At 33.0% G+C, this 72,089-nt stretch overlaps 1 protein-coding gene across 1 annotated transcript; it reads right to left on the bottom strand.

Annotated features, from left to right (window-relative positions):
• Window positions 1–5,665: 5,665 nt before the first annotated feature.
• On the bottom strand, window positions 5,666–50,946 carry LOC126762196 (mucin-2). Its single transcript, XM_050478756.1, has 7 exons — window positions 50,898–50,946; window positions 50,309–50,411; window positions 16,058–16,187; window positions 13,207–13,517; window positions 12,461–13,112; window positions 9,463–9,501; window positions 5,666–9,386 (listed from the first exon to the last, which is right to left on the bottom strand). Exons 2-7 carry the CDS (start codon window positions 50,330–50,332, stop codon window positions 7,078–7,080), a joined length of 3,465 nt encoding a protein of 1,154 aa, XP_050334713.1. The 5' UTR covers window positions 50,333–50,411; window positions 50,898–50,946; the 3' UTR covers window positions 5,666–7,077.
• Window positions 50,947–72,089: the final 21,143 nt, after the last annotated feature.

Below are 72,089 nucleotides of genomic sequence, written 5' to 3' on the forward strand. Positions count from 1 at the left end.
GCAAACACAACAAAAAAATTAATATGTATTATTACATATAATAATTTACATTAGGGTGGTTCAAAAAAAATTAAACCAATTATTTTTTCACTTTGTACTCTAAAAATATGTTTTTAGGCAACTCTAAGAGACCATGTAGAGCAGTAAGTTTCTTACAAAACTATTAGTTGTCTGCTTTTGTTTTTACACACCCTAATGTTCATATAATAATGTATATTGAGAAAAATGCTATTTATAACAATACGTAACATTACTATTAGAAAAACTGTTATTCAATACAGTGCACCTATAGTACATATGTACATATATTGAATTAATTAAGCGTAAACTAGTTGAAGTGTTAGATAAAGGTCCATTTAGCCAACTGGAGTTCTTTGACCAGTGAATAGATTTCTTGCATTAGCATATAGTTGCATATTAAGTAATTTTCATAAGGTACAAACTGCAATCAGAATTAATTAATAAGCATATATACATTCATATATATAGTATATAGCACTTTTTATACTGATTATAGGTTCATGCAATTGTTTGTTTGCTCGATGTTGCCGCTTTTTTGAAACTTTCAAAAGAGAGCTCTGGGCATGCAAATAGGTGAAAGCAGATATACAACACTTACCAATAAGAGTTATACTACTAAGCTACTAATGACGCATGAACATCCTGATAAATCTTCCGCTAACCGATATAAACGTGCTAAGGTAACACCTATTTGACCGATTTGATAGCGCATGGGATTAGTAGGTGAGACAGCTGTAAATACGGGAGAACATCATATTTAACTTAATGAGATATGGAACCAAAAACCTTCACATAACTACTGCAACTGTAAACCACTGAAACAAAGCCTTGCCGACAGCCCGACAAGCCTAACATAGAGATAACGTCAAATAATTTTTATATGTTAACCGCCGTGCCAGAAAATATATATTTTTAAAAGCAAAATGAAGTAGAACAGCACTATTTGAACCAATATAATATTGGAATTGTTATTGAACTAAGAAAGTGCCGGATAAATGAAAGTGCAGCCAACCAAATAAAGGCTCTAATAAAGGTTACGCTGTTACTAAACATTTTATAATTTTGCTTTTCTTTCGCATTGAAATAAAAAACTCAATGTTAATACAACTGCAGACTAATCAGCTTAAAAGCTTTGCTAAAACAGTGCAAGTTTGTGAATGGATATATACATATGACTGGTATATAATATGTTGAAAAGCTTGCTAATGTTCATTAAATTGTAGCATAGTTTTAGGCATCAAAATTAAATTTGGAACCTGCACAAAATGAGCAGCGATAATACAATAAGAGCAGTGAATGTCAAAGCAAAGGATGAAAACATGAAAGAAAACCACAAAATGGTTTCGAATGACCGTAAAATTAAGTTGATCCAAATAGCTCACACTCTAAAGTTATCAAAGGGATTTGTTGGACATATCGTTCCTGATTATTTTGGTGATCAACCAACCAAGAACAGCATCGAATTGTTGACATTTTCAGCTATTTAATAGTAATAAATTTGAAATTATTTATTATTATGTCAATATACCCCTGAGTTCAATCAGCAATCATCCTAGTGAACTACGCGCGACGAACAGGATTCCAAGCATTAAAAACTCGTAGAGAACTTTTCTATTTCATCAAGGCAAAGCCACGTGTCACAAACAATTGAAAACTATGAGAAAATTGAAGAAATTGGGCCTCTACAGCCACAGAATAGTCCGGAATTGGCACCCAGTGACTTTTCTACTATTTTGGAACCATAATAAAAAAGTCGTTTAAAATATATTTTGTAACGATGGATTGGGTATATGAAATAAAAAGCTTGATCTCTTGTTGACATTTCGTAAAAATTTTAAGACAATTGGATAACTACAATCGATGTTATCGATCAAAAAGTGACAGCAGCTTTTGGTCGTCGGTCGTAAAATGCAAAGAGCAAATATTAAATTTTGTTTTAAACTTGGGAAAACGTTTACTGAAACATTTCAAATGATGAAAAAAGTTTATGGTGATCAGTGCCTATCCCGTAGTAATGTGCATGAGTAGTTTAAGCGATTCCAAGAAGGTCGTGAGGACCTCTGTGACGATCAGAAGTCGGTCATCTTCAGAAGTCAAAAATAAAGACAATGCTGATTTGTTTTTACGATTCCGAGGGTATTGTACACCGAGAGTTCGTCCCACCTGGCCAAACGATTAATGCTGTGTTTTACCTTGGTGTTATGAACGTCTTTTGTCACGCATTCGTCGTGCTCGACCACAATACCGTGAGGCAGGGTCCTGGCGCCTGTTGCACGATAATGCGCTGTGTCATCGGTCGACGCTTGTGACTGATTTTTTGACAAAAAACTCCATATTAACCATTAATCACTCACCCTACTCACCTGATCTGGCACCCTGTGATTTTTACCTATTTGAAAAACTTCATTTGCCCATGAAAGGACACTGGTTTCAGAACATTTCAGCTATCCAAAAGGCGACGACCGATTTTCTCAAAAGCATTCCGAAAAATGACCTTAAACACTCATTTGAAACGCTAATTGTCCGGGCTAAACGCTGTATCGAAGCACAAGAAAACTACTTTGAATAAAAAAATATAACTTTTGAAAAATATTAATTTTATGTCGGTATCAGCGGACGTGAAACATTTTGGTCCGATTTCCACTATTTTAGGACATCAATGAACTTAATTCAGTTTTTGACTATAAAGCTCCATCAAGAACCCTTCTTTATCGATGATATGGTGAATTCAATCGAAGTCTTAATTTCGCGAAAGTGCCTTCAAAATTAGTTGTTGCTCCAGAAACTACTAACGCTGTGCACAAACTGATATTGCAAGATCGTCATCTGACCTATCATCAGATTTAGACATCTATAGGCGTTGGTGGGACTGGTAAACATTCAATATTGCCCAAACATTGGACTTCATTGTTCACGTTGGATCCCACACAATTTGTCAATAGCTCAAAGAAAGACTCGTGTCGATTGATCGAGAGAAATTTTAATAAAAAACGATGGCTCGAAACACGTGAATTTACATTTATTAACCCAAAAGTAAACAGCAGTCGACTGTTTGGGTATTTCAAGATGAGCCGAATCCTACAAGATTTATTCACGCACGAAGCACTTCCAAGCAAATGGTTCTGTGTTTTTTTTTTTTTTTTAACTGAACATGTCGTAACAGCACCTACTATAGCAGTAAATTATTAGTGGTACATAATCATTTGTTTGCCATTTGTCTTTCAAGATATCAGGAAAGGCAACTGTCGAAGACAGAGCACTCTTCACCATGACAATACAAACTCTCACACATCTACTGAAACAACTGTATTTTAGAGCACCCAAAACAACGATTTAATGAGTCATGGACTGTGGGCAATACCCCAATCATTGTCCAATTTAAAGATCGGTTCCAATGAGACGCTTCTATATCAAGTAGGCCGTAAAATTTAAAGCATCTAACGTATTTAGTTTGTGAGTTTTCGCACTTTCTGTTCAACCTAATCGTTGGTTGAGCATCGAGCGTGGTTGTCATCTGATTTCAGCGGTTATGCGTATGAAAAGGAGATAATGTAGCTTCCTTTCAGCAGTTATGTTTGAAATATCTTTAGTAGCTTGTGAGATATTCCCATTAACTTATTAGCGGACAGAGCCATCCATACCCACTTTTTATAAAATCTAAATCAACCGATGCCCTTATTTACTACCAACCTATGCCCTAACTTACATTAAGTTTCATAATTTGCGGTCTAGTTATAGCACTCGATAGGGTTCCGCTTAACGCCATTCTGTGGACATGTCAGTAGTCTGATTCTACTCCTCTGCAATACCAACACTTCCTGAGTGCCAAGGTAGAGGATTACCAAGCTTCAACAAGATATGTCAATTTTACTCAAATGATCGTTTGCCCGGCAAACGTACGGACGGACAGACAGACACCCGGAAATCAATTCGTTTTGTCATCTTTATAATTTATATGTGCTTTAATATATAGACTCTATTATGAAAATCAACAACTGGCCCGATAATAACCATGCGCTAAATGTTGGAAAAAATCCTTCGTCGATTTCAAAGCTGCTTTTGATAGCGCCAAATTTGGTATCTTCAAAAAAACTAATACGCCTGTGTAAACTGACGTTCTGCAATACCAAAAGCTCCGTCAGGATCAAGAAGGACCTTTCCGAGCCGTTAGATACCAAAAGAGGTTTCAGACCAGGCGACTCTCTATAGTGGGACTTCTTCAATCTACTGATGGAGAAAATTATTCGAGCTGCAGAGCTTAATAGAGCAGGTACAATCTTCTATAAGAGTGTACATCTGCTGGCGTACGCCGATGACATCGATATCATTGGCCATAACCACCGCGCCTTTAGTTCTTCTTTCTTCAGGTTGAACAAAGACGAAATATCTCCTGTCATCAAACAAACAGTCGTCGCACTCGCGACTAGGCTCCCACGTCACTGTTGACAGACATAACTTCGAAGTCGTAGATAACTTCGTCTACCTTGGAACCAGCATTAACACAAACAACAAGAACAACCTCGAAAATCAACGCAGAATAACTCTTGCCAACAGGTGCTACTTCGGACTAAGTAATCAATTGAAAAGTAAAGTCCCTTCTCGACGAACAGAGACCAAATTCTACAAGTCACTCATCATCTCCAAACTGCTATATGGTGCAGAGGCATGGACGATGGCTTCGCTTGGAATCTTGAATTGGCGCCAAACAGCGAAAAGAAAGAGAGACTGGCGCGCTGTCGTAAACTAGGCCATAACCGCGTAAACATTGTCTACGCCAATAAAGACGAAGACGATGTAACTCCATATCTATCTCGATTAGGTTTAGGTGATACAAACAACCGTTAGGTGTATAAAACTACAAGATTATACTCTGTAACAATATGTTGCGAGAGTATGCTATACAAATTGGAAGGTGGAAATAATCGGCGGTAACTGTATTTATATTAAAACCGAACTTTGTTAACCAAGTCAACTTCAACTTTCAGCTAACTTGATAGAATGAAACTACAGCTAATCCAGCTCATCCAATAATCCATAATTAGACTTTATGATTCACAGCTACGATGTCCTTTCATAGAGGTGGGAAGTGTTAATAAAGTCAGTGTTACCTACAACGGGATAAGTTTCAATCAAACCGAACTACTAAAGTAAAAGTCAACGAAGCTCTGCTTTATTTTGTATTGTGGGTCAGAACCATTGCCATCTGCACTCTCAATTCTCTTAAGAAGATGCTACCTACAGTGTAGCTGACATGGGTAAGCAAATCTTAAATACAAAAGTAAGTCTTTCTTCTCAGCTTCTTTTTCATTTTTGATATTTTAGTAAACCCATATTTACTAAAAACTGTTTTCAGAACACTCTTGCAGATATAGAAGTACCCCTGAAAAGGCCACCAAAAGATTTTGAAGAGATTCACCTCGATTAAGCCGGAAATCCATAGCGAAATTGGAGCTCTGAAAGCCAACATTAACCATCGATGAATTTAAATTGTTCATAAAGCCTCGTCCTATACCTAATTCCAATTGAAATAAATAAGAGCAATTGTTTTTGTTTTTATGTTTTTTTTAAATACATTTTGTTTTATTAAATCGAAGAAAAAACAAATTTTCTCAAATCTAACCAAACATTTTTACAATTTTTCATGTATTATTAAAGTAAACATTAAATAAAAACTAATAACTAAAATAAAAAAATTATAAAAAAGTGAACGAAATAAAATTAAGGAAACAAAAACGTCAAATAGTACATATGTATATATGTATATAGCCAAAGCATAATAAACAACATTTCACATTGTAATAATTAACTTCGCATCATCATCATCTTTAGGATTCTTTTCTCTTTTCAATCAGCGCGTCAAATGCACTTTTTGCTGCTTCTAAGCACAACCGTTAGACGGCGAATGCTTACAAACGAAAATACATTTGAGTACTACTTTGATAAAGCGACGAGCGCTTTCAATGCTTAAGCATACGTTTGTATGTATGCATGTGTGAGTGTGGTGAGCTTTGAAAGAAACTAAAAATGCGATTAGTTAATAAGGGCATATTAACAAACTAGAGGAACGGCGCCTCATGCATTTTACCATTTCTTTCCGCTTATTTCAACGCACTCACACATACATATATACATAGAGTTGGTGAGTGATACATACATAAAAAGCGTTAATTTCGCAAACAAAAGAACAAATTTAACAAATATTTTTTAGCTTTCTCATAAATGAGTGCATACATAACATATTCATAATGAGAGAAAGAGAGGGAGAGAGAGAGAGAAAGACGGAAGGAGAAGTTCGCGCATTCTCATTTACATCGATTTTATACATAAATTATATATCTAAGAGTATTTTTTGTCTTTTCTTTTCTTCTTCTTCTTCTGCTTCTGCTTCTTATTCTTCATTACAATCTCTTTCTCTACATTACTGCCTTGACTTTTACATCTTTTAGTGCTTACAATGTATTTTCTTATTGTTTTATATTTGTTGTTGTTACTATAAATAAACATTGTAAGGACATGAACACAAAATCGGGAGCTGGACGTATGGAGCCGGTACGGAATCAGGATCGGGATGCCAGGATATGCTTGCTACGCTTGGTAATGAGGAGCAGGATTCCAGAATGGTTGTAGTAACCGTTACTGTTGGACGGGAGAGGTGTTATAAGGACGGGAGCGGGCACGTAGCGTGTTGCTTTGGACGGGGGAACGCATAAGGAAATGGACCAACTGCCAGGCACGTCATATGCAGGAACGGTACCGGTATTACTTGCAAAGGCCAGCAGTGTGTCCGCTTAAGGGACACCAGCTGACTTGACTGAGCAAGCAACAAGCGTTTGTTGGGATGTGCGGAGAGGATGTAGGATAACGGGACGTTGGTGGCTGTCGATTGCTGTGGTTGACGTTCTCTTTTGCTAACGGACGGCGTTATTTCATATGGTATCCGTAGATAACTTATTTTGTCATTCCTAAATTGGAGAGGATTTCTTGCAGGATGTTTGTGAGTATGTAGATGACAAATTGTAATATAACGTCATTAACGTCGTTCGTCATAACGTCTGTTTAGTCTTTCTTTTCTTCGACCACAACAGTTGCGGACGGCTCTGCGATCTTTTCGCTTTCTGGCGCGACATTAACATCTTCGTTCGTCGTTACTGTCGTCGTTGCAGTCGCTTCGCCAACCAACGCTACCGGTTCGGCTGTATCCACCACAGCTGGTGTCAATGGCTTTGTTGTTTCTACATTTTCCGTGCTTGCTGGCGTCGTGTCTAGTACCTTATTTTCCGTCACTTTGGTCTCCGCTTGTTCGCCCGTCTCTAAAGCTTCTACAGCTTTCACTTCAACGGTCTCTTTCTCATTGTCTACGGCTACGGTTGCATTCAGTCCGTCACTAGCGTTCGTGTCACGTTTCTTGTGCAGTCTGTCTGGTATGTTTTGTGTGCAAGAGCAAGGGCACATGCATTGATCTTTACGTGCACCGCCTGTAATCTGACTAAAGCTAAATGGAATCGGTGCTGGTTGCACGCCCAATGGGAAGCTGTCGACATTCTGTTGGTATCTGTCGGCCGTATGTAACGCATTATCGTCGCATTGTTCGTAAGCTGATTGTGGTAAAATGATTACCGGCATAAATGCTACAATGGCACCTTTGGGTATCTTGTCCGGTGCATAGGAGGCGGCATAACCTGGCGCTTGTGGAAACACCGGCAGTTGTTGTAACAATGACATAGAGTTCGTTATACCGCCAAAGAACGCTTGGCCGCCCGATGCGGTTGTTGTTTGTGTTGTGAATTGTTGTTGATTATACAATTTACTATCCGACGTTGGTTTACCGAAGGACGAGGTTGTAGATTGTTGTGTGCCTATTGTAGTTTGTTGATTACGATCCGTATTGCAAGAGCACACACGTTCGTTATTTATTTCGGTCGGTGGATAGGAGGGACGTGGCGTTTGGTAATTAGTAATGGTGTTGGTAACTACATTCTTTTCTGTTTGCCGGTTTTGTTCGAAACGTTGACCACCTGTGGGCTGACTGGGCTTGTAGCCTTCATTTCTGTTGGTATTTGTCGTGGTGGTCACTTTCTCAACGACCCGCTGTCCTGTTGGATAGCTAGGTACATTTTGGTTCGTCGTTGTCGTGGTTGTTACTTTTTCGACTACTTTTTGTCCAATCGGATAACCGGGTATTTGCCCATAGATATTAGTTTCCTTTTGTGTAGTTACCTTCTGTCCATTATAGATACCGGGTGTTTGTTCGTATGTTGTTGTGGTTACCTTTTGACCTACGCCTCCTTGAGTGATTTTCTGTCCGGTTTGTCTGTCAGTATTTGTGTTTGTAGTTGTTGTGGTAATTGTCTTGTACGGTTTTTCCTTCTCAATAGATGTATCCTGTCGATTGAAGGTATTCGTAATTGGACCACGATTGGGTGGCAAGTATTTATTAGTTTGTTGATAGGAAGTCGGCGGATTAACCGGTACATTCGGGTAATTCGTATTCGTGTTCGTGTTTGTGTTGGTCGTTGTTGTGGTGGTGATGGTTTTGGGAGGAGAGGGAGGAGAAGAAGGAGGAATATTGGTTAGAGGTGTTGTTTTAATATTATTATTAAATTGAGTGTTAGTATTGGTATTGGTGTTGGTTGTGGTTGTGGTTGTGGTGGTGGTGACCTTCTTTTGTGCATAATCATTATTACTACCATAATTTGGCACGAAAGATGTTTGTGTATTTGTGGTGGTGGTATGTGTGCTTGTCGTGGGTATTTCACCCTCCACAACTAATGATGATGACTTAATGGGTTGCGTTATTTTACCAGTTTTTGAGACGGGTGGCAAATAGCCGGGTGTATTCTTATTTGAGTCTCTTGGATCACTTGGTTTGTATGGTGGTTGTGGTCCTGGTGGTCCTGGTGGGCCGGGACGTGTTGGTCCGGGTGGGCCTGGTGGTCCGGGACGGGTTGGGCCTGGTGGTCCAGGTGGTCCGCCTGGGCCGGGACGTGTTGGGCCGGGTGGGCCAGGTGGTCCTGGTGGGCCGGGACGTGTTGGTCCAGGTGGGCCAGGTGGTCCGGGTGGACCATTTGGTCCCTTAGGTCCGGGTCCAGTTGGGCCGAATGGTCCTGGTGGTCCGGGTGGACCAGGTGGGCCGGGTGGACCCTTTGGGCCGCCAGGTCCCTTTGGACCGCCGGGTCCCTTTGGTCCGCCTGGGCCGCCTGGTCCTACGCCGCCACCGCTGCCTTTGCCGCCGACGCCGCCTTCACCGCCAAAACCGCCCTGTGGTCCCTCTACGTGCACATATGGTACGGCTGGTGGACCAGTTGGACCTTCAACATGAACATATTTGCCCGAATTGTCCGGGACATATTGACCTTGTTTAATACCTGTAAGTGAGTTGAGGAAATGAGAGGTGGTTTAGTTGAATGTTCGATTACTGGGAAGAGCGTAAAGTAAACTCACCTTTATAACGACCATCAAAACCTTCATAATTACCATTTCCTAGAGAGAGGGAGAGAGTGTTTGTTGGAGAGAAAGAGTAATATATTAGTAATGCGTAAAAATGGTCAAAATCATTTGTAATCATTATACAGTTAACTACGCTAAATACTTTTCTAAACTGCAGGTACAGTGTGTACAATATGTCTACGCACAACTAAGGCTACAAGTTACTATTTTGGGAGAAAATCAAATCAAAATTAAATTTTTGCAGGTTCATAACTACAGTTACTATGAAATACCTAAAACAACTACAATTACGGCATAATTAAAATGTACTCAATTATAATTTAATTTAATCATACTACTTACTTAGTGTTAACAACTACAAGCTGTAAGCGCCAGCTACCGGTAAAGCTCAAAAACATTCAGATACAATGTTACACATATATATGGTATGTATGCATGTACTATATATATATATTTATACATATATATAGCGATTTTAGTCACAATGTATGTATGTGTATAGGTATGAGAGGCAGTGTGGTTAGTGAACACAACAACTGTACGTGTACACAATAACGGTAAACTCGCAAAACACGTCAAGTCGAGCTTTCGAAGAAATAATAATAATAATAATACAACAAACATACACAATGATACAGTAAGCCCGTACACCGTTACGACGCAGCAGCTAAGAGCATTGCTAACGGGATAAGTGATTGGATAATAATGATGAGAGTTTGTGGATTTATGGATCAATTGGTGGGAATATATGTGTGTGTGGGGGTGTGTGGTGTTTGAGGTTAAGTAGGATTAGGCTATAGGATTAAATTTCGTGTGCGCAAAGGTATGAAGGATGTGGAGGCGCTGAGAGCAAGCAATTGTTGCAGTCGCTGGTAAGAGTTGTACGAGTGCATGCGCGTGCGTATGTGTGTGAATGTATGTATTTATGAGCATTGCATGCCTTTGTATGTATGTGTGTGTGTGACTTGCACATGCTTTAAAACTATTTTTGAAATGTGGTTATGGTTTTTCAAAGGCATTTTTGGTGCTGTTTTGGTGCTGGAAATGTGCGAGTATGTATGGCAGATGTGTGGACCGAAATCAGTAAGTCATTGTTTTTAAGTTGTTTTAATCTTTTCAGTTTCTTTTTTTTTTTTGCTTTTGGCTTCCAGCATTCCTTTTGGTGTGCAGATTTGATATTCACTTTTCTGTTGTCGCATATCTTTAGATTACGCTCACTGCGCTCATTCACTTGTATGTGCATAATGTTGTTGTTTTTGGTAATTAATTAAAAAGGTGTCATTGTCGGTTTTACAAAAGATTTTTTTTTCATGCGCGCTTCGTGCTCTAACCCGGGTATATATAGTGTGGCCAAAAATTCTCTACAGAAACTCTTTTTGAAAAAAATATATTTTTAAAATATTTTTTTATATATTTTTTAAATATTTTTTTGGTAATTATTTAAGTTTTTTTTCTTTTTAATTTTAATAATATTTTTAAAACTCATTTAAAAATATATTGCAGAGGCTCTTTCTTTAAAAAAATCATATGAACTGCATTTTATGTCGGTATAATGCGAGGTCGGTTGGACATTCAAAAAGTCGAGTGCAAATAGAAATAGGTATAAGTGTATGTGTGTATGTAGGTGCTAACAAGTGTGCATAGTACTTGTCTAGAAAGCCAAACGAGACAGACCTGCAGAGGCTACCAGTTTGTGATTCTCTTTAAGCATTCGTTAAATGTCGTGTGTGTGTCAAAACTGTCGCGAATTGTTTTTTTTTTTTTTTTTGTTTGAAGAATTTCTTGATTATGCATATTTCACTTTCCATTTCTGTATACAAATGTCTTATAATATCCGTTATACGCTTTGACTGTATTTTGAAGGTTTCGCATTCATTTCTATTCGTTTTGTGAGTGTTTGTGCGCGCGCTTATATGTTTTTGTGTGTGTACTTGTACAGACATAATAGCTTAAGTGCATATAGATATGTAAATATAAATAATATAAATAAATACATATGTTGTAGTTTTTGTTTTTTTTTTTACATATGTATATACGAGTGTATATTGTGCTATGCATGTGTTGGTGTGTTGGTGCGTTTATGCAAAAATAGACTCGCATTAAATAAAATATCGCTGAAGAAAAAGTATGGTAATAGAAAAAAAATTTAACACGAAAAATTATTATGGTTCATAAAAGCTCTTAAAGCTAACCTAAACGCTTAATAAGCTTAGATTGAAATACAAGGAAGACCTAAGGATGTAAGCAATAGGAAGTGAGCGGTAATACGTGTGCCGAAATGCTGCCGTGGTTAATATGGTAGCTTTCATGCTCACCGTAGAGCTTTGCATTTTAGCAAAGCTTTCACCCAATATTTGAATTTCGAACGTTAGCTTTACAGTTATGTAAGTGCTGAAATTATTTTTGTGGTAAAAAAAGCTTAGCACAAAACTTAAAATATGAGCTTTCGATGACAAAAAAGCTTTGAAACAAAAAAAAAAAAAAAGGTTTAATGAGCGGGTTCAAATCGAAAGTAGATTGCGGTTAAAGCATGAACTGAAGCTAAAAAGCTTTTCATGAAAGCTCTTGAAAACATTTAAACACTGCATTTCATGACATTGTCAAAATCGATATTTAAATCGACTTTTCCGAAGAAATTGTGGAATATCCGAGTGGCGAAAGCTCAAAAGCTCTTAGTTTAAAGTTTAAACAAAAGATTTTCCTGAAAGCTCTTAAAAACATTTTAACTGTGCATTTCATGACATTTTCAAAATCGATTTAAATGCTCGAGTTTTTTGAAGAAAAGCTCTTTTTTTGAATATTAAAAAAAGCAGTACAACAATGATAACCATACAGCATGCTTACGCGTATAGCTACTCACTTCATATCGCTTTGGACCTACATTTTGCACTCAAAACTTTCAATGTAACGTAAACCCTAAGTGCACCTAAGCTCAAACTTTCTGTGCTGCATAAAATTTCCTATGATTATGTTTTTATTTAAGCCAGCTAACCTGCTACATAGGGGCCCCCAGGAGAGCCGGAATCTACATATCCCAATGCACCCGGCCCCCCTGGGCCACCCGGACCTGCTCCACCGAGCGGTCCGGGCGAGTAAGCACCACCGCTACCGCTACCTCCGCTGCCACGACCGCCGCTGCCGCCATTGTTACCGCTACCTCTGCCGCCATCATTGTTGTAGCCGCCACTGCCGCTTCCACCTGATGAACCGCCAGGATAATAGGCACCGCTGCCGCTGCCACCGCTTCCACTGCCGCCGCCACTGCTTCCACTGCCGCCGCCGCCGCTGCTACCGCTATTGTATGGACCATTTCCACCACTGTATGGGCCATTTCCACCACTATGTGGACCATTTCCACCACTGTATGGACCGTTGCCATTATTGTATTGACCGTTGCCGTTATTGTGTGGACCATTTCCACCACTGTATGGACCGTTACCGCCGGTATATTGGCCACCACCATTATCACCTGGATATGGACCATTGTCGCCGGGTCGCACTGTGGCGACAACATGTGCAGAGGGAGCTGGTATGCGCTCGCGATCGTGATCGGCATAACGTGAAGGGCTGAGAATGGCTGAACCGCTTTGCACACCCGGTGCGTGAGAAAGGGAGAAACCTGGCGTAAAACCGCTAGGCTTCTTCTGCAAAATTTTAGGTAGAGGTGGAGGAGAAGGAGGATGTGATTTAGGTCACGAAATTTTCATTTAATTTTTTTTCATTGATTATTCAACGTACATCACCCAAATTTAATACTGGAAATTCTGGCCGTGCGCCACCTTCGAACTTGCCACAGCCAATTGGGAAGTAAAGCTCATCCCATTGCAAAATTACGCCATGGCCTTTTTCGCCATAAACTGGATAGACCTCGACTGGTTTTTGTGGTTCAACGGTACGATAACCGTGTGTATCGGCAACATAATGTGTTGCACGTAACATATGGTATGGATCGACGTAACCATAACAACCGTAGGTAACGCCATCAGGACCGCGGGTCTCATGATGGAAATTGCCCGTCTTACCGATATCATAGCCATAACGATAGGCATCTGTGTAGTGTCCAAAAGCAAGCAAGTGTTTTGTTGTATTTTGCGGTAGTTGTTGTTATATTTTTTTGATGTACGGAAGTTGATAACGGGTTGTGGTGGAATGGATATTATTTTTTTTTTATTAATTTTTATGTGGATATTGAAGGAATATTTAATATTTTAAGAATATACAATAATTGTTGACTGCTTTCTTCCCTCATTTCATAGCAAATAATTCGTTTTAAATATCATTAGAAAGAAAGCTAACAGTGTTGTTTGTTGCCTAGCATTTATACACGGTTAATACCTCATAATATTTAATATACCTATAATGGCTAGTTTTCATTACATTACTTTTACGACAGAAATTCAATAAAAAATGGCAATAAAATTAATAGAAAAAATGTAAAAAAAATTTAAAAATATCAAAAAAAAAATTAAAATGTCGTTCATTTCAATTTGTCATAAAAACACGTATAGTGTAAACCCTGCCTCATATAACACATAGCTTAATACGCAGTATTTCTAAACTTCATACAAAAATATATATAAAATTGTACTACCTTTTCGCTATTGCGCAGCTGTTTACAGAAAAAAATATGTATAGTATGTTTTACTCTAAAGTTCAAAGCCAGAGCTTTATTTCATTTCGGGGCCACACGAGTACGTCGAGTGAATGATGCGAGTAGGATGAAAGGTATGGATATGGATGCGGGATAAAGGATGATGGATGTAAAGGTATCGGACAGGAGAAAAAAGAAGTTTATGCAAATTTTTAAGTAAAACTTGCATTAAGCTTTCATTCTATGGTGAAAGCTTTTAAGAAGGCATAAATTTCAGAATATTTACATTAAACGTACGTGGGAAAGTAAGTTAATCACTCTAAGGCACATCATTAAGAATTATTTTTACATAGCGTTCATATATTTTTTACAAAGCTTTAGTCAAGTGAAAGCTCGTAAGCGCTTTCAGCGTTTATGAAGATAAAGCAAGCTTTCCAGCTAACTTTTTCGAGGTCTGCATTACTGTTTTAACTATTTTTTTTTAATATTTAGTATTAATTTTCACAGAAATTTTAATTTTTATTAATTAAGTTTTTACAAAAGTTTTAAAATTTTATAATTTTCTAATTTTAAATATTTACAAAAATAATTACTTGTTAAAAATAATGAGTGCTCACCTCTTGAAAATTCAAAATTATTATATTAATATTGCTACAAGTTATAGTAGAAGAGTGGGGTGTTTTGGAGTGGAGTGGCGTGGCGTGGATTTGAGTTGAGTTTGAGTTGATTTGAGTCGAGTTGTGTGTGTCGGTACGAAAATATTTACAATTTGAGACGAGTTTGGTTGACGATATATAATTTTTGGTTGTTGTTGTTTATTTCGATATATTACTAAATAGATGTAGATATATATATTTGATAGATTTGTGTGCGTCTGCTTTGGTTTTAACTACGTTTACGCATTCTTTATGATTTTATTTGGTGTTTAGTACAAAGCTACAACAAAAGTAACAACGTATATATATGATATAAGTATGTATGTTTATTTTGAACGTTTTCTAATATTGTTTATGTTGTTGTTTCTGGTTTTAACTACGATTTATAGCATAAGACAATTTTTTGTTTATTTTTAGGATAAACTAGTTTTTTTATTGGTTGTTTAGTTGCTTTTGTGTTTGGTATTTATTAAGGCTACAGCGCGCACTACTGTTAATTAATTAAAAAATTAATTGTTTTTCAAATAAACAAAATGTCTACAAATTATTTAATAAAAGCTGCGAATTTTGTTGTACAAAAGAAACGAAAGAAATGATTTAAGGTATTTCTATAAAAATATTTAATAAATAATCTAGCTACAAGCTGCTACTTGTACAATTACAAAAACAATTATAAAAACTAACTGCGCAGCTAAAAGCCGAAAGGACTCCATACGTCGCAGGCGAACACGGCGCACGAGTCCTTTTCAAGAGCTCGTCATACGGCGCAAATTTCTAAATAATACTCTTTGTATATATAAAATGTGTATATAAATAGCTATGTATGTATAAAATGCTACTAACAAAACAACTACTATGTATGACGTGGCAAAAACTAAAATGCATATGTGAGAGAAAAAGATAGCAAGAGTGTAGTGAAAAAAAGAGGAGAGAGTGAAAGTGAAACAATAGTGTAAAGTAGTGACTAACCAGCTGGTTAGTTGATAAGAGAGAGATATAGAGAGAATAAAGTGAGAGTAAGAGGATCGTTACAGGAGAGATAGGATAGTTAGGAATACGCAAGGCGCGTGAAAAAAGAAAGAAAATAAAATGAAAATATAAAAATTTTAAAAGTTATGAAAAATAACAGATTTTAATATAGTAGCCAGCGGAAATATAGAGCAAAGTAGTTATGAAAATTATGAAAATATTGCTAGGTTTATGTATGAAATTACAAATTTTGTATATTTTTGTATTCAAATACTAAATTTTTTTTTTTTTCGATGCTACGTGTGCAAATGTTTGTATGTTTTTTGTGCATTTGGGTGTATTTATAAGAGAACTTGAAACAAGCTGTACTTACTGGTATCGAAATTCGACGAATAGTATTGTTGATTGGTCGTTTTTTGGTCTTTAATTTGCAGAATGAGGCGACGATTTTCCTTATCGTAGTTTTGAGAGAGAGCGCATTGCACTAAAATGCAAGCGATGGCCTGTTGGGTGGGAGAAAAGCAAAATTTAATGTAGTTAAAAAATTTTGGTAAAAATATTTTTAAGTATGATCGCCGTTTTTTAAACAATTTGTGCTGCAAAAAAAATTTAATTTATCGAAATAATTAAATTAATTAATCGAATAATTAAAGTAATTAATAAAATGATTGAAGTAATTAATTAAATAATTAAAGTCATTAATTACATAATTAAATTAATTAATTAATTAATTAAAGTAATAAATTTAATAATTAGTAATTAATTAAGTGATTAATGTAATTAATTAAACAATTAAAGTAATTCATTAAATAATTTTTATTTATTAAATTTGTTTTCTTTCAATATCAAAAACGGCAGTATCAACTGGACTCTTTTCTAACTATAAAACATATACATATATTCCATATACTATACCAATATTTTTGCCAGCTAACTTTATTACATATTATATTTCTTGCCATTATAGTTGCTTAATTCTTATATGTATATGGCTGCACCCACATATTCCCATATTTACTTTCTCATTACAACTCTTTTATGGCCATAACCATAAGCCACATAAGCCATTTATCAAATATTTCCAAAAAATATAATGCCTGGAACACACTTCACTTGTATAACACTATTTTTTTCTCAACTATAAATGGGTATGCGTTCACACGCACACAAAATCTTGACAGCCGCAACAAAGCAGCAGCCTTATGAGTAATTACCAAATGTGGTGTTAAAATTATGCAATCAATATTGTGAACAAATCACTTGCATTGCAATTTATAATAATAATAAGTAATTTCTGCTGTTTTTTACCGCTTTTTGGCGCTTTTCTCTCGCACATAATTACCAATTGTAGTGTCTGCTGCCAGCGTATCATTGCGTCGGCTCGTCGTTGCGTTGGCAAATGGCTAAATCGTGTTTGCCAAATTATGGGCGTTCGAATTTATTGTCACCACTTTGTTTAGATCTTTCTATAGACGAATATCTTTAGTACCAATTGCAGCCAAAAGCGTAGAAGACGCCCACACATGCGCTTTAGTGGCGAATATGAGTAATACACAGACACACACACAGACACAAAGCGACGCCTAAATGGAGCACACTTAAGCGGATATAGTATTATATATTCAAATTGTATATATATGTAGATGTATGTGTGTTTATTGCATTGCTAAGTGGCCCACTACAAAGTTAGAGCTGACAACTTGTCACTTGAAACGCGCTTGACTGAACTGCGCGCGCCAACGGTAAATGTAGGTTTATTTATTTGAAATGAAGATTTGATTGTGAAAAAATCGCTTGGCAGGTTAGCAGTTCTTTTTTTCAAAATAAATATGACGTCAAGCCGAGACTAAAAGTGAAGATGAGCGATTTTAAGCTTTTGAGTCAGAGTGTTTGCATACACACATATATCAAAGGTGTGCGTGTGTATGTGTGCAGACGTTAAATGCAAATTTTATGAGCTGGTAAAATTTGGTAAAATGAGAACGTCCATATTTTAAGCACAGTTTACGGCAAATGAGACTAACTATAAAACTGGAAATGAAAAAATGTTTCTGGTTTTTTTCTGAATTTATTTGTTTTTTATTCAAAGTTTTTTTTATTAATTTTTTCTGCATATTTCTTAATGGACGTCATGTGATCCGAAAAAACTATTAATTTGGATTTTGCTATGACAATGAAAAGAGTTTTTAGCTACGCTTAAATGCTTTGTTGTGATATTAACTAGTTACAAACTAGTTACCAGTTCATGGTTAAGTGGACTAAACATTTTTGTGCAAGTAACAAAAGAAAAATATGAAATAAGTATACTCCTTTTTCTTAGAATTTTAAGCTTTGAGTATCAAAATTGTTTTCGAGCTTTCTTGAAATATATGTATAAGGCAATATATACCGCCTTGAGAGAAATTAAATTAAGCTTTACATTTTTTTTTTTAATTTAAAAATCTTTTTAGGAGAGTGCTCATGTACCTGATTCTCATAAATAAGCACTCCTGTATTATCTGTTTTAGTGTCCGGATACGGGTTTAGAGCAATTTTCGTACCAGAAATCCAGTTTTGAAAGCTTTTTGGAATTTTTTGCATAAACAAAATTATTTTGCTAATTTGTCAATATCAGTAACCAAAGTATATACATATATATGTATGTTAATTAAAGGTGTGAACAATTTTGAGTGTAATTGTTTGTGACGTCACAGTGTTAGTGCAATTAGAATAAAATGTCAGAATAACATACAAAATGTAAATATTGATCAGCTGTTTTCATTAGGCAGACAAAATGTAGTTTTTCCAACCTGTTTTTTAATATTTTTTAATAAGTGTTATAAAAAGTTACTACAAAAACATAAAGATCGGTTACTCATTTTTATTTGATGTAATGAAGAAAATTGCATATTTCATGTAAAAAACAGCAAATATCACCCTTGGACATGAAAAGTGAGCCATGGATATTTTTTTTAAATTGCTACTACAAAATTTTTCACAATATAAGTTCGAGATTAGCTTGACGTGCTCGTTAGAGGTCGGATTAGAATTCGAATATTTGTTAATCACTACTGAAGTACAAATTTTTAACTTTTGATTTTAATTTGGCTAAGTTTCAAACCAACATTTATCATATTTAGCCGATTTTCAAACCACGAATAATTAAAAATCTCATTTCAGCCAGTACAGATCTTATTTGAGCCATATTTCCATCCATAATAAATCTAAATATCTTATTTTCAAAACAAAAAAATTTACGTGGCCAAGTATTAAATGTCCTCGGCTAAAGAAATTTAAATTTTTCATGAGATTTTCATTTAAAATGCCACCGCTACTCAAATTGGCTACGCTTTTCGGTCAATTTAAAAGCATTTGTCAGCAATTTTCAAATATTTTTTTTAATTAAAAGTGGTCACCATTTACTTAAAGTCCACAAAATTTTTTGGTGTTGCTTTTCTGATTCACACGCTATTGGCTCTGAAGCCAACCTGACAAGGCGTATGTGCGTGCGCATCTATTTTACGGCAAACAGCTGTGACATACACATTTACAGCTATTTAAATGCATGTGCACCATTATGTGTATGCCTGCACACGGTTTTCATAGTTTTGAATGACAGCAATTAAAATCGAGTTATTTCGTGTAGCGTTTATGCAAATTTACTAGATTGTAATGTTGAAAAATGTCATAAGTTTTGTTGTTGTTTTTTATTATTTCTTAAATGCGGCTTTTTCATTATCTGCGCATATTAACTTTTTTTCATTCTTTACTAACTTGGCTTATTTTAGTTAGCACGCATTGCATCAGCGTTCTAGCTGTTTGCATAATTGCGGCTTACTGTCTGGCAAATCTCCCAATTTGCGCAATAAATCAACTAACCTTTATAAATATTTCTAAATTTTTAATAAAAATATTGGTGAATAGCTCTTAAGCGTTTAATTGAGCTAACTGCATTTTCATAAATTTTGTGCACCTCATAGTTTTTCAATGTTGAAGCAGAGTTGCTGCGCAAAAAAATTAAAAATTACATTTTTGTGTTTAAGCGAAAGGCATATTGCATTTATACGTACACATACATGCATTTACATATACACATGTGTATGTGTTTATGTAAATCCGACATGCTCTAAGCTTCGGCTTTAAATATTGCATATTCATGCTCTTCTCCGAAAATGTCAAAATCATCAAATTGCATACGCATAAACATTCTAAATTGACCTGATTGGGAAAATTGCTGAGCCATTGCACACAAGCTGGAGTACTTTAATGAAAATGTATGGGTATTTGTGCGCGCAATTTCGTTCGAAATAGGCATTAAGTGAAGAGAAGGCAGCTTATGTCTTTATATGCATACGTTTTCATATGCTATGCATGCCTTTTATATATTTTCAAACCTTTCTCATCACTGAAGATAGAACAAAAACATAACATGAGTGCAGGAGTATATATATATACAAATGTTACATATAGATTTGCTATAAGCATGAGCTATATGAGCAACTGTATGCTAAGCTCATTAAAAACACGTGTGCATAAATGATGAAGAAAGAACATAGGCAATGTAAAATATTCTTTTAATTACAATTTAGCATTACAAAGAGCATATATTGCAGTTAATACGCTGTCATTGCAGCTGCGTATGATTATGGTAAGCCACTTTCACAGGCCATTAAAAATATAAAATATATGTTCAACTTTGAAAGCATAATAAAAAAAATTCTCTCATGTATTGAAACTCAAATTTTATGTACACAAGTGTGACCTTGTCCATAGATGTAGACATATAGTATACAGATTGATATATGTACACATATGTTCCTCGTCATAAACGCATTCACCCTCATAAGCATTCAACCTTTAAATTTTAAACACTTTACCTCAATTAATTTTAGTTCAGCAAAATATATATACAGTAACAGAAAATCATTTGAAGCGAACTTTTTAATTGAACGCTTTTTCCTGCATAAAACAAGCATGCTGTGGCATTACGTATACGCCGTGTATGCCCTGAACCACGCGTATTCATACATTTATGCAAGTTCCACATCAGTTTCGTTGTAAATTGTGAACTCTCAATTATCAGACGATAAAAGTGAAATTACACTTCATTGTTCAAAATAACACATTTTCGATGAAAATAAACGAGCAAATGCCGATACACAAACATGCCATTTTCAAGAGTTTTATGCAATAAAAACATGTTCATGATTTTTAGCAGCTGCCATTCATGTGCATATTAAATTGTACTAAATTAATTCCTATGAAGCAACAGTGAAAATGTTATTTTTGCTTAATATTATTTTACATTTTTACCTATTAAGTTCGCAGTAATATTTAAGGATAATTGCTTATTTCTTTAGTAAACTGAACATTGATTGCATTTTTGTGCTGCGAGTGTTATTTTTTTAGTTCGAATAAATAAATTTTTGTGAAAGTAATTTTATAATTATTTCAGTTTGGGTGTATTTTTTTTATTTCATTGTGTTTTATTTTATTTTGTAGTATTTTGTTTTATTTTATAAAAAAATAATTTTTAATTTATTTATTACATTTTATTTAATGATTCTCTTTTTTTATTTTTGTGCATTTTGATTTCCTTTATTTTATTTTGCCTCTATTTATTTTATAGAAAATAAATGTGTACTTATTTTATTTTTTACTATGTTTTTTGATTTTTTATTTTATTTTGTTTTTTTTTTTTTGATTTTATTAAAAATAATATTTTATCTGTAATTAATTTCCCTATTATTGTTTTCAATATCATTTCATTTTTTATTTTTATTTGGTTTATTTTTTATCAAATTTTTATAAAATTTTAATTTTTTTTCATTATTATTTTATTTTATTATTTGATTTCATAAAGAAAATATTTTGTTACCTATTTTATTTATTACATTTTATTTTACGATTTTACATTTGTAAAAATGTTTTTTGTTTTACATATGTATTGTATGTGTATTTTGATTTGATTAAATATTTTATTTTATTATTTTATATGTTTGATTTTATTTTCTTTTTCATGATTTTATTTAATTTTATTTTATTTTATTTAATTTTTAATTTCTATAAAAACTATTATTATTTTTTCTTTTATTAACTGAGTACTTTTTTCCAAAATATTCTAAATTTTTTCGTCTCAATAATACGTGGCGTGTTCGTATTAATAGCCGTTTTCATGTATTCGTAATCAAATTAATTTGATTTTGCCAATAAATTCAAATTTTGGGCGGAAACGAATAGAAATTCGCACAAATTATAGCTGCACTAAACGAAAAAAGAAGAAGCACACGCATATCAAATAGCCACTAAATATCAATACTAGTTTCATACTTGATTATCTGCTACGAGTTGCGTTTGATTGGCGTCAGTGAATTAGTTGAAATGCCGCTAGAGCGCAGAATATCAATACTAGCTGTTACATAAGTAAACTAATACAAACATATTATATATGCTTATACATAATAATATACATAAATGTATCATACAGGTATACATACACATAAGCTGCTGCTTATATTTAAAGCAGCGAAATTTTTAAATTAAGCTTAATAAAATAATAGCACCGGTTCTAGAACAATAGCTGTCGTATAAGCCTTCGCACATATTTATTGAACTATGAAAATGAGCATATACATATTTATAGTATTGTTAACAAGCCATAAATTTGCGCTGAAATCGAAAAAAAAGTTTTATAAAGCTATGTTTAGAAAACCATTTTTTTTTGTCATATTAACTACGAGAGGCTGTACTCAACGAGTATGTGAAACTGGTATAAACAACACTTGTCACATATATTTGTACATAAACTGTATATATTATGCAATAAAATATATATCTGTACACATGTATAGCAGTGGAACGCAGGCCGCATAGCTCATCCGTAATTTAAACTAACCCAAAGTTAGTTGTTTTCCAACCAGACCAGACCAAACCAGACGCGCCACTTGAAAAGCGAAAATTAGCAATACAATTCGTTAAAAATCGCACGCTTATAAAACAAAAGTACAAAAAAATATGAAAAAACACAAAATTTGAAAGCGAAACACTCGTTTTTCGTGTATTTCAAAAGCCAGACGCTCATCGAAGTGGCAGCTATGCCGCTTTGGTTGAGTTCTTGGCTTATGTATGCGCGTATGTATTTGAAATTATTCTTTGAGCCGCCAAGTTTGGTTGAAAAAATGAAGAATATCAAGTTTCTATAATGTATGTATACCTTAATTAGACACTTGCCTCGCTGTTCAATACTTTTGCCGTGAAAATAATCAAATTAATTCAATTTTATGTTCTGAAAAGTTTTATTTCGTTGTATAACTTCTTTGCTTTGCGAACATTTTTCATTTAATTTATTTGCATTCTTCGACAAAAGTGGAAGTGGCAGGCAAACGACCTTCAATTTATGTTTGAAAAACCACAAAAAATCGCTTGATTAATATTTCGATAGCAAATGACGAATGCTTGGCGATTGAAGATTTTAATTGTCTTTACTTTGCTTTAAAGATTACCAAATATAGCTGTTAAATTTTTCGAAACAACTAATTTATTGAAATGTACAGATAAACATATCTTCGTTACCAACTTCAACTGACCCCAGGCGCGGTACGCCTGCTATCACATTAGCTGTTCACTTTGACATTGACCGCATCGGCTTATCACAGCCCCTAATTAATTAGCTAATAAAGTTTTCCGTAAGCGCAAAAGTTACAAACAACTTCCGGTGTACGCGCTGCCATTACAACACCTGCTTTGCATCGCTGCCAGCCAAATAAACATATATTTATATATATAATAATTAAGTATTTGTATATAAACACAAGCGCTACAAGGCAGCTGCTCGGCGACCACGCTGCGTGTGCATAATTTCGTTTTGGGCGTAACGGCGCTGCGTGTTTGCGTTAATTATGGCCGAAGTCATCATTGATGCGCCACTTGACGACCAACCAACAAACCGATCGACCGACCGACCGGCTTTGGGTGAAGGTAAGCCGTGTCATTACCACCGTTAGCGCGCCAATTAATCGCTGTAACATTAACTTAAGTATTCATAATAACATTTTAATAGAATTTCATATTTTTTGCTTTTTGTTTATGTGGTTTTTTGTTGTAATTTAAGAATTTCGTCGAATTTAAGGAATACGGCAGCTTTTGTGTGCGTGTGTGTTGCTCGTGAGAACAGTTCAATAAACTTGAGTGTGAAAACACCTTAAATACATAAATTACACGCTTGCAGTCAACGTTCGGTGGCAAAGACCTGAGGCGACTTTTAGAAATGGGCGCATATATTTGTTGTATATATATATAAGTAGTATATATACTGTACTGTTGTATTATTTCATTATTTTGGCAGAGAATTCGGCAATAAATTTGTGCGTTTTCAGATGTATAATTTTCATTTTTGCTTTAATGGCACAAACACAGACCGATTCATCGATTTTACTCGATTGTCATGGCTTCTGTTAGGCACAGTCTACTAAGCAGATGAATTTAAGGATAATTCAGTCTATTATCACAATGGTGGAGCCAAATAGCATGAAATTAACTTTTCACTTTTCGTACGGCTAAGGCTGTCAACATAGTGTAGCCATCAACAATGCAGTGAGCAAGTCGAAAAAGGCTTTACTTTTGTACCTAGACGACTTTATATTGGTAGTCGGAAAAGTCTTTTCGTATTTTGTCAAGTAAAAATATCTACAGGTAAATAGATCAATATATTTTTAATTTCTTTATTTATTTTTAATTGGAAAATAATAATACAATTATTATCTTACAGAGTAACACTAGCTGCCAGGGCTTACGGCTTTAGATCAATATAATATTCTGATATTTCAAATTGGTTTCGACTGGCTCTTGTGCTTTATTTCACTATAAGCTCAGCCTAAGGGTACAAATTAGTGAGATTTGAGCTAGGAATGAGTCTAACTGGGAAAACTATGGTTTTCGATACGTGTGATGTGACTCGGAAGGGATTGTCTGCAACCTTGTCTTGATAAATGGGCTTTCAGTGCAGGTACTGTAATGTGATTTTGAAATGGGTGGATAGAAGGTGGTAGAGCGATAGTGTGTATATATTTTCAGGAGAGGAGGATATAAAGCTATAGATTTACGAAATACTATAAGCAGGGATATCAGGAGTGTTTAGTGATTGAATTAGAAATTTATGTTGGATAAGAATTGAGTACTGACGGTTGAGAATGGGGAATTGGGATCTTTATGGTAATGGCAACTGGAATTAGTATGAACAAATTGTTTGAGAGTTGATTGGTTGGTGACGTACATATCCCATATTCGAAGAGCAAATAATAATGTTAAGGAGTAGGAAGATTATTAAGGATATGATTGGGATTATAGGACGGAAATTCAAGGAATGTAAGGCAGGGTAATAGGAATGAAAAGAATTGAATATGGAAGTAACTTTTAAGAAATGAATAAGGCATATGGAGAGGAATTGAGATGTGATTAGGAATATTGGATAAAGGGTAGGATAAGGTATGGTAAGGGATCGAATGGGAGAATAAGGTTTATGGAGTGGTAGGACTTGGATATGGGAATAGCTATAGAGGAATGAATATGGATAACGGAGAGGAATTGGGTTATGATTAGGAACAAAAGATAAGGGATAGACAATATATGGTAAGAGATTGGGTGGGAAAAAGAGGATTATGGAGAGGAAATGGGATGCGGTTAGGAACATAGGGTAAGGGATAGGATAATATATGATAAGGGATTGGATGGGAAAAAGGGGATTATGGCGAGGAATCTGGATGTAATTAGGAATATAGGATAAGGAATAAGGATAATATATGGTAAGGGACTGGATAGGAAAAAGAGGATTATGGAGAGGAATCGGGATGTGATTAAGAACATAGAGCTAAGAATAGGATATCAAAAGATAAAGGAACGTATGGAAAAGAGAGGATACCTATGGAGAGGAATTGGGATATGTTTAGGAGTGTAGGGTTTAGAATAGGATAACATATGGTAATGGATCGGATGGGAAAAAGAGATGGAGGAGAGGAATTGGGATATGTTTAGAAACAAAGGATTTAGAATAGGATAACACATGGTAATGGATCGGATGGGAAAATGAGGATTATGGAGGGAATCGGGATGTAATTGGAATGTGAATGTTGTGGAGGACTTTTTAGAAAAATGGGAATAGGATTAAGGAGTAGGAGCCGATATGAGGATTATACTTGGGTATTTGTTTAGAAATGCGGATAAGGAAATGGTGGTTTATAAGAAAGGAATTAAAATCGGGAATGAATTATTGGATATGAATGGGGAACGGAATAAAAAAGTTTAGAAACTGAAAGTAGTTAGAAATGATAAAAGATGAAGATTTTAGTAAAGAGAAAAAGAAGAAAATAGAAGTAAATGTAAATAAGGGATTAGGGAATTAGAGTTTTAGTAGAAGTTCCGAGCAGTTGAAGTGGAACTAAAAGTGGGTATATAAGTAAAATTAAGAATTGTGATAAGATATGAGAAAAAGTATATAGAGATAAGTAATTTCTCGGTTGGTAGTAGTTAAGGTTTCGAATAAAGTAGAAAAGAAAAAATAAAGTAAACAAAAGAAAAATAAAGAATTATAGGAAAAATACAAATATTTTGGACTTTTAATTTTTAGTGTGGACGTAATTCATTCAAACATAATTCATACATGCATGAATCAAACAATTTTATGCATTTAGAATTTCTAAGCGCATCAAAAGTCGCACAAATTCGAGTGAATCTATGAATACTAATGCACACAGCATCTTTCTGCATTAAGCCTTACCGCTGCGCTTTCGACAAGGTCGTTTTCATACGCTTAATAGGCGTTCAAATCAAATTAACATAAACATGACTGCACTTTTTTGACCGGTTTTCCACATGCTGATTGAAATATTTAATATTTGTTTTTACGATTATGATGAGCACATACGCAATCATATACACTAACATACTTATGCTAATACAAGTGTTGTAATGGTTAGAAAAAACGACATAAAAGTAGCCACCAGCTGAGAGAGGCCGTTACATGCGATGGTGAGAAACCAAAATATAGGCAGTTATTGAACTGGTTGTCCCAGATATACATATATGTATGTGCACATGTTTGCTGCACAAGTGTACTGCCTCTCTGCCAACGACTGACATTAGACGACTGTCAAAAAATCCATTTTTCAACATAATCACGCATTATTTGCTGCATATAAAATACATAAATAATATGTGTAGTTATGCTAACAGTATTTTTGTATGTATTTGTATGTGCTGGAGCGCACAAATTGAAAGCAAACATTAGCACATCAACACAACAACGCAGCAAACGGGCATGGCCTGTGTCTGGGGCGTCGAAGCCAATGAACATTCAACATTAGGCAGTGAGCATGTAATTACAACAAAGCCGAAAAGGTGGTAGTCGACGACTTGACAGTGAGAACAGTTAATGCAAACAAAAATTGACGAAAATGTGCGGCAAACATACAAGCAAGCAAATGATGCGCACACACACAACACACACAACTACAAGAATTTGCATGGTAAACGCATTAATGCTTATGCAACAACAACATGTAATGACAGCACGGCACAAGTCTGTATATATATATATGTACGTGTGTGCATTAAATATTTGCGAACGAGAAGTGTAAACTCATGTCTTACACGCTTCAAAGTTGTTGAGTAATTTTTAATGTGGCGAGCGCGTGTGCCTGTATGTGTGCTCATTATTTTTACACATAAAAAACTTTGAAGAATTCAATAAATTTTAATTACAGGCGCACGGGCGCTTGTGCACAAAAGTTGACAACAACAAAAACAATAAAAAAACGCTTTCCCGCTGAGCAGCCGCTCTGACAGCATGGTGAGCATAAATGCTTTTTGATAGACAGTTAGACATTCAGTCTGGCGCACTGACAGCGCCTACACGCAGGCGCTACTGCGCTGATGATGATGTTGCTGATATTTTCAAAGAATCACATTGCGCATGCGTTCAAAGGCATTTAATTATTATATGTGAGTATGTATTGGATTTTTTTGCTTTGCTGGCAGCATGCCTCTCCAATAATTGCAGCAGAGAGCGCGAGAATTGACAGCTGTCAGTATGTCAGTCGGCAATGTGGGCGTACTTGAGGCAAAGTGGGTTGATTCGATTTGATTTGAGGCTTTTTGCGCAAACTGTGTCGAGATTTTATCGCGACTTTTTCCCACAATGAGAGCGCCATGCGGCTTTCCGTTAAATTTTTTTTTAATTTTTTTATATTTTTTATATTTTTTATTATTATTATTTTTTTTTTAATGTACCATCTTTAAATATCAAACGGCTGGCATGTTTTAGATTGGCTAGTCGCAAATCATGCGGCGTTCTAGGCAATTAACTATTTGCATTATAGCCAGACACATAAGAAAAATATTTAATAACCACTTTTACGACAGTTACTTTAAGTCAGAAATATTTGCATGAAGACGCCATGAAATCTATGATTTCCAATCTTTCCATACACCTATAATATGCTCTTCATACTCTTCGTGTGCGTGGTTTTGTCACCTCCACGTATAATTGAATATAACTTTAATATGCGCTCAAAGCCATAAATATCATAAACGTCATTGTTTTGTACTTCAAACAATTCACGCTTAGTCTAAAGACAAATACAGTGGCAGACAGTAGTGATGTGTCAGCAAACAAAGCTGCTGTGGAGAACATCGCCGCGTGGCACGGTACATCCGTGAGCTTATATTCATGAGATGCGTTCAGCTGATATATTGAACTGGACTGGCAAATGCCGTTAGGTGAAAAATCTACATAAGAAACTGAAAGTGGTATTCAGAAGACAGCACGGTGCGATGATATTCATAAAATATATATTAATATCGAAATTTTTACTGTTGCCACACACACACACAGTATGATTAATACACTGTAGTATATGATCCATTGCTTGCTTGATTGCCAGTAAACTGGCTGGCTTGCTCATTTTGTTTCACATGAAATGTTTTGTAATATTTCGGAAAGCTTCAAATGTTCACCTTGAGCTGTCAAAACACCAGCATACTTAACTCTCTTCTTTCGTTATATTAAAATGAAGATTTTAATAACTTATAAATATGGTGCGGCTGCAACCGATATCTATGCGTTTCGTATTTTATTTCGAAAAATTGACAGCAGTTGCATTTATCATAAATAAAAATTAATTTAATAATACAGTAAGCTGTCAGTGTTGACATAGCGCACAGCGTCACTGAAGGATACGGATTGAACTTGACGAATTTGTTAAATAAATCAAGCTAATGGATTATAAAAATGTTTGACAAGCTTCGGACAAGGTAAGCTATAAGATTTGTTTATATAAAAAAGGTGTCTTTATAGTTTATTATATGCAAATTTATAATAACTGTGGTAAGAAAACATAGTAATCAAGCTACTTTGCTTGCTGAAAGTATTTATTGAATTCTTTGAACGCACTTTTTTATTCAGTTTAGCTCTCGAGTTGACAAATTTGTCAGTTCTTTAGTTTCTAAGATATTTCTTATATGGCAAAATGGCAACACTGTCTCATAATTTTGATCATAGTAGCTTACAACATAACTTTATATTGAAGCTTTTAAAACTTTTCAATACAAATCTCTTCAATACGCTTAACTTTAGTGCATTCAAATATATTACGCATTGCGTAATGCCAGATTTACACCATGCCAGTTTTATGACCATAGGAATTTTGAGATAAAAGGTCAACAATTTTAGAGTAACAAAAAAAATTTGGCACAACCCGTTAGAAATGATGTTTATTTGAGCATTTGTTGCCGCGAAAAAAGTTTGTATTTTACATAAGAACTTTTAAAGTATATTGAAATATTTTGCCAGTGAAATGTCAAAACGAGAAATCAACACAATCAAAATAATAATAAAGAACTTGTGCATAACGAAGAATTATATCAAAAAGCTGTTACAGTTTATTTAAAACCCATATTTTACATTAAATTTTCAATAAAATATAAAATTTTTGTTACATAAAAATTTTCGAAAATTAGTTTAATATTTAAATTTGATAATTTCGAAATTATTTTAATATGTAAGTTTTAGTGAAAATTTGTTTGGAAATTTTTTTTTTGCAATTTAGATTTTTTTATTTTTATAATTATTGTTTTTTTTTGTATTAATGAGAAAAAAGCTTAAAAGCTAAAAACTTTGCTTTCTTTTTCGTTAATAATTAGTAAGTTTTATTAAATTTGTTATTAAGGCATGCAGATAAATATTGGTTTAAATTATTTTTGAAAACATAATTTTTAGTTATTTAAGCTTTCCACAAGTTTTTATAAAAAAATTTAAAAATTATAAAAAATAAAATTTAATAAAATTAAATAACTTTTTTTAAATAGATTATAATTGCAAAAAAATATTATAAAAAAAAATTAAAAAATTGTGAAAAAAAATTAAATAATTTTTTTTAAATATATTATAATTGCAACAAATATTATAAAAAAAATATAAAAAAATATTGAAAAAAAAATTTAAATAAAAAATTTGAAATTCTTCAATTTGTTATTTCAATTTTATTTTCATTACAAATACAAAAGAATAATAATAAAATGATCAAAAAAATTAAAATATTGAAAATATATTACAATTTAACAAAAAATCACTTGAATTTGTTATTTCAATTTCATTTTTATTATAATTGCATCGAAGAAAATTATTTAAAAAAATTTAAAATTATGAAAAAAACAAAATTAAATAAAAAAATATATATATTACAATTAAATGAAAATCTTGAATTTTTTAATAAAATTTCTGTTTTATTATTCTTCTAAAAAGTAATTTTAAAAAAATGTTAAAAAAAATGTTAATAAAAAAATTTTAAAATTCATTAAAATTTATTAAAAATTTCAAACTTGCTAATAAATTTCATTTTTACTATAATTGAAATATTATTCTTAATTTAAGTGTACATTTTGGTAACAACATTTTTTAGTTGCAAAATTTAATTTTTAAACCAATTAAAATAATATGGCAACATGAAATATATGCTCTGCAAAATCTATATAAAATTCTGTTGCATTTTGTGCCTCAAATTCATTTTGCATGTATGTCTAAACAACAGAAAAATATTTATCTGGCATTTGAATCCTCTTACAAAACCGCCGCACCACACTAAAATTTAGTAAAAATAATTATATCACATAACCTAAAAAACTACATATATATGGACATATAACTATGCCACATATGGAGGCATTGCAAGTAGCTGCCACACAAAAATTTCAAAAATTTGCAAAATTTTAACTATGTGTTGCTATCATGTGCTTGATGGCTAATTCAACACTGCCACAAATAATAGTTTTTGCACCAAAAACACGATTTTGAAGCAATTCTAATAGGCTGTGATTAATTGCCGCTGATTGCCAAGCATTGTGTGCCAAACAACGTACATATGCACATACATATATAACCACAAGAGTGAATACAAAATTAGCAAAGAGCACAATGCTTGTTAATTTCCCGCCCAGTGCGTGATTGATTTGTTGAAAAATTACAGACAAATTCAGTGAATTTATTTTATTATGTGAAAATAGATGATATTTTTGTTGCTGCATTTTTGTTGGCTTCGATAAATCGACTACTTAATAGCAGATATGTGCGAACATTTATTAGAAAGTGTACTATTAGGTACACAAGTAAAAATAAAAATAAATGATTTCTTCTGCAAAAAAATTTTGTGGAAAAAATTTACTTTCCAACACTGAAATTTTCAAAATTTTATTAGCTTAAATTTCACTCCCACAACTCGCAACAATTGGCTTAAATAATTTTCGTTTAATTAATGCGCACAAGAGTTGATTATTTTGTGGTCGCGAAACCGCAAAAGAGAATTGCGAAGCCACAGCAGCTTTAATGCCCATTTTAACCGCAAAATGAGAGCAAATATGCGCTCATAAAGCTTCTAAAATAATTAGAGTTGGCATGCTAATACAGGCATAGAATTTTAATAAGCACATAAATGCATTTTGCCCACATTCATGCATTTCATTTCACATTTATGCCTTTCACCTCAGCGCACCGCAAACAAAGTGGCAAAATTTTGAAATTGTCAATCAGAAAATCATTCAATAATTTGCCGCCAGAGCTCCAATACATAGTACGTACATGCATGACGCCAACAAATGATTCAAAAACAGAATTGAATGACTGACACGAAATGAGCGCGAGATGCGCCCGCACTTCGGCAGCCGGTTTTTCGAGGCTGCGCTGAGCGTGGAGTCGCTAAGAAATTACACAGCTTGTTGAAATTGAAGCGTCAATAATGTGTGCGTTGAAGAGCGCCTCAACGAAGGTCACTGCATTGCATTTTTTCTGAAAACTTAATTTATTTACAGCAACAAACAGCCATACAAACATTCAATACATACATACATGTAAGTATATATATGTACACATGTTTGCCGGTTGTTAACTTCGTTTCGAATTGCTCGCGCTTGACAGTTACAAAATTATAGCTTGCGGGCAGGCAGTGCGGCCGAGCGAACTAAGGGAAAATTACGGAATTCACCAAAGTATTTTTTTTTTCAAAAAACCACAAAAAGCAGCAGAAAACTTCACAACAGCGCACCACGCCCTGCGACTGCATTGCAGCGCTGTTGGAAGATTAACTGCGTTCAGCTATCCGCTTGGCCTTAATGAGACATTGCCGCCGCAATGGCAAATGCTGTGCACTGCGACGCGGCCGACCACGCACGCCAGCTTCGTGCACCGACAACAACAACGAAAAACAACAAAAAATATGCGTGTCTCATATTACTGCCGCCACAACGCCGACAGCACACGGATTTGCTTGCTTACGGTTTCAACGAAACTGTGGCAAATTCTTCCGCGCTGGCAACAGGTTATGCAACGATTTTGACCATGAAAGCGTGCAAGTGAAATTTGTTGTCATACAAAGTTCATAAATATTGCACTACTTACATGCACATATATGTATATGTATGTATTTGTATAAATATATGAATGCATGTTTGTATGTATATATTGTTTTTTAATTTGTGTTTATCTTCATCGCCGTGCCTTGGCGCTGCTGGCTCGCCCCTGAAACGCCAATAGCAGCTGCCAATTTTAAGGTTAATTTTAATGCGCTTAAAGGCATTTATCAGAATTTATGTATTTAATTTTAGTTTAAACTGAAAATGATATTAAATAAATACCTGCGTGTAGGGTTTTTACAAATATTAATATTTTTGGTATTTTTTTTTAGTAAAAAATCACTCACCTAGAAAGAGAAAAGAAAAGAGAATACGATTAGTTTATTTTCAGAAATTGAATGAGTAAATAAATTTTAATATTTTATTTATCAATAATTTAAAAACCAATACTTTTTCTTAAATTAGCTTAAATAAAAAATAAAATTAATTAAAAATATATTTAAAGAAAAAACAAATTATAAAAAAGTTGCAAAATAATAATAAATTTAAATAACTTCGTTATATTTATTTAAAATATATTAAATATTATAATAAATATTATATTTATTTTATTTAATTTTAGGAAATATCATAAATAAAATTATGAAAAAATTTTATCTATTTTCTATTTATAGGGTGAATAAAAAAACAACTTTTCTCACTTTCTTGGCTAAAAAACTTGTAGATAGCTCAAAAAATGTCTATCAAAGTACGAGCTCTTTAATTAATTTATGAATTAAAAAATAAGTTATATTTATTTTCTCTATATTAGGGTGGGCCGAAAAAAATTTCTTTTCACTTTATATGGTCTCTTCAAGTATGAGCTCATTAAAAAATAAGTTATATTTATTTTATATATGTACATATGTACATACATATGTATGTATATTAGGGTGGGTAAAAAAAAAATTTTTTTCCATTCATATGTTTTGTTCAAGTATGAGCTCATTAATAAAATTATCAACCAAAAAATAAGTTACATTTATTTTCTATAATTAGGGTGGGTCAAAAAAAATATATTTTTTATATATATTTGCTCTCTTCAAGTATGAGCTCATAAATAAAATTATAAACTAAAAATTAGTTATATTTATTTTCTATGTATTAGGGGGGGTCAAAAAATTTTTTTTCGCTTAATATGCTTTGTTCAAGTATAAGCTCATAAATAAAAGTATAAATTAATAAATAAATCTTAGATCAAATATTTCTTTATTTCATACTCTAAAAATTGGTTGATAGACATTAAGAAATTTAAGAAATGACCTCCAAGTATGAGCTCTTAATATTAATAGTAAGGCCATCCGCTTCTTAATTTCCTACTATTCCCTTATTATTGGAAAGAAAAATTGATATCTCAACACGCACTATCTCAAAAAAAATTTCTTATATTTTTGGAAAATTTAATTAAAAAAAAAAAATGCACGCTTAAAAGGTGGATTTTTATACATTTTCAGAGAAAATTTACCAAAACGATGTATAAACCTTTTATAACCTTAGAAAGTAAAAGCTTACTGACTTTATAAAAAAAATTTGATATTTTGACGTGAGAATTTTTGATTGAAAATTAAGGTTTTTCGATTTTGAGTCGAAATAAGGTTTCCTGCTTAATATTTTAAATAAAAAAAGTACGTTTCAGACATATAGAATTCTAAGTTTACAAAAAATTTAGTGAAACAATTTTTTTTGGTTCAAAATAAAAACAAAAAACCCAAGTAGTTAGATATTTGATTTTTTCACTTAAATGTAGAGATTATGTGAAAAAGTTGTTGATCCAAAAGTTTTAGATCTTTTCATTACGTATAACTTTGCCATATAACTTTTTACTATAGGACAGGTAGTTTTGCCGGAAATCGAGAGAAACCGTTTTAACCTTTAAAGCGTGGTTGAGGACCTACTTTTTCTCTTCCCGACCTCAAAACACAAGTATATTTTTATTTCTTCCAGTTTTGTTATTTAGCTTTCGTTTCCAATGGGTTTTATCTTATTATGATTTTATTTTTACTTTCAAAATTTATCTTCCCTGGTCTATGTACATACTAATCTACAAATGTATGCGAGACTCATCTGGTGTTTCCCAAAACAAAAAATTCAAAAAAATCCCCATAAAAATGAGATCAACAAAAGTCAAGAGGTGTAAAGCAACAGCTCCAAATGTCGCTAAGAAAAATAAACAAACGCAAAGACACTTTGTTACACATATGCATGTACATACGTTCATAAGCGTGTGTTTGTGGCCGCTGCTCTGGCGCTGCTTAATTCAGATTCAAAAATATCTGTTTATATTTCACAGACAAAGTTATGTCTGCGTGCATTGCATAAAATTTCATGCATCAACAAATAATCACAAATAATGCAACAATAACAACTAAGGCAGCTCAATCTAAATAAAAACACATACAGACATGCATGCAAGTGATTGCGTTTGCAAGCGCTAGAATAAATATTGAAACGGATTTTCAAATGCATTAATTAATGAGGCATTACATATGCAAATACACATTACATATTCAAATACTAGTAATCACACGCACACATACAAAAGCACTTAAGTGGTTAAAAGTAATTTACGGCAGATATATGTATGTATGTTTGTTGCTAAAAGCTATTTGAGAACATTTTGTTGTAATTTATGGGTCAACTAACTCTTTGGAAATAATTATAAAATTTTTAAGTGCATAAAAAATACTGTTAAGCACAAACTGCGGTTCCACTACCACAAGCGCAACTATGTCTAGAACATAGTGGCTATGTGACTCACACCAGCGGGTGTGTTTCCCGCACTAACCGTTAAAATGTCACGAGTAAGGAATTTATGTAATTAAATTTGAGAATGTGGGGATGACAAGTTGCCTCAAACTATAGCGGTAAATTGTGGTGCTATTATAAGAATGTATGTACATATGTATATGTGTGTTTACTTAACGCATCCCACCCGCTATCGTGCCTTAAAAATCTTCTGTATAGCTGTATAGCTTGTGTTTCATAAAAAAATACGAAAATTTACGATCACTTAACGAGTTTCGTAGTGTCATTTCGTAAAAGGCGTTAGCTTAACGTAATTTACATAAACACATTTGGGAAAGTTCAATGGTACATATTTCTAAAATTGGTGGGAACACAACTTTAAACAGCGTTATGAAATAAAAATTAGCTCATCAGCTTGCAATGCCGGATGCGGTGTATTGAAAAATTACTATCGCATGGCGCTAATTGGCTGCTGAATTGCGAAATTTCGCAAGCAACTCAGCGCTGACTAAGGAAAGCGGTAAATATATTTAGCACGCAGAAGTTCTGCAATTCTTACACATGGCATACAGTGTTGTATTTGCCGGAAGTGATTTTTTGTGGGAAGCTTTTTTATGAATTTGTTTATATGAAGATTGATAGATGTGAAGGTATTATTCTTTTTGGCAAAAGGAGGTTGAAATTATAAAGTACTTAATTGGCTATGAGGAAATAAATAAACAAAAATTGTTTTAGTTTTAAATAGAAGCGTGTAAATTGATATTATAATGCCAAAAAAGTGTAAATGCTGATTAGTTTGACTATCAGCGCTCATGTGAGTAAGCAACATATGAGTACCTTTAGTTCAAAATAATTTTTGAAAAATGCCAAAATATAATATTTTGCATTAAAATAAAATATTATTAATTATTATTTTTTTTCAATTTTTATTAAATTTTATTTTGTTTTTTTTTTATTTAATAAAAATAAAAAAACAATAGAATATTGTTGCATATGTTATTTTATAACTTTTTTTTAATATTTTTTTTTATTTAATCTGTACATAAAATTTAAATTAATTTTTTTTTTTAATTCTCAAATAATATAATATTTTAATGTAAATAAATTTTTTTTTTTAATTAATTTTTAGATAATATTTTAATTGTTAAAAATCAGCTTTTAATAAAGGAAAACTAAGAAATATTTATATAGTTTAATTTATTTCGTCTAAAATATTGCTTAAAATTAAAAACTAAAGTTTGAGCATAATTTTCGTCAAAGCAAAGACAAATATCATCATTATTAAGTAAAAAAATATATAACTAATATTTCTTCACAAATTTTAAATAACTACAAAAATTATTGGTTTTAAACAAACTGCTGTACATAAAATTTAAAAAAAATATTTTTTATTTGTGAATTCTTAAATAATATAATTTTTTATGTAATTTATATGTTTCTTTATTGTTAAATTTTATTTTTTTTATTTTTAATATTTTTTCTTCTAATAAATCAGCTTTTAATAAAAGAAAATTAAGAAATATTATGTATGTATATAGTTTATTTTTATTTCGTTTAAAATCAAAAACAAAATACCATCATTATTAAGTAAAAAGTAACACATAATTAATTAATTTATAATTTATCAAAAATTTTGACTTTCTGCAAAAATTCTTACTTACAAATGTGCTCCTTTACATAAAAAAATAAAAAAAATAGTTTTTTGAAAACTCAAATTATGAATAAAATTTTTTCATTCGAAATAAAAAATAATTTTTTTTTTAATTCTCAAATTATGAAAAAAAAATTTTGTTCGAAATATAAAACACATATATTTTTTTTTAATTCAAATTATATGTATATAAGTTATATTCATTCTAAATATAAGAATGTTATAGCTAAATAAATTTTTCAGAATTTTTTTTTGGCAGAAAACATTTTAATGTAAACTATTTTTACCTCTAATTAATTTCAACTTCATTAAATTTCACTTTTCAGCAATTAGTTTTAGAGTATTTATAGAAACCTCAAATATTACAAAATTAACTTAGCTGTTTTTTTCTCTGCTGTGACTGTTGCTATTACTAAATATTAAAAAAATAACATTTTTTTCTTTCATCAAGTAAAGCGCAAAATATTTGCTTTGACGCAAATTAAATTTTGATTTTCGATAAATGTCAAAACAAACAATACAACCAACTGCACATAACGCTCAATTATATATATGCACACACAAAAATTTGCATGCATAATAAATCATTATAAAAATCGAGTTTCACAACATTTTATAAATTATTTTCAACCATTTTATATATATTAAATTATTTAATTAAATTGGTATGCGCTCAGCGCAGTGCCAGGGAGAAAATAAAATTAATTCGAAACAGCATTCGAATGCTTTTTCTGCTGAGCGCGCAAAATACAACGCCCAAAAAATACACAAAAATCCCAACAACCCACCTGGTCAGCCGCTACACACGCGCACCGACACACACACACACATGTGCGAATGTATTGTAGCGAAATTTAATTCGCCTATTGAGCACAAACCGTTTGACTAACTAATTCAGCTTTTTCGAGCAGCTGATGTCATCCACAATTTTTGGCTCGCTGCGAGAAAGTCCGAATGCAAATACCGTATGCAAGAGGCGGGAGCGCAAGCCAAAGAAAAAATTAGAAAATAAAATGTGGAAACAAAATAGCAGCGCTCACTTAGAAACAAAAAAGTAATAAAAATAATATCAACGGCATTATTAGCAGTCCAAACTGCGACCTTCACCAACACATGCAAGCTGCTGGTGGTACACAGTGTTAACGGTGCAGATATGTGCGCAAGCGCTGCGTGGCCAGTCAAGTGATGGAGTGATGATCAAATAGCATTTAACTAAAAATTAAACAGTTTATGTTTGTGTGCGTGATCTTCAGCAGCCAATTGCTAATGTAATCCGCAGTGCTGCTGCTTGTTTGCGTATCAATACCTGAATTGGGTTTGAAAGTGAAACTGGTAATTTTGTGTAAACACGCTGCCTGTCGCTCGCTTTCTGCCTAGCGCTGCAGGAAATCAGAAAAAGAGGCCTAAATGACACAGGTCCAATGCGCAGAAGTCGCGTTTATTGGCATTTGGCTGCTGCTAACGCGGCTCATCACGCTTCAGGCGATTGGCAAATATGTAGCTGGTTTGGTTTTTTTCTATTTCTTTTTTTTCTATTTAGTTAAATATTTTTCTTCTTTTGCTTAAAACGCAACTATATCTAATATTTATGTTTGAATATTTATGTTTGCTAAAAAGCTGTTGGTCAACTTAATAAGCTGCTGACATTTGAATATCTGCTTTTCAACAATTTTATTGGTTTCTTTGCGCAGCAGTGGTGTCTTATGGAGTTGTTTGTCGAAGCTGCGTAGACTTCTTCTTAGCATAATATTTTTGTTTTATTAATTCTTCTATTCATACTTTATTTTATACTTTATTTATCTTTTTTTAATTCTGTTTTATTCTTCCTCGCCATTGTTGCTTCTTGTTTACGGCTTAATGTGACTAGAGTTGAATAGAAGTTATTGATTATTGCTCACTGGATTTAAGTTTGCGTGTTTCAGGCAGCGATTAGCATTGACACTTTTACTTTTTTATATTCAGTATTAGTGGTTTTCATTATTAAGCATTGTCTTTGGTACCATTAAGGCCAATGGCAATGTCGTAGACAATGAATGCTAACGCATAAGGAATCTGCAATGTCGTCATAACGCCAATCAAAGTGATAAAAGTCAAGGAATTTTTGGTGAGTTAAGTATTACATATGTGTGTGTATGGGTGCGATTTTAATAAAGAAAGCACGCGGAGTATGAAAATTTTAAGATTTTTTAGAATCTTCTTTTTGTAGACTTTTTTTAGTCTTAAATCTCTAATTTTAATATCAAAAGCCTACAAAGTACAAAAATTTGGTTTATTAATGATCTAATTGATTTCAAAATTAACAAAATGTCACACCAAATCCCCTTAAAGCGTTCATAATGTCCACCGAATACAACTCTGCCTTTGCTAGAACCAAAAATTTTACACAAAATTCTCTTAAAGTTTTCATAGTAACCTTCAAATCCAACACTGCCTTCTCTAGCACCAAAAATCAAAAAATTAACGAAATTTCATACCAAATTCCCTCCAAGCTTTCATAATAAATCCCAACTGCAAATCCTCTTTCATAAAAACCGAAAAAGCCTCCATAATTGGAACTGTAATATTTCAAAAGCTTCAAAAATTTATTAGTCCCCTCTTTCTTTAAAAAACCTGTATAGCTCATTTTACACCAGCCACTGCCTCTCCGCTGATGACGCAAGAACTATTTCTATACCTAACCCAATTTATTATAATTCATTATTCAAAACTAGACATTCTTTTAATGAATAGAAACCTAAATTATTGCATTTCCACTTCATTAATAAATAAGCTTTCACCGCAAGCAGCCAGCAAAGCACAACTTTCGACACAGAAAGCAAAGTTCTTCAGTAAGCGCTATTATATTGCCATAGCTGGGAAACGCAAACGTTATAACCCATTTATGCCGCAAAAATAGTTCAAATCGCCCATTTACATATCACAAAGAATTCATATTTTTTTAGGTTATGTGTCATTCATTATTAATTATTTTTGGCGTCTGCAGTTATAGACGGAAACACAACGCAGCTGATAGCGCTTGCAAATAAGGCAGAAAATGTGCATAACATACATACATATGTAACTGTTTGTTTAAAAGATGTTAAAAACTCTAACGGCATTTGAATTGCTAATATATTTAGTGCTGTGGGAAAAAATTGGCAAAAAATTGTGTGAATGCCGGAGCTTACATGTGTTTTTATTAAACTATTTTTTGTAAATTTGCTTTTTATATATTAATTAATTCGTTTTACACAGAGCGGTGTGACATGGGATTCTGTGTAGTAAGGCTTAGGGAAGGCTGTAAGACATTTGGGTATAGTTTTGGTTAGGCTGTAAGCCTTTTAGGTACAGTTAGGTAGTGCAATAAAAGTACTTTTGTGCATTGAAATTTATTTATTTTTTATAAAAAGTAAATATTCTGTGTAGTAAAGTAATGCTTTTGGGTATAGTTTTGGTTATGCTATACGACTTTTAGGTATAGTTTTAGTTATAGTTTTAGGTATTGTAATAAATACCTTTTGGGAGTAGAAATGTGCTTAAATTTTATAAAAAGTAATTATTCTGTGCAGCAAGGCTAAGAGTAGTCTGTACAACTTTTAGGTATAGTTTTGGTTATATTTAAGTAGTGCAATTTTTTTTGGTTTTGCGAATTGAAAATTTAATTAAGATAAATATATATCATTTGAAATAAGTACAGTTTAGTAACAGTTGTTTCTATTAACTGTTATTTCTAAGTTTGAAATTGGAAATTTATTGAAGAAAACACCAAATTTCCAACAGATTTCTTTGTGCATATTTTTGGCCAAATAAAGGTAATTCCATTAGTCTGTTACATACATTTTTGAAATTAAAGTTATGTTGCACATTAAAAATTAAAAAAAAAATATCCTAATCAGCTGAAAATATTATGAAATGTAGCAGTTAGCGCTGACTAACCAATTTACACACCTTGCGCCCAAGTATCTTGTTGATAATGGCAAAAGAGTTACCTTGCGTTACAGCAACATCTTCGGAAGAGCAAATAGATGCTGCTTACATTTTTGAGTGTTAATTGAAGTAGTTAATGTTTGTGTGTATTTATTTACATTTCGTGCGACTATACGGTGTAAAAATATTAAATGACGGCCGAAAATAGTAAATTATAAGCCAGTAGACCAATAGTTGTGCTGAGTGTAGTAAATTAAAAAAAAAAATTTACGCGGTTTTGATATAATCTTTAATAATTAGCAATATTTTATATCTAAGTTCAATAAATTGATCAAGAACTAGATGAAGCTATTAAGAACATCACTCAAGTACTTTACATGCCCCGTCCACACCAAGAAATTCACTGCTTGCTCTCTATTCAGTCATAAATTAATCGCAAGTCCCGTTATATTGAGTGAACTCTCAATCATCAATAATCTAATATAAAGCCCTGCCCACACTATGCAATTTCCGCTTCTTCTCTACTCAGTCATAAATTAAACGTAAGCCCCGTTATATTGAGTGATTTGTCAATCAGCAATAACTTAATATAAAGCCCTGTCCACACTATGCAATTTCCAGCTTGCTCTCTATTCAGTCATAAATTAATCGCAAGTACCGTTATATTGAGTGATTTTTCAATCAGCAGTAATGATGTAACTACAACCCTATACACACTACGCAATTTGCTGCTCACACTCAATTTAGCCATAAATTAAAAGTGATTACCGTTATATTGAGCGTTCAGCAAACTGTCAAATAAATTATTGCAATGTGCAAATTGTTACAAATGTATGCAATGAACAGTAGTGGATTAACAGTAAATTACACCTGCCGGCCAGTCAGCTGTACAGCATGCTTACAAAGCGCTGAATTGATTAAGTGGCAAGCAGCTTACAATTATTGTATAATTTTATTGATATAACTGTATTCACTTGTTGTGTGGGCACATTCTTAAATACAGTTATAACTGTTACTTGGCAATACGTAATAAAAAATGTAAAATATATGTGTGTATAAATAAATTTCAAGCGCTTGCAGACAACGAGTTTTTCATATTTCACTCAATTTTATCTCAACTCTTTAAGAGAATTTATTAAACAGCGATAAGCATCTGCCACCGCGACTAGCAGCCGAGTATGTGTTGCCGAAAATTTGCCAAAAATGAAGTGTACAAGCGAAACTACCTAAATTTTACAACATACCGTTAACAACAAGACATAAACAACAGCAGTTGGTTACACGCTTCGTGGCACGCACGCACGCAGGCGTTTGACCTTTCGTTGGTTTTTTGCTTACACAGCCAACAGTGTGTTACAATAAAGTGTGTGTGTATAAGCACCGTTTGTTTGGTGTGGAGGAAATTCCTAAAAACTCCGTTATAGAAAAAGTGCTGGGGTGGTAAATGTAACAGAAAAAAGGACCGCAACAGGCGGAAGTGTAAAAAGTGGCGCAAAAATAGACGCAATGCAAAATAAAAATCCGTATCAATTTAAATAAAAACAGACGCGAACAGTCTGCGAGTGCGTGTTGAATCGGAAATGTGGGATGAGGCACCCACAACGGCAGCCACAAACAACGCGACGACTGTGGGGCATTTAAATTTGCGTTTGTTTGCCAACTCACGTTTGCACGCGCACACCCACACGCATTCATACAAACAAACAATTAATTATGCAGTCAGCCGCAACAGCGCTGATAGCCATCTGCGGCCTGGAGACCAGCTTTTTTACGCATTTAAAGATTTTTTTTGTGTTTTTTGGACTGCTTCACGTCTTACGGTTTCTCCATTTGCTGCCATTTGTCATGATTTCTTGTAATTTCATATCTGCACTTAACGTTAAGCTGTGTGACGTTAATTGTTATGCGTAAATGGCGCTCCAGAAGCGGCAGCTTAAGAACATTACAACGAAAAAAACAAAAAAAAATATTTTCTACATTTTCGCGGGTATTAGTCAGCAACGGTCGCTCTACGCTACTAAAGTGCTGCAGTAGGCAAAGCATGATAGCGCAGCAACAACAACAACAATAGCAGCGCTTTTAGTAGCTCTTGCATAAATAGCAGGCCTGACACTGTCGTCAGTCTAGCAGCGTTATTATCATATTTGCATTATCAGCTGCGTGCACAATGCGTAGCAAAACGACAACAACAACTACAAAATGAATAACTATGAGTAAATTTTGAAGCGTAGTAGTGTCTTGACTTTGGCTGAATTAAAGACAGCGTTGCTTGTGGACATCAGACTCATATATACGTACATATATACATTCATATCTATATACATACATATTCATGGCTTAAAGTGCCGACTTTGGTCTACGAAATTTCTTATTTTTTGCTGGTTTCTTATTTTTAATATTATTTATAATGTCATGGAAGCGTTCTTTAAAGAATATATTTACATGTATGTATATCTGTAACACACTTAGCATAGCAAAGTTTCTACGCACGTGATACTGCTTACTATGCCGGCCCTTCAGATGGTCACTTAAGATTGGCAAGCTTGATTTACTTTTCCTCGTAATTTCAGATATTTATTTTCATATTTTTGTAGGTAATTATGGAAACAAGATTGTTTTACTTGTCTAAAGAGCCAACTTGGATTCGTCATAAGCAGTTTTTAGGTAAAAAGTTCTGATAGAATTCAGCGAGCAGAAATTAATGATTGTTCACAGTAAAAAAAATTAAATGAAATCATAGAAAAAAAATCACTTTAGATTCAAATATATTCGAATATAGAATATGGAATATAGAACATAGAATATAGAATATAGAATATAGAATATAGAATATAGAATATAGAATATAGAATATAGAATATAGAATATAGAATATAGAATATAGAATATAGAATATAGAATATAGAATATAGAATATAGAATATAGAATATAGAATATAGAATATAGAATATAGAATATAGAATATAGAATATAGAATATAGAATATAGAATATAGAATATAGAATATAGAATATAGAATATAGAATATAAAATATAGAATATAGAAAATATAAAATACAGAATATAGAATATAGAATATGGAATATAGAAATTGACTTTTAAACGAATTTACCCCATATTTCGATAATATTATTGCTTAATCAAAAAACTATATATCTAAATCCTTACAAAAAGCTTCGAGTAACGTATCTAAAAACAAGTTAATAAAACAGAATTTGACTTAAAACCCATAAAATAATCTTAACTCACGTAAACATCAAAATGCTGCAAAACATTTTCGAATAATTCACTCAATCAACGGCAAACAACCTTTTTAATACCAATTTATTTCATTTACCCCTTGCAATAGTGATAAGAATCGCACTGATTGATTGGCAAATTGAAGCAGCAATCCTCACATGCAATCAATCAAACGGTTTTAGTTTTTGGTCAACAGGCTGTAGCGTGGCTTAGCGGCAGCAAATGGCTTACAAGCGCAGTTTGTTAAGTAAAACGCTTTGAAATGTGCAATTTATTTAGTCACCCCCTTGCAAACACACGCAATTAAATCGACAATCAAAACCATTGACACCTTAGTGAAAAATAAGTGCAGTTTATATGTGAATACCCAGCCTAATGGATGAGCAATGCAGACAAAAAATAAGAGTAATCAGTAGACGCAAGATCAAACAAATTTAATTAACATATCCATCTTGTTTGTGTGTGTGTTGTGTTAGAGCGTGAGCGGTCTTCAATATAACAGCGATACTAACTGTATGCGTAACCGTATAAAACATGTAAACACATAGAAAATATTTAGCGCAAAAGCACAACCTTGAAATGCTTACTTTATAATTTTCGCAAATATTTTTTTGGCGATTTTATTTTTTTGCGAAATTTTTTCGCTTTTTTTGCTATTTTATTTTTTTAATTTTTTTTTCGATTTTATTTCTTCGTTTGGATTTGAAAATAACAAGTAAAGTTACGTACACGCTTTTAAATTTGTGGAGTAGATAGCGCTTTCATTGATTCATACATTAAACTATTGTGTCATGAGGCCAAAAATATTTTTGCGAAATTCGGCAAGAAGCAACAAGAATTTTGGCAACATTGCAATTTTGGTTGATTCAAAAGATATGATTTGTGGGATTTTAAAATTACTGTTAATTTGAAATATTGAGTAAAACTTAATTTTGTATGAGTCTTTAAAAAAATTTATTTGCAATTAAAACAAATATCAAGTTTTGAATTTTATTTTTTTCAATTGATTATAGGCAGGTTTGCAAATTATGCATTGAAAAATTAATTCCACTTACATTTGGGTTACATTTTTTTATTCATGTGTTAAAAATAAAACTTTTAATTCTGATTTTGAGTTTAAAAATTGAAAATTGAGAAAATGTATGAATTAAAACACTGGAGTAACAAACAAAAAAGCTATTTTTCAGCGGATAAAAAATTTATAAAAGAAAATTTAATAGATAATTTTTAATTCAACATTTTCGAATTAAAAAATTTACGATAGAAGATCAGAAAATATTTTTTAATTTAAAAATTTTAGTAACAAATGAAATAATTACTTTTCAACGAATAAAAATTTTAGGAAAAAAATTAAATAATTTTTTTTTTTAACGAATTATAATTAAAAAAAAAAATAATTTATTTTTAATCCAAAATTACTTAATTTAAAAATTCGCAATGGCGTATATATATTTTCTAACATTGAATTCAAAAATTTATAACCACACATATCGATTAAATCCACTAAAAAACCTATACCTCTTCTGCACATGGCTCATTGACCATGTAAAATGCTGTCAAATTGGTTTCCTTGTAGTTGTTGTAGTGATTGGCGGCACTAACCTTTGCTTGATAAACACTGGCACAACCAAGGTGCCAAAAACACTTCATAACACACGGACATGGTGCAAATTGATTGGCAAAATAGTTATATACACCTTAGAATATGTTAAGCAAGGAAGGTCATCAATAACAACTGTAAAATTGAAGATAAATATTTTTCTGCACAAAAAAACGCAAATAATATTTGCGAATAAAAAAGCAACGAAAATCCATTCGCATAATTATTATATTCTTCATAGGAATTTCGGGTTGAAGACCCGCTAGCAAAGCGTTGACCGAAATACAAATATTGTAAAAAAGCGAAAATAAACAAAGAGCGCTGGCACAATTCGGACATTTTGTACCGCTTCCCGGAGGAGCTACAACATACTACTTAGCCATGCTTACAGTCCATATTAAATTATTTGCTTTGGAGAATGACGTGTGCAAGCTGTAAGCAAAAATGCGTCTGCTGCTCAATTCATTAATTATGTATCAAAAACTGCAAAAAAAACGAAGGTAAGCAAGCAACAGTTGCAGATGAAGCATTAAAATGCAAAATACGCTATGTTTACGATTTAAAAGTAATGGGAAAAATATAAAAACTAAAAAAAATCAATAATAATATAAAAAAAATAAATCAATAATAAAAAATAAAAAAATAAAAATAAAAAATTAATACGAAATATTTAAAAAAGCGCCAAAATATTTCCTTAATTGTTTATCATGCCAAAAAAAAGTTGTGACAAAGCGCACGCAAGCTGTCTGATTTTGTAGCTGTCATTGCAAAGTAACCCGCGTGTCACGTCGAAACCACGCCAAAAACCACTCCAACTGACGGTGTTTTGCAGCGTGTATTATATAAAATAATAAAACGACAAACAAACGAAAATCGTGAGATAAAAGGCCAACGCATTTCATTTATCATTTTGGCATACTTTAGTTTGGGCCACAAGAAAAAAATATTTCTGCCTCCTCTTTTTTTAGTTTTTTTGGCCGAGCGCTCAAAAAAAGCAACATTGGGCTGGCTATGAATGAAAAATGCAAATTTGTTGAAGCAACATTTCCTATTTACAAATCGTTGTATTTATAGTCGCTCATTTGCAAATTTGAATGTGGTAAATAATATGAAATTTAAATTTGAAAATATTTAATTTGGTCCTAATAAATTTCAAAATAATGGTAACTGCTTTTTAGTTTCGTATAATACGTGTTTGACGTTGGTAGTTGAAATGTTTGACAAAAACTTATTTTAGAAAATTTGCTTTAACGCCTGTGAGACCGATAAAGTCATTGGTTCGACAGTTCTTCCAAGCTCACTTCCTAACTGATTAGTGTGGCAGTCAAGGCGAACGTTAAAGCAAAAAAATTAACATAAGGGTGACTTGAGTTGTTCGAAAACTGTTTGTGATCAAACTACCAAGCTCACTTTCAGCAAAAAGCTGTGAACCATTATTAAATAAGTTTATATGGTGCTCTTGTCCTAACCTTTTAAAAATATTTTTCAGTAGGAACCTATCAAATTTGAACCCGTTATATGAAAGCCAGTGAGATTTTCATGCGATTAGTTTCATTGCTGTTAATAATTGTGTCATAGTAGAAATGTTAGCTTGCTAAGATAATTGTAATGAAATTGTCAGTTCCAAAATTGAAACGATCTTAAACAATTTAGCGAATTTAAGAACATCCCTTAAGTGTTAAGACAAAAAAACCGAGGTTTTCCTATATCTTCTGAAATATTTTGACAAAGCTAAATGATTTAATGTGATTTTAGTTCTATTATTATACGACATGCAATCCAAAAACAACTCAAACCACCTACTAACAACCTTTTGAAGCGTTTCTTGTAAGAAACCAATCACTTACTCAAATTAGTAGATTTATTTTAGGTTAGATCGCTGTTTAAAAACACCATTTCTCCCAAGTAGCGTTTGCTGATTCATGCAGTTCTGACAATGACTCAAGAGCACCACCACAATAAAAAGGAAAAGTGAGAAAGTAGCAATAACCAATATAACCGGTATTGTTAATATTGCATTTCTAGACTTCTAGAAGCTTGCAGAGCAAGAGACAGTTTATAAAAGAAAGCCACAAAGTGTGACCTTCATTTAATTATTCCGTATTTTTTCTACAGAACTTTTTTTTATTTTTTCGCTTTTTCCATATTTTATTTATTTAGTCGCTTTTTAATGGCTTTTAGCCGTAAGTTTTGTTTTACCAGCGTGGAAGTGAATAATTTTGAATGTTGTTGTTTTCTTTGCCAGAACAGAAACATTGTGAGCATGAGAGTTATACGCAAATACTCGCCAGCTTTTAACGACAAACAAAAATTTGCATTCGCATTTATTTCGCGAAGACAAGTTAATTTGTATGCGTATACCGTTAGAAATGAGTTGGCAGATTTATAACGGTGCTAGATACTAAACGCTATGGTCGCTAAAAAAGTTAACAAAAGTGAATGCGTTAGAAGTGTGCTGGATTTGCAGAAAAGTGGTTTAAAAAAGAAGATATTAAAAAACCGCATAAACTGGATTGGGAGCGCAAGGAAGAGTACTTATAAATATAGACAGGAGAGAAGGAGAGTATGCAGAGTAAAGCTTGCATAATCTAGTACAAATGCTGCAAATACAATTGCTATAAAAACTCCCACCATAATACATTATTATCACAACTTTCCCCATTACTCATATTCAAATATTGCAAAAAGCTGTCTCTCCACGGCGCTGTCATAACATTTCGTTTTATTTTTGTGTTTTTCACTTTAGAATGTAAACAAATAATATTTGTTTTAGCGAAAACTACATCAAACACTTACTGAGGCTCCGCATGGCGACAGCTAAGCTAAATCTGAGCTGACAGCCTGTGGACATTACTCATGTGTACAAACATATGCGCGAGTGTGGGGAAATGTACTCAAGCCGTTAAAGCCGCGCGGTTAAAGGTGAATTTTGCGATTTAAGCAATAAGTATACAAGCTACAAGCTTAGAGCACAGCTATTGGTAGAATGCATTTAATGGTTTTCCTAACTCGGCGCAAAATACGAAAAGTTTAGTACAAATATGATGCTCAAAACAAAAAGAAAATGTTGCGCCGTGTAAAAGTCATTAAATGTCAGGTATTTAAAATAAAACAACGGTCATAAAATATATGTACATACATACATGTATGTAGAATTGTGTGCATTAACGGTTACGCGCATAATGTTTTTACAAAAATATTTGTAGTACATATTTACATGCATACGAATAGATTCAACTCGGAATGTATTCGCCCCAAGTTTGATCTTCTGCTTGTAATTAAGTCATATCCGGGCATACAAAAAAAATTAAATTTATAGAAAAGTGTAAATTTGTTTAGAAAAAATATGTATGTTTTAAATAAATTATAATTCTTTTTTTGAATTATTTTAATACAAAAAAGAATAATGAAATTGTCAATAAAAAAACTTTATTTTTTCGAATTAAAATGTTTTTTTCTCTTCAAATATTTTACACGGAGATAAAAAATTTATATTTAAAAATTTTTCTAATAAAATTCAATAAAAATTGATTTCGTTTGCAGAAGAAATTCTATCACATACCAAATTTTTATTTAAATAATTTTTTTTCTTCAGCTATATGGCTAAACCTAACAGAAACATAACTTGAAATTCATATACATATGTATATACGATATATATACATATAAGTATAAATGATTATAAATAAAATAATAATAAATTAATTAATTCAATAATTAATATATTTAGATGTGTATTTTTAAATATTTACTAAAAGAAAATTAAATGATCAATAAAAAATAATTTTACTTTTTTAATTTAATACTTAACTTTAATTAATTATTTTTTATTAATTTTGGAAAAAGAAAATTATTTATTTTGAAAAAATTTTATATTGATTTTTTAATCAACTAATATAATATAATAACTATTCCCTTTACTTAAAACAAATATATTGAACTTTATCATTTTAAATTAAAAACAAAAATTAAAATAATTAAAAAAAGTTAATTTTACCATTTTTAATTTAATACTTAAATTAATTATTTTTTTATTAATTAAAAAAAAATTATTTTTTTTAGAAAACTAAATTTTTTAATAAACTTATATCTTAAATAATTAAAATTAATTTAATATTAGTATTTACGTAATTTATTTTTTATTTACTTAAAAAAACAGATTTTCTATATAAATATATTTATTCATGTAAAAGTTTATATAAAAAAAACCTATTTTTTCCTTTCTCTTAAAAAATATTTAATTTTTAAAATTAAAGAAAGATTTTTAATTATTTTTGATGTTTTTAATAAAATAATTTGCACATAAAAATTTTTTTAATAAAAAAATTATATGTGTATATATATATGTATACATACTATATATTTAATATTTATAACTTTCTATAAAAAAACTAATTTTTCCTTTCTCTTAAAAAAAATATTTAATTTTTAAAATTAATGAAATCTTAATATCTATTTTTTATAAAAAAATTTCTAATTTAAAAATATTATTTCTTTTTTTGAAATACATATGTATATATTTGATTTTTTCAATTTTCAAAAATTCAAAAATATAAATTTTCAAACTTACCATGCATAGTACAGCACGCGCCATTTTTGCAAATATAAAATTTGATTTGCTTTAAGCAAGGAAAATTACTTTTCTAAAAGTTCTAGGCGATCTATTAAAAAATCTTTAGAGAGAAAAGAAAAAAAAATTAGTTAATTAATTATGACAGCAACGGCAAATAACACGTTTAGCATTTATTTATTGTATTTTAACACTTAATCCTTTGAAAGCGTTTGAAATGTATTTTTGGAATTTGCTTTTAGTCCTTTAAGTTATTTGCATTTGTTACACAGTGTCTTTGTTGTATATATGTATATATACATTTTAGAATTCAGCAAGCCACAGTTATTTGTCAAATGTTTGTTGTAATATCCTTTAAGTGGTTGCGGGCACAAGTGTTTTTTGGAGTTTTATTTCAAACTTTTTTAAGTTTCTTAAACTTCAGTTATTTTAAAACTTTTTAAACTTTCGTTAAATATATTTTTATATAAAACTATATTTTTGCCGTTAAATGCTTTTCTTAATAAACAAAAATTAAGTGTTAAATTTCAACAAAATATGTATGCTGGAAATTACAATTTGAAAAAAGCTTTACTTTGCTAGACCGTACCGTTTGGACCGATCTGTGAGAACTGAAGATGCTCGTCGCGCTACTTGCCAATATAAATGAAGACTGCGAAATCCAGCAAAAGCCCCAAACTGCGAAACAACATCTTTAACAAAAATAACAATGCGATCTGCCACGCCAATAACGCACACACACACACTCAAACACACCCAAGCAAACACATGCATATGCCCAATGTGTGCTCGTGCGCAAGCGCAGACGCTGCAGTCAACAGCGACGCCGACGCAGCAATTCATTAACTTTTCAGCGACAAAATCAGACGCATCATCGGCGAAGAAGAATAAAGTGAGCATCTTTAACGCCAACAACAACGACAAGCAGCTAGCTAGCACTAAACGCTCGCATGTTGGCTACGTAGCGCACGCTGCCATAAATTGCCGCTGTGTAGGTGCGTTTGAAGCCCAAAACCTGCCGGCTCGTCAAGCGCAGGCGAAAAACAAGTTTTTTTGTTTGTTTAGCCAGCAACGATCGGCTGCGCCGATACGTCAGTGAGAGTCAAATGAGTTCGTGTTTGTTGCGCTCGCCGGCGCTCTTTTGGACGCGTTCACGGACAGGTGTTGCGCCCCAGTGGAAAATACTATTCACTTGCTCATATGTGGTTGTATGTGTGTATGTGCGCGCGTTTATATGGAAAATATAAGGGTTGCTTTCAGTGTTTTTGCATTTGTGTGTGTGTGTGTTGTTGGTATAAAATATTCTAAAATTCGAAGTTAACACGGCTGTTTGTATGAGTGTGTGTGCTCGAGAAATACAAATGAAGCAACTGTCAAGCAAAATTACGTAAAATTGAGCTTTAGCAGAAGGCTCACACAAATACACACACATTTATGCACATACAAGTTTATGTGTTTGTGTGCACAGAATCACGTTTTGCCAGCCGTTCGTTTGCCTTATTCCTTGTTCTCCATTTTTTCGCTCACTAATTCACTCACACACGCACACGCATGCAGACAATTCACCAAGAAATATTCGTCGCTCCGTTTCCAGTTTTTCCTGCTGCCACATAAAATTCATTAAAATCGTTTTGCGTGTGATTTAATAAGTAATTAAAATGTTTGCATTTGAAGCACAACCACATTTGAACCCGGCCAGTTCGTGCAAATAATGGTTGTGTTGTTGTGTTTTCGATTTTCTTGCGTTCGTTTTTTGTGTGTTTCAACCACATTTATTAGCAATTCTTTTAATTGAAATTCTAATATTTTCGTTGAAATTTATTTGCTGCCCATCGATTTGAATGAAATTAAGTTCAAATTATTTCCGCAATATTTAAAATTTTGATTCAAGTGGATGATGTATAAATATGTATATGTATCTATATATATATAATCACAAATCTGCGTTTTCCATTAGTATTTTTTTGTAACTAAATAGCTTAATTATTAAACATCAAACATGCCACAGTGTAATAATGAGGAACTTAAAAATATATTCTGTTAGAATTTTTAGTCTCTAAACCTCCATCAATGAGTTGATTACTTATGATTAATGCTTGGATTAGTAGTACTTTTAAATTCGCCTATGGAAACATATTAATCAATATTATTTATAATTATTAACAATTTGTAAAATAGAAATTTTAATCAAAATGAAATATTTATTTTTAAGTTTATTTAATTTTTATAATATTTCGCTTTTATACCCTCAATAAAGTAAATTAGATTTCTCAGAACTCGTCGGAGAACACAAAAGAAATATATATAAATGATCAGCGGGACAAGCTGAATCGATTAAATACTGCCTTTTGACTTTTATATTTCGGGATTAGAGAACACAAACAAATATTAATCAACGAAAATTGCTTTATTATTTTCCGAAATATTCTCCATTAAGATCAGTACACTTTTGCATACATTTGAACCAATTGTCGAAGCACTTTTGCCATTTTGATTGAGATATCTCGTAAACATGGCTTTTGAACGCATCAACCGCCTCTACAGGTGTTGAAAAACGTTGACCTTTTAGTATAATATTACGTACGAGAACAAAAAGAAGTCATTCGGTGCCAAGTTAGGACTATATGGAAGATGAAACATAGAACGATATTTTGAGATATCAAAAAATGCAGCTGTTTCAGTCGTTGTGTGAGAGCACGCATTGGCGTAGTGAAGAGTGATCCATGTTCGGCGGCTGGTTTTCCAACCGTTTGCTTGAAGGTGCTTCGTGCGAACAACTTAAATTTGATTGGACTCATCTGGAATCACTCATACAGTCGCTTCCTGTTTATTTTCGGGTTTATATGCCTGAATCCACGATTCGTCACCTGTAACGATGTCTTTGACATGTTTCTAAGCTCCGCTATCGTATTTTTTAACATTTCTATCGACCAATCTACATCAGACCACGTTAGGTCACTTGACGATCTTACAATATCAGTTTGCGCACAGCCTCAATAGTTTTCGGAACAACAACTTCATGAAATTCATCTTGGAGCAATCAATTGAATTCATCTACCATCGCTAGACGCTTGCCCTTGATGGAGTTTCATCATCAAAAATTGAATTAAGTTCAACGATGCACAGTTGCTGAATTAATCCACTTCGAAAGTTGTAAAAAATAATTGGGCAGAAATGATCGCGATTTAATTCCGTTTTTTGCCCGAGATGAATATTTTAAGTTACTGTAAATAACACAAATAGCATTCGTATGTCAAAACGTTCTGAGTGTGTATATGATCAATATATCAAACTTTGTTTTGAGTTACTAAATTGCAAAACTAGGAAACCAAAACCCGAAATATAAAGCCTACGCATGTCTGCAGTATGTCGCTATATGTGCTATAGAGAGGATCGTTTTGATCCGACTGTCGATGATTTTAAAGTCCATGATGACTCTCCCAGGATAACAAAACTCAAACCCACATCGAAAGCAATATTGAAAGATTGAATTTATACTTCCAAAATGCTTATAGTAAGAACAGAAAGTTATAGTATAGATATCAAATCACGCACTCGTTTCCTTGTTGTTAAGGTTGCCTAACCATTTTCGCTCTGCAACATTCACTTAGCTCTCTGAGATTAATGTTCAACAAATCAGTGTAACTACTTATCATTGCTGCCTTATTTCACACTATCTGCGTGTTACAGCTGATATTAAATGAATTTTAGCAAACTTCAAAGAGATTTGATTCAGCGAACATATGCTTCTGATAACTCAAATATGGAAATCGTTAAAGAAAAAGAAAGAGAGATATAGTTGTTAAATTAAGAAAGGAGAAGGTAAGATGTGTTTTAAAACCTTCTATAATAAAAATTCCTATTGACGAATCTGCCCTTAGATTGTGGTAAAAATAATGGGTTATCAAAAAAGTCTTGCGGTATTTTTATTGAATTTTTTTTTATTGAAATTGAAATAAATTTTTGATGACTCATGCCCAGCTCTTGACCGATGCAACGGCTGCTACTATACCGGTCTCTTTCGACCAATTCAGCGATTTTATCGCAATTTTCGACGACAGGCCATCCGGAGCGTGGCGCTTCTTCGACTACCTCTACACCAGAACGAAAACATAGAATCCATCGTTGTGCGGTGGAAATGGAAACTGTATCGGGTCCATAAACTGCAGAAATGTTATTGGCGGCTTGAGGCATTTTTGCCTTTATCGTAGTAGTACTGTAAAATATGCCCTATTTTCTCTTTATTTTGCTCCCTGTTTGCGACGCTATAACTCACGAACGACTTAAAAGAAACGACAATCAATCAAACACGCGTTAGCGCGTGCAATGGGCTTTCCAAAAAGGTATAGCATGACCCGATGCGACGAATAAAACTAGAACTACGCGCTTTCAGCGCCAACTAGCGAAAATACCGCAAGACTTTTTTTACAACTTAAACAATAACATATCATTTTTAATGAGTAGCCAAAATATTTAAAATAAACAGAAGTTCTGAGACAATTTGTTGATTATTTGATAGAAACCTCCTACCAATGAAAGCATTTGAAGAGCTCTCGTGTGCTTCGGCAACACTCAGCTCTCCTTTAAAGGAAAAAGTAGCCTACGTCGTCGAAATTTCAACTTCCAGTTTTGGCAATAAGAACTACAAATGTGAGTACTCCTTTGCTCTTAGCAATTCTTCAATAGAAAAGTAAAATCAATTCTATATTTTAATGAGTTAAACGTCTCAAAGACTTGCTCTTATTGACGGCAATAAAAAAGCCATAAAAAGCATTCTAAAAGTGAAAGGACAACGCATAAAATATGCTATGAATAAGTAATACATATATAGCACGGTAATTTAAATTGAAGCAAATGTCTATGGAATGTCAACAAAAAATTCAATTTTGTATATATAGTAGACCTGAACATTGGTGCAGCTAAAGCGTTATATAAGAATCATGAAATGAAATCGAGTGATTAATAAAAAGTTGTGGAAGATGCACAAAAGGTGAAATTTGTGTACGCCGCCTCTTCATGGCACTAAATAATCTAATTTTATTGAAAAACAACAAAATATATTTGTCATTGCCAGCCTGTCAATCTACTTGCGACACACGTCAACTGCACATACCGACTGTTCTAACTGTGAAACACACCCTAAACCGATGAGACTTGTTAAAGCATATACAAGTAAAAGATATTAAAAATTTCACATATTTTAGCGCTAGACTAGTCAAATGTACGTATTCATAACCATGGAACTAGGTAGTTATAGTGAATATCATAATGATTCCATAATTTTATGCAAATGAAACCAAAAATATATTTTTCTATTTCGTGTTTTTAGTTAAATTTTAGAAAAAGTGGCGTTTATGAACCGAATATGAATTGCGAAAACAAACTCATCGAGTGTGGAGTGACGCACGAAACAAAAACTATCAAAAACTTTTGTATATTTACTAGGGAATGATTTATGAAAATTCAGAACTAGAACTGTTGTTTTCGATGAGATGGCAAAATTGCTATCAAGAACATATGAATGTACATACAAGTTCTATAGGAAATATTCATGGACCATTGGAGGTCAATCGACTACAAATTTGTATAAATATTCGAATATTCTTATTATTTTATATTTATAGAGAGTTTAACAGGATTTATAGGCGGAAACTAAAAACGGGACATTGAAAATTCCATACAGCATGAGGTGTTAAGTTTCTCACGATTGAAGCCATTCCACCACAAGTATTTTTGATCTTCTCGGGATTTAAATTAAAACTCTCTTACTTACTCAATGTCTTTCTGACTATATATATAAACGCGTTAGTTCCTTACTTTTTGACATATCGCTCTGAAATTTTGCACATGTTCACTTCTTCTCCAGAAGCTGTTCTTTTTTCGGAAACAGCTATATCGGACCACTACATCTATATCTATATCTCCCATACAAGCTGAACATTTCCAAATCAAGATCTTGTATGTAAAACTTCTTTATTCAACAAGACATCTTCATGAAATGTGGCATGAATTACCTTCCAAGGCAACGGTACAATATCGAAAAATATGTCCAGACAGGACTACCATTTACCGAACAAACTCTTATATGGAACCTTTTTATTTGTGAAGGGTACTATAAGTAGATTCGATGGAGCCGAAGTTACCTAAAGTTCCGATTGCACTTTTAACATATAAACAACTGTTAATTTAAGAAAAAACGTCAATAAACAAATTCTAATTTAAATGTGAAGCAACATACGTAAAAAATCTAATTAGAAAGTCATTATATAACTGGCAAGAGCTTGACAGTTGTCTTCTTCTGGATTGCAGAGAGGAATTTCTAGCTTCTAACTAATACATTCTGTACTAGTATGATTATTCACTGAAAATCAGTTTTAAGGGCTAGAGATATGTCCATCGAAGGAAGGACACACTTACCCCAACCTCATTAGACTTGGTGCTCAGCTGACCAATTGTATAGTACCACTGGATTTGTGGATCTCAAATCAGCTCAGTAAGCGGTGATTAGCAATAAGTGCGGCAGCAAGCTCTTTCTGGTTCTGAGTGAAACATTAGAGATCCCTTAATCTCTTAGTAAGATCAGTCACGCAGTGAGAATAGGATTTCAAACTGGACACTGTCCTATTCTCGAGTAGGAAATAACTACATAGAAAGTGTCTACTATTTTTGAAAAATTTCAGTAGCCATATCTTTCAAAAACTAAGAAATTTGCTGATATTAGAACACCTTAGCGAATTTGTGGCAGACTCAAAACGCTTTGTCGATATGCGAAGGGCTTTCTGATCCATACTTAGAAGTTCTGGGCATCACAATGGACAGAGAAAAGAATGTTGGGACACAATGAACCGGCGACTCTAGCTGTTCAAGTAGGATGATTCGTGGTTTCACGAATATCTACTTAATACCTTTGAGATTTAGTGAGTTTCTTGCGTACTCTTGTATGGAAATGCAAAGTGAAATTAATAAAGATTTATAAATCAACTATTGTGGTAATATTTTCTAAGATCTCCAAATACCTTACACTCTTCTTGACAGTGCTGCTTAAGGGTTTCCTGGTATTATTTAATATCACACCAAAAAGCTTTAAAAGGCTCTTCAACTAACTCAAGTTTTAATAACTTTTTTAGATCTAGCAAATTTTACTAATTCCAAAATCATGTTTTAAGATGTATCTCGCTTTCTTTAATCAATTATTTATATGGAAAAATGAAAAAGTCTCAAACGAAGCAAAATAAAATTACCATTAATTGCAATTAATGAGCAGGGTGTAAGTTATTCTGTATTATAAAAGCAAAACTTCGCGCTTACTAAAATAATTTCGCACCGAAGTGCGTCTACAGCAGTAAGTAAGATTGATTTGGCTGTAGCTGTTTTAAGCTCTTTATGTAACACGCTTTAAATAGAAATTCAAGTGGAATAATTACACTAGTCTACAGGGGTTTTGTTGCCCTAGATATACATAAGATCGATTTTGAATATATTTTTGCTCGCATTTCATGAAAATATCACATACTTTCAGTAAGGAACCTGAGACGGAGTATTTCATGCACAAAAAGGGTGCGCAGAACCCAAACTATGACTGGAAAAATATTTGTTCATTACTGACAAGGACGAGTTCGCGCGAAAACACAACTGTTAGCGAGACGTCAGCTCTAATAATGATAAGATTGAGACATTTACAACTGGTTAAGCGTACAATAGCGGAAACTTAAATGTATTATTCTCTCCTATGAGGTAATTGGTACTAAGTTCAGTGGTCCCATGGGAGAGACATGAGATGCATGTAATACTCTCATGAGTCAATTTGGAAGCTGGACACTTGAATGGAAATGTGCTAGGAAATCCAGGACGGCAAAAAAATATTCTTTTTGTAGATCTGTGTTATATAAGTTGACAAATGTTCTTTTTAAAAGCTTTTATAAGCAAACTTCTTTCATAAAAGGCATTTCAACTGCAGCAAAGTGCGGAATAAATTGTTTTGACCATTAATGCAGCCAAAGTTTTTAATTGCAAAATTCCCAATTTCAACGGCGCCATTTTGCTGCCTTTCGCTCTATGACAGCTTTTCTGCAAATAATTTATTGCTTGCACTGATTTGTATGCCACCTAACAAAAAGACTATAAATCAGTTGTTGTTAAATGGTAAATGAGTGGATATTTTTATAGATCAAGACAAATGACGCCTTCAAATTAAAGAATACATTGCAAATCGCGCGATTGTATGCACAGGAGATATTTGTATAACAAATTTTTATTGAATAAAAAATAAAATACTTTAAAGTTATAACAGCGCAACTAATAAAAGTCAGTATGTATTAAATATATTGAAATATATATATTGATATATATATGTATATAATAAATACTGGTTTTTGAGGTGAAATAAAACGTCCGCTGCAGCACCTTGAAAATCACCATTTCGCATATTCGAATATCAAATTCAATCAAACCGATCACAACAACACAAAGAAACATATCCGGTTCGAAGATTTATGAATATGTATTCGAAGTCGAACACTGACTAAGAATATGCTTAAGATAAGCCGCACGCGATTTGCGTAAATTCTTTAAAATATGCTGGTATGCGCGAGCGAGTCAAATAAATGATCTACATAATTAATTAGCTAACTGATCCTGGCGCATATGCTGCTACATAGAAATATGTATAATACACATATTCATATTATTTGCATAGCATTAATTCCGACTTTATGTTCAGCTCGAAAAAGTGTCATATCATATGAGATAACATAAGCAAATACAAATAATTAATGCGGCAGTTAATGCTTGTTCTTCCTTCCTCAATATTTTAAACAATATTATACATTTGGCGATAACCTATAAGAGATTATTTAAATTTTTCGTTATCGTAAATTGTTATTTTCTTCAACATAAGTATTTAAGCGTTAATAATACGCGTTTTATAATGCACACACTGGCAATAATGCTCGTCTATCATAAATATTGTCTATAAATGTCATAATTCCATTGTTTATTATGTGAAATTAAGCGAGTATGTGAAACGATAGCGCCACTGCTGTTAAACTCTGCTTTCGTGCATTAGCAAGAAATTGTGCGCAAGTGTTGTTGTTGTTGAGACATACAACTGCCTGAACATAAATTAATAACTGCTCATATTCGTGCACACATACATACATAATTATAAGTTTGAGTATATACAGTGAAGAAGAAGATATAGTTATAAATATATGAAATGAAATTATGCGTGGCAAATTCAAATGAATGAGCGGTGTTATAATTTGATTAAATTTTTTTGTTTTCGTTTTGGCAGAACACACAAAACTAGTAGTTTCAAGGCTCTGCTTGAGTTACGATGCCACCACACCGATTTGGCATAGTTCACGGCTGTCAATTGAATATCGATTTGTTTTCTCAAAGTCCAAAATATCTATTAACACCAAATTGCTTTGACTGGGTGTAGGCAAATTAAGTGATTATACACGCCTAGGGTGCGCAATATTGTTTTTTTTTTGTTTTCGTAAATAAGTGGCAATGTGTTCGATTGCTTAATTTGTGTACATAAAAGTTACTTATACGCCCCGCCTATTGTGTTAGTTCTCACATTTTCAATTATTTAATTATATGCTACATGATACAACTATTTTAGTTTATTTTGTTGTTTTAACCAATTTATTATTATTTACAACTATAGCTTACATTATTAATTAATTATATGATACATATATAAGTGATTCGCAAATGTATTTGTTGTAGAAAACTAAATTTGTAAAGTCTTTCAACGTCAGTTGTAAACTCAGTCAGAAAATTATTATTTGTAGCAATTAAATTATTTTGTGAATATTATGCAGCATTGGTGCTACTTAACATTGTGATTTTAACCCTAATTTCGTATATAAACAGATAATCAGGAGCCTTAAACTATATGATTCTAATGTTCAAACGATTAATACATGCCGATCTTCTGCCCAAAAATACACCACTTGACTTTATTGTAAAAGATTCGCTGCAAAACTGTGAGAAAACTACTGTTTTACTTTTTTCGCCATAACATAAAATTTTTGAAATTATTCGTCCAAGCAGAGCTTTTTAAGGAAAAAGTTTTTGAAAAATTTTAACGAAAAAAGTTTCATCGCTGATATTTTTAATTGAAAAGACAGGACATAGTGGTCTTTTTTTGCTTACAATATATGAAAGTACTAAAAATCTTAAAGAAGGTTAAAAGGCCGAAAAAAACGAATTTTCCCGATTTTTTTTCTGAGAAAACTTTTAAGTTTATTTAATCCAAAAGTTGTACACATATTACGATATCTTTTAACTGTATTATAAGACTTAGTATTAGGAAAAACATTAGGAAAAAAACTACAGCTGATCTTCAGGAGCTCCTCTGAAAAAAGACGTTTTGCGGTAACCAATATATTTCTGAACTAGATCTTCTAAAATTGAAAAACCAAACAGGATTTGTTAAGGTAGTGGAAAATCTTATAAAGCAATCGAATAAGCAAAATAAAATTTATTGATAAAATGGCAGTTTCTGAAAAAAAAAATGATTTTTGAACCAAAATTTCGGCCATAAAATGTTTATAAAACAAGAAAAAATGTTAACTTCAGTTGCACCGAAGCTAAATACCCTTCACAGGTGCATTTCTGTTAGTAACTATGTGTTCAGTTTGTATGGAAGCTATATGCTATAATTAACCGATATGATCAATTTCTTCCGAGATTACATTGTTGCTTTAGAAAATAACTTGTGCCAACTTTTGTGAAAATAGAATGTGAAATGTGACAGTTTTCCATACAAGAACTTGATTCCGATCGTTCAGTTTGTATGGCAGCTATATGTTATAGTGGTCCGATATCGGCAGTTCCGACAAATGAGCAGCTTCTTGAAGAGAAAATGACGTTTGGAAAATTTCAAAACGATATCTTAAGAACTGAGGGACTAGTTCGTATATATACAGACAGACGGACAGACAGACAGACGGACATGGCTAAATCGACTCAGCTCGAATTTTCGTGTATCTTCGAAAATATTCACCGGAACCATATGAAATCTTCTCTGCGTCTTCTTAAATCTATGTACATTAAGAAAATAAGATAATCTATTTTTTGAAAATTCTAACTTTATATAACCTCTTAATGTTATAGAATGATTTTGCCTAGCAGACCTTTACCAGAAAGTCTGCAGATGAACTGATTAAAGCAAGGAATATGGTCGGCGACTACACGGTGCATGATTTTAATTGGGGTATGATGACAATTCTCACCTCTCTCTATTTGTCGCTTTCTTTCTCACGAGAAAGCAGGGTTCAATTTCATTTTACATATTTTTAGTCTTTACAAATAATATTATTGTTTTAAAACAAAAATACAAACTAATTATAATATATTCAATAGGTGCTGGCTTCGATTGGCACCAGAACAGAAAAACCGATTTTTTATAAGCGTTCTCCCCATAAAAAGCCAAGCTTCCAAGCACATTTTTTCAGTGAAAATAACTCGTTTGGTCGACATGCCACATGGACTGAAACGACACACATTGGCCTAACAATGAAACAACGTGTTTCGAGAAGAAAATTAATCTGTAACAGTATCTTCGACATACTATTTTCAAGACTTTCAAAAATAGGTATTTACAAGTATTTCCATCTTGACCTCCTCATTTGATATAAAGCATTTGCCGGCAAGCCACTTTTTGATTCTGAGAAAAAAGAGATAGTCACACGAACCAAAGTGCAGGACCTCTTAATTCGGTGGTATCATAACCTAAATGACGTAGGCTTGGTTATGTATTTATATATGTTTATTTCTAAATATGACTGGTGGTGAAAATCAGATCCATTACGTCAACTTTAAATTGCAAAAAATCATACATATGTAACCTGACCAACCTACCAAATCAACGACCGAAACTCTAAGACATCAAAGTAATGCCTTGTGTTTTAAGGCGTAAGAAGGGCGTTATGTATTATGAGCTTCTAAAACCGGGGTAAACAAATAACATTGCCCTTTCTGACTAGCATTTGTTCCAGGCGGTGCAAAACCCTCACTGAAATATTGTTCACATGGGAAGAGGTTTTCATAAATTGGCTTCATTCATTCTATGCCAAGGTGGCATAGTTCTTTTGGGATGAAATCCACAAATTGATAGAAAGATGGGACAATACTATATCCTTAGATTAGCAATACTTCGAATATTATTATTGTACAAATTTTTTAAATAACCATTAAAGTTTCGAAAAAAACCGTTAACTTCGGTTGCTGCAATAACCTACATAAATGCAAAGGATTTCAAATAAGAACTTGATCCAAAACTCATTTAAAACACCTACACTGATTTCCTGTTGTAATATAGTTCAATGTGCCGATTTATCATTAGATGTCATTGCTCGAGGTATTTAAAAATTTTCCAGATTCATTTGGTGCTATACATTACCTCATAAAATCGATTTCCCTTCTAACCCACTTACTTCATTGCAGACAGCTGCTTGTAAAGCCACAAAATAAATTAAGCACGCGTTTTTAAATATTAACGAAATTTTAAATTTAAAGTCATTCATAAATTCGTTTAAACGATTCATTAAATAGCCAGGGGCTTCACGCTTAAAAGTCATTCAAAAGTTGTGCACATAAAAGCAATCGCCCTGCTCACCATCAGCTGTATCGATCTTTAACTACAATGACTTTTTTCTCCGGCTTTAATCAGCTTGATTGCGCACGCAAAATTGTTTCGCATCTTTGCACAACAGCTGAAGTACTTGCTGCTACTCATCCCGCTCTCCCCTTTCGCCTCTTTGTATATCGCCTTGCATTGGCTTCAGCAATGCCTCGCCTCGTTTTTTGTGCCAATTTGGCTTATCATTCCTGCTGTTATTGTAGTGTTTTTGTGTTGTTGGCCTCACACAATGACATTTCAAAGCGTCAGCCAGCGTTTGCTTGCTTTTCACTTTCAGCTGTTTTTACTTTCAACCGCGACTCGTCGCGAAAATTACACAAATTCCTGCAAAAAAAGGCATTCAACGCTCGCCGAAACTTATTTAACCGCAAATTGGTGTCAAAATGCCTAATTAAGCTGCAATTAATGAATGTAATTTAATTATTTTTTTATTTTTATTTCGCTTAACTTTATTTTAATATTGATTTTTTTTCGACAAGTTGCAACTGTAGGGCACATAAATATACATACATACTCGTACATTTGTTTATGTTTATTTTCTGTAAATATTTCTTTATAGGGAGCTGTCATTGAGTTTATTTTTAAGGATGGGTACCATTGTTACCGCTGTGTGTCTTTCAAGGGCAAGCCACCAACGCAGCAGACGATTTTGGGCTTGTTTAGTAATGTGAATTTCAGTAATACATACATACAGTATATATAAAAATATCTATAGGTATAAGTATAAGTGTATATATTCTCTCACAAAGCATAGTCTGTATGTATATCTGTATATTTGTCAGCTGGTAGCACAATTCAAGTGAACGTTGTTTCTGTGCTCATTTTTTTCATTTATTTAACTAAGCGAAAAAATGTTTTTCTAAGTTTAACTTTTATGGCGAATGCGCATAAATCAATGTGAAGTTTTGCAAAACTTTAATAAATAATGCGAAAGGAACACGAAAATACAATTTATATTTTTTGGAGCTAAGAATTAATCAACTCTCTTCCGCCTTTCACATCGCAAGCAATGAATAAGCATAACTGACTGTTATTACTTATTTCATAAATATATTAAGATAAATATAATATACTAGTATATAAAATAAATATCACAAACTAATTTCTTAAAAGCACGTCACATTTTCATAACTTTATTCTTACCATTTAAATCATATTTTGGCAAAGACTTCTATTTTTAGTTCTACTTGCTGGAGAACAGCTTCCGATGAAATTTCATTTAAATAATGAAATTAGTATACGTACATATATATTCGCCCTTTCACCTGTCTCCTTTTAATTTAGTGCAATCATAAACTTTAAATAACTGTTTTATCACTTCAAATCCACATAAACGTAAGCAAAATGGATTCGTAATACTTTGGTCGATGTTTTTATTCGTATAAAATAAATTAAGAGCACTAAAATTCATTTAACCAATAACATATCATAGTTGTGACAGCTATATAGCCATAAAGACTTTGCACAAAAAGTCAGTAGTCAACACCAAAGTTTTTTTGCAGCGATAGATATAAGAGAATGACAAGATTTGAGAATAGTAAAGTTGGATTTGGGCTTCGAAAACAAATGTTAATTTGATAGAGTTATTAAAAAAATAATTATGCTGCTAAATATTATGTACCCTTCAATGTGCTAATAGAATTTTAAAAGAATAGATCGACTCGTATGTTGCTTAAGGGGTTACATGGATTTACGGGTTTCAAAAAATCGAATTTTTTATTATCTTACTAGAGGACCCGACCACGCTTCACTGTGGCTGATACATAGAAAGTACTACTATATGATTTATATTAGTTGGATTGCAACTATTAGTTAATGAGATATAGCATTTTTGTAAAGCAACTTGTATTAGTTTACAAAAAAATTGAGCAGAAAACATTTCGGTTGTTAATAAAGCATTGCTTTTCGGGGGAAAATACTGTTGAATTTGGGCTCAGGGAAATCCACCGTTGAAAAGATATTTGCTAAGCTGAAAACAGGCGAATTGAGCACCGAGGACAAAGATGATCTAAAGATTCGAAAGCAATGTGCAAAGTGGGTGCCTCGCAAGTTCATAATCCAATAAAAACAACCAATAACTGATTCTGAGAAGTCTTTGAGCGCGTGGAACGACAAAAAGTCGGATGGAAAGGTTATAACATCAGTCATAAAAGGTAACCTATGTCCTTACCCTGGTTCTAAGCTACCTCCCCACCAATTTTCAGCCAAATCGGTTTAGCCGTTCTTCAGTTATAAATGGTGTAACTAACAACAATTTTCTTTTATATACATACATACATATATAGATGTGATGTTCTTTTATTGTTTTTGTGTTTTTTTTTTTTGAAGAAATGAAATTCTCAATTGATTCCTACAAACATGAATTTTGAACAAATGCTTATGATTTGAAATATAATTTTTGTATTTATGAGTTGTATTGAATTTTAACACAAAGAGATGAAATGTACCCTATGTCCTTACCCTGGTTCTAAGCTACCTCCCCACCAATTTTCAGCCAAATCGGTCAAGCCGTTTTCATGTTATGTCGTGACAACGGAAAACGGATTTCATTTTTATGTATATAGATTGACAACACCTCTAGAATATTGTCCTAAATTTTCATGTTGATCCGATTAAAAGTTTCGGAGAAACAGCCTTGAGAACTTGTGCGCTCGATGGTAGCTAGGGTCGGTGCGTCGTTTCTCGAAACTGTGTCTTTGAAGTCGGTTGGGAAGATTTCTACTCAACCGATTATCATGAAATTTTACATAGATCTTTGAGATACAATCCTTAAAGACTTGGACGACAAATTTATTTTTAGATTACAACTATTTGAAAAAAATATATAGCGAAATTTTAACTGAAATTTTAATTTTTTTGTAAAAATGACTGCCAAAAATCCAATTTCAGTTTTTTTCCTTCGCCCAAGTTCTAAGTTAAAGTTTTAACCAACCACGGATTTTTTTACTTCAGATGATCCTGTAAAGAGTTATCCTACCATCACGGGCGCATCTTTTTTCCGAGTAGTTAACGGAATCAAAAAAAGGGCTGTTTTTTGCCCGAGGAAACCCATGTAACCCCTTAACGCTGAGCGACAGAATAAGATCTCTACTTCTACCATCATCCCAATGCAAGCACCTCACTATTTTAAAAACTAGTCAGTCCATTGCAAGCCCAATATGCTGCCTGTTTTGAGTACCGCGAACCTTAAAGTACTCTAACTGAAGACTGAACTTGAAGAGTAATGATCATACCGGCAACATTTCTACTCATCTTTCATATTATGGAAAGGAAACAAATTATGTGACCTGCCGCTTAAATATACCACATCATTTCAATTTGGCAGCGATGATGACATTTAAACTTAGTCCGTTCAATTTGGCCCAGATTTGACAACCAATGTGTGTTTGGCAAGTATTTGTTTATAAAGCTAACCTGACATAAATGTATAAATTGCAAGGTAGGGTACATGAGATTGCGGAAAATCTACCTTGTTTTAAAAACTTGATAGTTACTATTCAAAGCGTATCAACGCTGTAGGCATCTAGACGTTGCGAAACCCTTAGCACAACAAAAATATGCCGAGTCCAGGACATTAGTTTTTTTTATAATCAATCAGTATTTTAATTTAAGTATATTAAATAACTCAACAACATTTGAAGAAGCAAACACAATACTTTTGGTCTTAAAACTACTCCGGTAATCTTTATAAAAATCCGATTGCATAAAATTTGATAAAGGACTTAAAACTAAGTAAGAAAAAATGAATCAGTTACGATGACTCTGTACCAATTAATGGAAACCAAACCTCTCATTCACCAATCTAACTAAATATTTCTTTAAACAGATCTCGTTTTATTTGAGTATATCTTAAATATCTCAAATCTGATTATTCCATTTAAACTGCGCACGCTAAAAAGAATTTCTAGATTAGTACAACTTTTCCAATTTTGTGTGAAATTTGGAGGAACAATTAATTGAACAATGAGTGCTTGAATTTTTATATTTCCATAGAAATGTTTTGGAGAGTCTACTTGATCACGAACACAAGTAATTGAGCGACACAAAATAGTCAGCGAAGATCGTGTAGTCAACGAAAATTTGCCTCATACCTTAGCTTATCCATCTACCGCTCTTAATGACGAAACATTGGAAAAGTTAAAGACGTCATACTTGAAAATCGTCGTGTTGGCATCAGAGAGATAGCAGAGAGTCTCAGTATCCGTTATGGATTGACTCATTTGTTTTGTTTAATGTTTTGGTTATAAAGCTTGTCAATGACAGACCCGCACCAAAATACCGGTTGCAAAAAAGATGCTTGACAAAGTAGAAGAGAGAGGACCCTAAATTCATCCAACGCATCTTTAGCATACTTATAACATAACAAGTGGATTAGCCTGAGCGTTGGCTTGTTTACATTTTTTCAAGAGACTTTTTTGAAGGCGATAATAAATATTTGTAATATAGTACGTGAAAATTTAATTTTTTTTTGCCAGTCCGGTTCATATTTGATCGGATAGTTTGAGACTACAGAGAACGATATTTGAAGATGCTCTGTAGACAATTAAATTAATTTTCTACCTAATATTAAAAAAACAATCAGTTGAAAATAACTTTATATTCAGGTGTCAATTTCCACATGACAATTTTAGTGACTCAAAATACTTCTAATTATTTCTTATTAAAAATTCCCTGTTTACTTAATGGATGCATTTTAGAAGTGGATGTAAGTATATAAAATATATCTATATGTGTATATTTAAACTAATACTCACTTCAAACACGAACTTTAACCTTTTGAAGCTGTTGCACTGACAGGTTGCGCAGTAAATGCCATTTATGCCTGCATATTTGATCAAAAGTGGGCAAGAGCATCTTCAGTATTTATACTGTCAATAGCTAACGGCTTTGTAACACGCATACATATATACAAGCTTAAGTATTGACATGCTGAAACGACAAACTTTTATTTTAATTTACTTTTTCTGTTTGCAACTAAAAATGCAGAAGCAACTCTGGGCATGTGCCAGCCAGTTCAATGTGCACATTCTAATAAAGAATCCTATACATATGTATACTCTTATAAATATTTGAGAAAAGTACCAGCATGTGTTTATAATTTGTTCTGTGGCGTCTGTGTCATTGACATTACAACGCGGTTGCTGTGTGTGTCATTCACCAAATTTGGCTTGTGATTATTTCATTGGAAATGTTTAATGAAATTCTTTCTTGCAACTTTTTGTTTGAATTCACACATTTTTGTCAAATTGATTGCTAATAACACTTGTAAATAAAGTAATTAATGAGTCTGGCGGCATGAAAAATATGCGGTTAACCAAAAGTACAAAACTTTTTTAATGAATTTCATCTTTTAATTGCTTTATTTTTATTATACAATACTTCAAAAATTATATATGCATCATATTCATATACATATGTATGTGTGTTTGGCTGTAAGTATTGCTCATCTTGAGCGGGATTGTATTACCAATTTGTTTTCGTTAAGGTTAACCGTTACAATCCATAATTCACTCGCATTTATCATTGTGTCAAATGTCAAATGGCTGATAAAGTCACGACTCTTCGGTGGTCGAATGGGTGAAACAGTACAAAATCAGGTAGAACAATTCGTATATTTGCATTCGCTGCTGATGTTGTCTGCCTCTGGGTAACTCCCACAAAGTAAAATTAAAAATAAACTCGCATTAACTTAATGCGAGCCTATTTACTATGTATCATATTTCAATTTTACAAATGAGTACACTAATAAATTGCATATTAAAACTTCAAAAAATATTTTATTTTGAAAGTTATTATAAATTGTTCTTATTCTTGTTGATTAATGATTTCAGAAATACCTTCAGAATTCCCTTTAGCGCAAAATAGGTCAGCTACCGAAAACAGTAATGATTGTGGGTTTCTTTTGCATAAAACTTTATAAATTGTTGCGAATTGATGACATGGTGCCATCAGTGGGAAATTGATGTGTTTTAAATGTTTTATTGTTAATTTGACCCAAACTGACAAACAAAAAGTATTTTCACATATTTGAATCGTTATTATTTCCTCTAAAATAGGTTCCTTTCGAGCCAATAAGAGCTTACAAACAACAAAAACTTTTAATGTGGATTTTTCCGTTCCGAAAACAGAAAAAAGGCATAGTGAGCCTTTCGTGTTTGATTAAAAAAACAGTCACAATCATGCAACAATCTGACGGTGCATTCAGGTCTTCAGCAAATTATTATATCCGCCAGAATATATGCAATGAACTATCCAAGCTTGTCACTCGAAATATTGCCTACATTCCTTAATGTCAATTATTTTATTTTTGAAACTAATCAGAAAGTACAAATCAATTAGGAGTTAAAGGAAAGGGCTGCCTAAAATATCACAAACGCAGACATTGCCACAAAGTAAACATTGGGGATCATATGAAGTATTAGGTTGTCAAATACCCTTCCGTCTTTTGAATTTCGCGGCTATGCATAATGCGCTACAGAGCTCATATCTGGCAATACTATACATCTTTGAAAGGTCTTGACATAACCTACAAAACGACGCTATGCATGATTAGTTTGGATATTGCGTTCAACAGTTATAGCCGTGTAAACATGGAGTTCACTAACGCCGAAATTCACGCTATTTTAAAGTTTTCCTTCGTTAAAGGCAAATCCGCTAGAGAAACGTTCCGGGAGATTAATGGTGTTTTGGGTGATGGTACTCTTTCACTTCGAACTGCAGAGGAATGCTTTGGACGATTTAGAGCGGGTGAAAACGACACCATGGATAAGCCAGCCGGTGGAAGACCTGTGACGACGAATACCGATCAAAACATGAAAAACGTCGGATTATACCGACGTATGGTACTCGTATCTCGTGACATCGCCCAGAAGATGGGAGTTAGTCACCAAACTATTTTAAACCATCTACAGAAGGCTGTATACACAAAAAAGCTTGATGTTTGGGTGGCGCATGATTTGATGCAAAAAAACCTTCTGGACCGAATCAACGCCTGCGATATGCTGCTGAAACGGAACGAACTCGACCCATTTTTGAAGCAGATGGTGACTGAAAGTGAAAAATGGATCACATACGACAATATCAAGCAAAAACGCTCGTTGTTAAAGGCCGGTAAATGGTCCCAAACAGTGGCCAAGCCAGGATTGACGGCCAGGAAGGTTTTGCTGTGTGTTTGGTGTAATTGGAAGAGAATCATCCACTCCCATATGGCCAGACGCTTAATTCTACCATCTACTGCGAACAACTGGACCGCTTAAAGCAGACGATCGACCAGAAGCGTTCAGAATTGGCCAACAGGAAGGGTACAGTGTTCTACCAGGACAACGCCAGATCACACACTTCGTTGATGACTCGTCAGAAGCTACGGGAGCTCGGATGGGAGGTTTTATCGCATCCACCATATAGCCCGGACATATCGCCAAGTGATTACCACCTGTTCCTGAACATGGCGAACGCCCTTGCTGGTGTAAAGTTGAACTCAAAAGAGGTTTGTGAAAAGTGGCTGTCAGAGTTCTTCGCAAATAAGGAGGGGGGCTTCTACGAGAGGGGTATTATGAAGTTGCCAGATTATCGAACGAAACGGCGCATATTTGAACTAAATCCGATCACTGTAACACTTTTTATAAAGCATTGAATAAATGTATATGTATGTAACTGATCAACGTAATGAGCTTTGTGGATAGCCCTTTCTACCCGTCCGTGTGTCTGTACATAGGTGAACTAGTCTCAAAGTTTTTAGATTTCGCATAAATCCTTTTCACTCAAAAGAGCTGATAATTTGTCAGCACCGCCGATATCGGCGAGATATAAATGCCAAACTTCTTATTTTCCCAATACAGCGCTACAATCTTCGAATAAATTGTTCAGATCGGATTACAACAGCATATTGTTATAAAAACCGACCAATCAAAATCAAGATAAATATATTTTTATATTTGATATATTTCAAGCTGAGGTGAGGTGGACGAAATTGCCAAGAATGGTGTGTGGGTAACATCCGAAAACGTGATCAACATTGGGAAACCCATGCATTGGCTATACAACGATCTTGACAGATGCATCGTAAATAAAATCAAAACCCAATGGAAAGAGCTACCAGGGAGCAAAACTGCAAAAGTCATGTGCATAATGGTAGATCGGAAGTACACAAAATTTCTATTGGCACTCGATAGAAGAGACTGTAGGAAGATGATGGGAATACTAACTGGTCACTGTCTGGTGGCGAAACATGCCCGGAGGATGTGGCTGACATATCGAAAAGAAAGCAGGAAATAAATGTCTATAGCAGAGCACCAGGAAAGCAATGGGGCATCTCTTGCGCACTTGTTCCGCATTGGCAAGACTAAGCTGAAAGCACGGTATGATACACTGAAGGAGATATCGATAGTCGCGTCAAGCGCAGGCATCCCAAACAATGACTACTCTTCTTGGACTTAGCAACTGAACTCCATCTGGTATCACAAAGAAGCAAACTGGTCTATGCGTGACTTATTGGCCTACCAGATTAACCCAACCTAACCTAATTGTTTTTCTGTTATTGAATCGCTTTGAGAACTTGAACATAATAATGTGCCACTTGTAAAGTCTAATTTTAACGAGATTTTAATTTATGTTTTGCCATTCTATGCATTGCCTTCTATAATACAATAACTACTGTAAAAGCTGTTTGCAGATATTATATTAATAATAACATAATGTTACTGTGGGGAATAAATGCAATTAGGCGCGGAGCTTCTGTCATAACTACATAGTTTGAAATGGCTTAATTGGATTAATTTTATTAAAAATATATTTACATTGCATATATTTATATGTACTAGCTATGATAAGACTGACTGCACAGAAGTGATTAAGCTGCAGAGGAATAAGCAAGAGCATAACTTATCAAAATATTTCGCTCAACTTGACATAAAGTTATAACTAACAACAGCAAAGTAACTGTTTATGTATATACATTTCCATGCAGATATATAAAATGTATACTTATAAAATATGCACAACAGTTTATTGCTTTACTAAAGTTGTCCGAAGCTACTGAAATGCCATCAAGTTTGCTACAATTTGCATTTGTTGTTCATAAATAAAATTGACAAGCGTTACTAAAATGCTGCCGGAATAGCTGACTGG

The sequence above is a fragment of the Bactrocera neohumeralis genome, chromosome 6 (genome assembly GCF_024586455.1).
Source record: "Bactrocera neohumeralis isolate Rockhampton chromosome 6, APGP_CSIRO_Bneo_wtdbg2-racon-allhic-juicebox.fasta_v2, whole genome shotgun sequence".
In the NCBI taxonomy this organism is placed as follows: domain Eukaryota; kingdom Metazoa; phylum Arthropoda; class Insecta; order Diptera; family Tephritidae; genus Bactrocera; species Bactrocera neohumeralis.

Excerpts from the sequence above, each read along its gene's own strand:
- LOC126762196 (XM_050478756.1), bottom strand. The coding sequence starts at position 50,332 with ATGGCGCGTGCTGTACTATGCATG. Across the intron at positions 16,188-50,308 it reads CGCGTGCTGTACTATGCATG|GCCATCGCTTGCATTTTAGT; the intron begins GTAAGTTTGAAA and ends CCCACCCAACAG. Across the intron at positions 9,387-9,462 it reads TTTTGATGGTCGTTATAAAG|GTATTAAACAAGGTCAATAT; the intron begins GTGAGTTTACTT and ends ACTCACTTACAG.